Consider the following 72,089-nt stretch of genomic DNA (forward strand, 5'->3'; position numbering starts at 1 on the left):
ATGGCATTATAGTTATCATAGGACAACAGAAGTTCTGATGAGTGAAATCCATTTGGATTCTGATTGGCTGAAGCTTGTTGTAAAAATACAGGAAACGTGACAGTTTACTTTGAGGTCAAATTACAATTAATAATTTCCTAACATAGTCTTGTAAGAGGAACACAAGCATGTATTGATGGCATAAAATCACTGTTGCAAGCGTCAAAAAGAAAAAGAACTAGCAAATAAAAAATACAAAGAAGGGGATTTCTGTAGCTATGTGTATCAGGTTGCCATGGAGACACTTTTTCAGTTATTGGGTTGATGCTGATCATCTGAGCCTCTGCAAGACTGCACTCAGATTGACAATAGATTAATCTTGAGTCTTCCGTAAATAAACTGAATAGCCAGTTTGAGCCACAGCAGTATTTGATGCCTGTGATCTCATGTTATATGTGGACAATGCAAAAATGTTTTTTCCTTGTTTGAGGGAGTGTATATGTGTAAACATGACATCATTACTCACAGAAAAAATCCAGATATTTGCTATCCACTGTTCTCATTGGAGGAGAGGAGCACAGAGGACATCATAATGCTCAGTTCAGACCGAAGATGGATCACGGCTGGAGTATCCATTGTGACCGTGGCAGATTCTGTTGAGCCATTCCCTACTTTGACTGTTGTTTCTTTGCTGCTCCGGTCACTGTCATGGATGTTTTCCTCGTCTTGGTGCGACGCATGTATGTGCATTACACTCCAGCTGCGCTTCACAGTAGAGCATACACACATGCGTAGCAGCGAAGCCCCGTGTCATACCTCACTCTCTAGGCTGGAGAAATGGGCAGAACCACGGCGTGAGCACAAGCTCTTGGCTTTAAGTGGCAAGTGGGGTGAATAGAATCGCCGTGGCTGGGGCACAGACCGAAGTCTCTGGTACTGAAGCTTAGCGCTGGCGGTGGCTGCCTGGGAGGAGCCTGATGCACCGCCACTGGAGACTGCAGGTGGAGGGCACATAGATGCAGAGGATGGAGGTGGAGGAATGGGCAAGGGAAGGGAGTTGGGAGCAGAAGGTACAGATAATGTGGGCAGAAGTGGCTGAGGTGGGGAGGGTGATGGCTTGGGTATGTGTTCAGACAGCTGGGCTTGCTGGGAGCTCAGGTTGGACTGGCTCCCAGATTTGGATTTGTCAGGTTTAGGTGGTGGTTTGGGCCGAGAGCCTCCACTGAAGCTGTGGCAGTGAGGAAGCAGATCCTCCTGAGTGTGGGACTGAGCACTTCTGTGTTTGGAGTGTACATGAGGCCTACCATGCCCATACTGTGTACATGTACAAGTTGTGTCTTGCATTTTGTCCCGAGACCTCTGACCTTTGCTCTTTGACCCACTGCGGCCACGCTTTTCACCCTTCATCTGCAATTTGTCCACTGACCAGTAGCGTCGTGGTAGAGAAGTGGGAGGGGGTGGCCCCAGCCCCCCACTGCCTCCACCAGACCCCCATCCAACACCTGTACCTGAGCCCCAAACATCACCTGCCAGACCCCACCCTTCAGCATGACCCAGAATGGAGTCATCACGGCTGTTGATACTACCACCTTTCTCTCGGGCAGGGTATGTCCCAAAAAACCAGCGCCCACCCCCTATTCCACTGGCTCCACCCATGCCATTTCCTTCCCAATATCTCTCAAAATGCCCAAACTCTACTGAGGAACCTTCCTCAGAAAAGCTTTCTTCTGCCCTTATTCTGTCCCGCTCAGACTCTGACACTGCACCTCTCCCCCCTGCCCGCCGTACTCTCTCCTCTATTATCTCCCTTTCTCGTTCCCTCTCTCTTTCCTCATCATTGTCTTCTTCCTCATCCTCAGAATCCCATTCATGGAAGGACAGGCCTTCTCTTGTGTTTACTCGCCCCCTTTCATAGCGAAGAAGCAGTGGTCTCCGCTCTCCTACTCTCCCTCCTGCCTCTCTGTCTGTGCCACTGCTCCTACGTCTTTTGGAAGAAGAGAGGAGAGCATGTAAAGTGGAGGGAGGTGAGGGTCCCGAGACCTCCGTGGCTCCTATTTCTCCACCACTGACCCAGAATTTGACTGATGAAGGGAGTTTATTGAGATTGGGATAGCGTTTACTGGATGGCCGGTGTTGTGAATGGGAGCTTTTGGGTCTCCTCTCTCTACCTCTGCCTACCCCACTCTCCCCTCTTTCATTCCCCTCATCCTCAGCTACTTCTCTCCTCCCTTGTTCTCTGTCTCCCTCCCAGGCTGAGAGGCTACCTTTGTCCACAAATGTGCTGTGATACTGAGTGGAAAAGGAGGAGTACTCTCTTTCTCTATCCCCATCCCCCTCTAATTTTCTCTCTGCCTCCACATCACCCTCCTCTGGCTCTAACTTTTTTCCAGATGACACCTTCTTTTTATTTTTTATTGCCTTCTTTTTCTTCTTTTTTACCTTGCGACGTTTCCTCTCCCTTTCTCTCTCCTTTTCACGCTCTTCTCTCTTTTTACGCTTTTTGGTTTTCTTCTTTTTTTTCTTTTTCTCCTTTTCCCTCTCTTTCCTATGCTTCTCTCTTTTCTTCTCTGCATCTTCTTGGGCTCCACCACTCCTCTCCCTGTCTCCCTCTCTCTCTGCCCATCCTGCCCACCACTCCTGGAGCTGTGCTAACTGGCTCCCACCCCTCTCTCTCTCTCTATCCTTCTTTTGTTCCCTGTCTCCATAAGTCCCCCATGGTTTGCGTGGGGGTATTGGAGGGGGAGGGCCATGAATGAGAGATCTGGGGGAGAGAATGGATCGCTCTCTGTCCCGGTTTCTGTTGTGGCCCTGCAGAAGACTTGACTCCTCAGTCAACTCGTCCAAATCCTCCTCATCCTCTTCTTCAGCATCTCTGTCTTGGGTGCTGCTAGATGAAGCCGTGGAAGTGGATGATGGAGAGGTGGAGCGTGAGGATGTGGCTGATGATGTGGTTGAGGAGCTGGTGGTGGATGAGGAAGATGAAGTGGAGGTGAAGGGGAGTGAGGGAGAAAGGGATGGAGGAGTGTAGGTTGGGGAAAGTGTGACAGGGATGGGGAGAGGAGGTGAGGGTCTCGGCCTTCGACTCACTTCCCTTCCTCCACCTCTCCGGCCCAGTGGTAGAATATTTTCATACAATGGGCCGCCAGATTCTTTGTGCTTTTTTGGCCGCCGTTTTCTCCAGAAAGATGAAGGGAGAGGAGGAGAGGGGTGCTGCTGTGGAGGGTTAGGTGTAAGTGGGGCTGGGGCCTGGCTTTTAGGGGGCAGCCTGGGAGTCCCCAGAGATTTAACCCCTCTACCCTGACCCCCTTCACCAGTACCTCCTCCCACCTTCTTCCCCATGCCATGGTCCATGCTCTTCTCCTGGTAGAAAGCAACACTAGGTGGTGGAGGTTGTTGGTGGGCTCTAGGGACTGTTTTTGGAGTTTGAGAACCTGTCTGTTGGTCCACACATGGCCCAAGTCCCTCAGGATCAATGGGTCCATAGTAGCGCTTATATCCATCTAGACCACTACCAGCACCTCCACCACCTGTCCAGGTAGGTGCCACCTTTTGGGGTAAGTGCCCTGTTTCTGATAGGGCTCCTCTCATGCCCATGGATGTGGTAGCACTAGTGGTTTTGGGTAGTCTCCAGCGGTCCACAACCGCCAGCCTGCGATCAGGCCTTGGTAAGAAAGTAGTGCATGGTAGTGGAGCTCCCAAAATTTGAGTGTTTGAGGGACCCAAGGTTGCTCCAGAATGAACAATTGTGGGTGGGGATCCAGGAAGAGGTGTTTTGTAAGACTGAGGAGGCAGAGGTTGCTGTGGTTGTGGTTGCTGCACCAGCGCAATGGCTGGATTCGATACAGCTGAAGCAACCACATGTGAGGAAGAAGAAGCAGTAATCATGGCAGTGTGGTGGTGGACAGAAACTGTGACTTTGGACCCACTTTGTGCAGTCTCATCCTCAAAACTGCAGCAGCTATACATTCCCTAATAATGCAAAAATAAATACAGGATAAATACATGAAGGTTAGTTACTATGAGAGACAGGTATTTGTTCATGAAATAAGTCACATTCTGATAAATAAAGGCAAATCTATTGAATTTGCATACGCATCACTCTCACCCTCTATATCATCCCACAGGCACAATTCACATCACCAGCTTTTCACTCTACACAAACTATCCTAAATATCTTTCACCCAGTGACTAATTCTTCACCTTTCTCTCACTCACTCTCTCTTCACATTCACTCTCTCACCCTGCTGAAGGCGAGTAGGAAGTCCAGCTTGCCAGACTGGCCCATTTTGTTCATGCAGTGCCGCAGCCTCCAATACACCAGGTGCTCCCAGGCAAAAACCAGCAGACTCAGGCCCATGGCCACCAGCAGCATGTAGAACACACCAGCCATGTTGTCTATGTCTAGTTTGGAGCTCATCACCTCAATTTTATCATTATGACAGATCCCTGAGAGCCAGAGACGCTCTAGCATCTCAATCTCATCTGAGAGGAGAGGGGAGAGGAAGACAGGGTATTCAACATTATTCACTTTCTCATTTAATAAGTAATAAGACAACTTTACATGATCAAGATGCATCAATAGAACATACGGTATATTAATACAAAATGGTAGTGATTTGCATCTCCCACATGCTTGCTGTGGCAGGAAACAGATGCAAAAACTAAATGTTATTTGTTGTGAACCTAGGTCAGCTGCTATAGAGAGACCTCATAGTACTAGATTGAAGATATTACAGGTCAGAGGTCAGATGAGGGGAGAGTGAGGGAATGCATTTATTAGAGGTTAATGTGGTAAATGGAACATTACCGTGAATGTGAAATGTCTGTTTAGAAGCTGATCAAACCGGTAACCTTTGTTAATCCAGCAAGAGTGAAAGATAGATAGCAAAAGAGGAAGAGAGAATGTGGCCTGTAGGGTAGCAAAGGCTAGGTCCTGCATAATGATCTACCCATATTCTCTTTTCCATAGAGGTTCAATGAGAGGATAGAAAGGAAGGAGAGCAGAGTGCTTTGTCTTTTCAATGCTGTATTGTGTTAAGAAAAATGAGAGGATGTGAAGAAATAAGTAAAATGCGAGTGAAAAGAAAGAGAAAGGAAAAGAGTGTGACATTGTCATTATGAAAAATAGCAGAAGCACCTTTTCCATTCAAAGAGGGGGAAGTTAACATACAAAGGAGGGATGAAGACAAATGGCGAGTGTGGATGGAGAATGGGAAAAAGACATGTGCATTGTTTATGTTTGTCTATGTGTGTGCGTTAGGGGGTGAAAGATGGAACATGAAAGTGTGAAAATGAAATAAGATAGAAGCAGCAAGAGTGAAAGGCAGTAGGCGGAAAAACAAGAGGACAGAGAGGGAGAGAGAATGGTGAAAGGGTGAGATCATAATCATTTAATTGTGCTGGAAGATGGTCAGGCCTGCTGAAAACTCAAGAGAAAAGCAGAATCTCACCTTCCATCTACAGAAAGACGAGCTTGTCATTTGCCCCAGACTGAGGCATGAACAGCAGCATTTACTGCATCGAAGGGGACTTGTCAATGGTAGAAATAGTGGTCAACTGATATGGGTTTTTTAATGGTCGATGCCAATACTGATATCTAGAGAACAAGATGGATGATATCTGAAGCAGATGCATGATAGAAAATAAGATGTACACAAAATTTCTTAATTTTTTAAAAACAATTATTTAATGCGATATTTGCTCAAAATCTAAAATATTAAAATAATAATAAATATATAAATAATTCAAAATAATAATAAAAATCATTACAAATTTTATTCAAAGCAATTATTTGAAAACAGAAAACACAAATGGACAAAATGGACAAACATAGGGCGATTTATCGGTTTGACCAAATATCAAACACTAGACAGAACTGAATTATGGCATCTGACTTTTATGCTATCAAAACAAACTATCCAGCAAGAGTAACCTGCAGGCATTAATCACGATGTAGATGAGATGCCCCGGAGATCTCACATAAAATATTTCACAAAAGAAGTTGCAGTCAAGCAAGACGGTAAAGCACGGGCTGAATCCCACGTGGGATTTGAACAGATAACAGCACGAGCCCGGCTCGGATCTGAGCACTGCCTCACTCTGTTGACACTGTCCATTCACCACTTCCTGACTCCTGCCAGTGGCCCTGGCAAACCACTTCACTGACCAAAGCCAAACTCAGCAGGCGTGTCATACTGAGCCCATTCACACACAGTTGAGACACACATATGCACTAACAAAGCCTTACAAAAAACATAAAAATTCCCAAATATTGTACATATTCACACACACAAATTCATAAACAAATGTAAATTCTCTCACACATTGCACATTATAAACAGTGTTGGGTAAGTTACTCTAACTAGTAACTACTAACTATTAATTACATCTTCTACAGTGTAATTAGATTACTATACTAATTTCTGTCTGAAAAGTAATTGCATTACTTATTACTAATTACTTTCTAAAACCCTTATCAACCTCGACTGGATGAAAAATACATGAAATGGTTCTTTTAATTCTTTCAAATAAATAATATAAAATCAAATAGTCTAGGTTACGGATGTAACCTCCGTTCCCTGATGGAGGGAATGAGACGTTGTGTCGGAGAAGCGACACTAGGGGTCTCTCGAGCGCCGAATATGCCACTGATCTATGAAAAAGGCCAATGAGAAGTTGGCAGATAGTATTTGCATACCCCGCCCCCGGACATACGGGTATAAAGACAAGGAAATACTATGAGTTCATTCAGGATTTTTCTGAGGAGCCGGAAATGGTCCGGCTACTACAGTGGCTCGGCTCAGCGACGTGGCTGGGAGGACACAACGTCTCGTTCCCACCATCAGGGAATGGTTACATCCGTAACCTAGACGTTCCCCGTCTGTCTCTCTCTCGACGTTGTGTCAGAGAAGCGACACTAGGAGTCCAATTTAAATCATGCCATGCGCTGAGCCGTGTTCTGCTGACACAGGAGCGGGCAGGTATTTTACGTGCACAGGCGACCAGCTGTGTCAGACTCCACGTACCCTTCCCCAATGCCCCAAAAAAGTCGTCGGAATCCTTCTGGTTACCCTAGACAGGGGAACAAGACGACGCTTGCCAACCTGGGAACGTGCAAAAAATACCTTTAACTGAAGGTTCTCTTCCCGGTCCTCCACCAGGGGACGGAGTGGTCTGTTTACCAACTCCGGAGCAAACGTCTCGATCTCTGGATCGTCCGTCTCTGGAATGCTAGGGAGCCTTCCGGGTCCTCGAAGGGGTCCGTGAGACAGGGGGTGTGCGCTTCCTGCGGGGTGCTCGACGCTGGGGCAGAGAGCTGGGCCCACTCTTGGTTGAGGTGGAGTAGCACATTTTTTTTAAGCCGCAGGAGGATGCTCTCGGCAAGCAGATGGGGCATGGCCCCTGGCGGCAGGTTTGCGGCAGGACAGGATGTGTGAAATGGCCTCTGTCTGCTTCTTCACCGCTGAGGACTGCTGGGCGGAGTTGTCAACGGTGCCGCCGAATGGACGGAGCTGGGAGACGGGGGTGTTCGAGAAGGCACCCGTATTTCGACCAGGTCCAGTCCATAGATTGCGTTTCTAGACCACAGGGGTGGCCATTGCCTGTTCGAGTGCCGGCGTTTCTGACCTTCATGGCCCGGGGGGCGCAATCGGTCATTGACCGCAGTTCCTGCTGCACACCAAGAACAGGACTACCCAAGTGCAAGTTTGAAGTGCCTTGGCCTGGTGTTGGTTGCAGGAGGGGCCGTGGCATGCAGGGTGGAAGCGGTCTGGGACCGCTCCACTGTCGAGTGTAGTGAGAGCAGAGGAGCGAGGAAGCCGGTTCCGGGCAGTAAAAGGTGCCCTTTTACGGCTTACTCAATTCGTCATGCACAACCGAGAAGAAAGGAACCAGGGGGGCGCAGCTGTGCGCGCCGCACATGCCCGCGGAACCAATCAAGTAGCCGTGTGGGGAGGGGGGGTGGATTTTCCGGTCCAGCCTCGCGCTCGCGTTACCCTGGAAAGCATAGCAGACCTCTGTGCATCAGGCTCAGACTGGGCGTGCAGACCCGAAGGTGGCGGCCCAGATGAGTCATCAGCATCAGTTGCCGCTGTAACGCTCTCCGATGCAGCGGCGATGTCATCATCCAATTCCGGGAACTCAAGGGACCGGCAGGCCGGCCGTGAAGTGGGCTGCACTCATCCTGAGCTCAGACGGAAGTAAGCAAGAGTGCAGGGGGAGGCGGGTGGTTCGAGGGGATTTACCCGGCGAATGTAGCCCGTCATTAAAGTGAAGTGAAGTGGCTTTCTCTCATGACAAAAAGAAAGCCGTGACCGCAATGCTGCCACGGCTATGTTCTCGCACTGAGAACATAAACCATTGGAGAGAAATCGCTCATCCTGAGCTCAGACGGAAGCCAGCAAGCGTGCCGGGAAGGCAGGTTGTTCGAGGGGATTTCTCCGACACAACGTCGAGAGAGCGACAGACGGGGTACAATTATTAATGTACTGGACATAGAATTTAAGGGGGCAGCATTAAATTAGAAAACATATATTTTAACATTAGACATTGCATTTCTATTTTAAATTCACTATTGTTTATATAGAATAGTAATTAACGCAATTACATAAAAAGTAATTGTATTTAAATTACTGAAAAATTAAGAGTAATCACTTTACTTTTTTCAATGAAAAAGTTATTTAATTACAGTAATTAATTACTTAGTAATGCGTTACACCAAACACTGATTATAACACACACAAACACTTACTTTCACTCCTCTGCTCTTGCCAAAACAGCTTCTGTTTGGCATTGGGATCGAGGGTTGGCACTGTTAAGTGGGCACATTTTAACAGCTAATGCTTAGGCAAGGTCTTTAAGCTCAGGCAGACAGCCAGTCGTTCCCATCTGTGTGACCTCCAACACTGTTCCTTGTGCAGCTCCCTCTGATCCCACCCTGCTCTAATCCACTATCATACTCAAGCAAACACTGCTCCTGGATCAGCTGTAAAGGTCAACACCTTTATAAAAAGATCAGAACTGTTGACACATCTCTGAGCACTGCAATAAGTTGCTGAAGTTGTTAGTAGGTGAAAGGACTTATATACTAGATATTCAATGCAAAAGAAAGCTGCTGGTCCTGAGATAAAATAACATAGTGCTTTTAGCAGGTAAGAAGTGCTTTAACATGGCACTGGTCAAAAAGGTTACCCGCAGTGTTTTAAAGACATGAAAAGGCTGCAGATGGGCAAGTGGTTGCCTGTGGTTTATAAAGGCTCTAAAGAAACCTTAAAGTACCATTTGTAATCGCTATAAATGGCAAGCTCACCACTAGTGGTTGTACAACAAAAACAGAATCAAACGATACTTCAATACTTCCGTAGTAACTTCAACCAAATGTTCAAACTTAACACCATTTTATCAATTAATAATTGTAATTTTGAAAGTTGTGTGGATAACTGAGCCATGTGCCCTCAGTGAATATGCTAATATACAATATATATTATATACTGTACATAATATTTTATATATATATAAAATACACTATACAATATACGCTAGGCTGACAATTCACCACTATCCTTCCGGGTTTTAATAATGCGTTGGGCAATTCTTAATCCAATTCCAGTGATTTCAGATATCCTTAGTTGTTATTTGCCCCTTCTAAAACACAGTAACATCTTTTCCATGACCACGAGATACAGTAAGTCATGCAACATGGTTGTATAAAACATTAGAAGCTACACACTGCATCAGTTAGGGTTAAAATAATTGTTGCCAGCTGAAACATTAATCACTGAAATAATGATCCAATCATAGGCTCTTAAGTATCTGCTTATTTAAATCCAAATGGCAACTTTTTTTTTGGCCAGCAGGACAGATCAATAAACCTTCTTAATTTCAGAGCAAACACTAACACAAACGCAAAGCATTGATATTGTCTGTCATGAATGTCTAATGGAAAAGTAGAGAGGAATTACATATTTAATACATGTACAGTATATGCCATATATAACAGCAAAAATAAATTGCATGACACTTAAACATTTTGTATTCTCTATAATTTATAATGAAAAACCATTATCATCAACCACCCCTGAAGCCCACATTATGCTATTTAATACTTTAAAGGTTAACAAGGACAGATTTTAGAAAATAAAATAATATAAACATACCATGCCTTAACAAACCAAATAAATAAAAATGGCACTGTTCATTTAACATTTAAAGCTGCTTGGCTGTTAAACGGTGGTGTTAGCTAATGGAACCTGGCACTAGTGTGACGATCTCACTGTGGGAACCTGGCATACACATGCATTCTTTCAGTATATCTCTCTCTGAAACACCAAACTCCAAAGAGGATTTAAACAGCAATCACACTAACCATCCAGTTGAAACAAAACACTGTGTGAGATAGCCATTGTGTTTATGTGTTTGTGTAGGTGTAGGTGTGGAGAAGTCTGGAAGGAGGGGGCATAAACAAAAATTAAAGACATGGTTCTTGGAAATCCGCAACAACTTATACAATACAGAGTGTGAGAGTGGGCTGTCACTCAAAATACACTTCTCACTCATACCTTCGCTGTTGAAAAGACCAGAGTTAAAAAAAAACAGCTATTGAAAAGCAAATTGCATTTTAAATGCTGGTATACTAGTTTTCCTACCAGGCTTCTAACCAACAAGCCTCGCTTGGTTGAGCAGCTTCATCAGAAATGTTATGCTGGTTGATGAGCATTTTGGGTTTTGGGCTGATGAACAGATTGGCTATTATGGTCAACCAGCTAGACCAGCAACAAACCAGCACTAAACAACATACACTAGCTTGGACCAGCATGATAGAAATTCACAGTAGTCTAAACTGGTCTTTCCAACAGTTTTCACAAATGCACAAATAAAATAACAGAATATCTTTCACACGCAATCTCTCTCTCTCTCGCACACTGCATTTCTGTCATTCCCAAGACAAACATAATCCTTGATACATGCCCATCTCTTTTATGCATCGGTGAGTTGCTATCATCTCCTTTAAATCAGTAAACAGCCTGCCAGCCTGGATCCTAAGCACAATGACAATTATCAGACATGTATCTAACATGGATACATATTGCATCATGTCAAGTGAACTGGATTACACTTAAGGGGTTGGACAGATGGGTTGAGGCTAGACATACAGGCTAATGAACCAAGTCTTGTTAGATATGCATTAAAAAAGACTTTAATCTCCCAAAGGCTTTAATCTCCCCACCCCAACAGCCAAATGTACTTATAAACAATCCCCTAAAAATAACCCCTCTCTTCACTTTTATACGCCAGAACTCTCACCGTCGCCCACCAGCTGCAGTAAAGCCAGATCCAGTGGCCGTTTCCAGCGCGAGTTCTTGATCAGGGCAATGCCATAGCCCGTTGTGGCAAATACTTTCCCCGAGCCGATGGTCATCACCTTACAGCCTTCATCTTTACGAGCCATGTAGTTCAACACGGCCGCATCGTAAATTAAGGCATCCAGCTTGCTGCAAAGAGAGACAGAGTGGGAGTAAGAACAGACAGAATGTGAGAGGCGGAAGGGGGGTGACAGGCAGAAAGAGAGCAAAGAGAAAAGTTGTAGTGATGCAGCATTATATTATCACTATTTCTAAAAATGGATAAGGAAATGACAGGCTCAGGCATACAACTGTGTGGATTAACAATGCATGATAAATAGATACTTGAGAGAGGAAGTGTGGGAGGAGAGGAGTAATGTGCAAATGCATCGTAAAGGAACCCCTGTTTGCAAGAGTAACAACACGGGATGGGATGTTTAAAGAAGAGAGACAAGTTATGTAACCTGTTGGCAAGAGAATATGGGAAGTCAATTAGTGCGTTTACATGCACAACAGTATGCTGATAAGTATCAAAAATTAGCTGAATCATAAAAGAAAATTCTGTTAACAGGAGATTTAAAATAATTAGGTTTTTCTCTGATTTTAAAATCAAGATGTAAATAGACATGTGCACAAGATATTGGATAAGCCCCAAAATGGTGGTAAACGTGTTTCAATGCTGAGCGAAATCGGAGTAATGGCCTAAAATCTAAGTGTGCCAAAAGGATTTCTGCTTTAGTACTTAATGACCTATCCCTGATAAAACAACACAGTTTAAGGCATTTATGTGAACAGACATGTTGTTGGATTATAAGCAGAATTGGTTTAAGATCATGCATGTAAACGCTCTCAGTGATGGAGAAAGGGATGAATGTGAGTGTGGAACACAGCACAGACCCAGTCTTGAGGTGAGAGATGGCATCCTCCACACTTTTCTGGTTGTATTTGATCATGTACTGGTGCATGTCTGGATAGTTGCTGCGGATGTTTTTCTCTGTGCTTCCATTTGGGACTGTTCCAAATTTCAAAGGGGGGTACTGCTCCGTTGGGTGCTGAAACTGAGAGAGGAAAACCGAGGATGAAAGAGTGATTGAAATTGATGCCGCATTTGTTTTTTGAGAAGTAATTATTGGGCGAACAAAGGAAATATATTTTTTTAAATCATTGTACAACTAAACCTGAAAGTGAACGTATGTTAGAAACAGGCTACAGCTAGCTACTGCAGCTATCAAAACTGAATATAATGCATCATAAATAGTGAACAATATACAGAGCTGCAATGCTGAGATGCACATTGTGTTTATTCTGCTGTTAACAAAGGACGACAAAAGTGAAACAGATGGGGTGGGGGACTATTTAAATTTTAAAAAGGATTACAGAATGAACACGAGACACATAAAAGAAGTAACAAATCTGTATCCAATAATGATGAGATTATATTTAATTACATTTTAAATGCCACTTATTAGTCATTTCTGAAAATTTGTGTCATTTTCACAAATAGACTCTGAAAGCATCCTGCCCCTCAAAAGACAAATAGTAAGAATGTTTTTTTATGTTGTCATCCACTTAGTTTCCAATTTAAGCTTCTGCCAATCTTACGTTTTCCAATCCTGCTTTAGTCTCTGCGGTCATATTGATCCCAAAATCCACATCAACACAGCAGGATGAATTACGGAACTTTGTATGCAAGTATACACACAGTAATATGCACACATTCCCACTGGTTCTTGTTCTAAAAAAGGTAATACCTTTTTATCGCTGAGGCCAGACACAGTGTCAATATATTCCTCTTGGATCATGAAGGCAGCCAGGTTGGCAGTGTAGCTAGCCAGGAAGATGACAGCGAAGAAAGCCCAAACTAGAACCATGATCTTACTAGTGGTTCCTTTGGGGTTCTCCACTGGAACAGAGTTATTAAAGACCAGAGCCCAGAGAAGCCAGATTGACTTCCCTATTGTGAACTTAGAACCTCCCACCTCTAATGGAATAGAACAAAAGAAAGAAAGAAAGAAAGAACTTAAGTTTCTCAAAACTATGGATAACTGGATTACTTCATTTCTCTTTGTTGGACTCCAGCAAAACAAAGCAGATGATGAGGGGAGAGCATTGGTGCCAGAAAAGGATGAAGAAGAGAACAAACAGAAGTGAGAAAGGAATATGAGCACAGGAGCAAAGTCTGCAGTCCTTTATTATACATTAGTGTCTAAGGAAACTGCCTGCTCCACAAAAATCAAACCCACATCCAGCCTAATAAAGAGCAGAGGTGAGCTCAGCCATTAGAACTCCTCAATAAACTCACAGACAAAAAACAACAGTGCACATTTATTTTTGTTACAGTAACGCTTGAATCTACTAAATTTTGACCTTAATTAGGTTGGAATGGATGGCTAAAACTCAGAGAAAAGCTGACTCACTCTTGCCACTCTGAAGGCTCCGGTTGTACCCCACAGGACTGAAGTATTCAAAGATGAAAACGGTCACCGCCACGACGGTCAGGCACATAACAAACATCATCACCCACACAGCAGGGCTGTAGGGCTCTAAAAGAGAGGACAGAGAGAAAGAGGAAACAGAGTGAAATCAACCCCTTTTTTTTCTACTTAATTTTTAAAAGAAATGTTCTAAAAAATCATCATAAATAACATTTAAAAATTAGGATAACATCCCAGTTGTCTTAAATCCTAAAAGATAATATATTTTATATTTTATTTAATATTACTGGGTTGTTTCAAATGTGACACATTCTATAATGTTGGATTGGAAGTCGCAATGGGATGTTTTTGACTGTTTTGTGTTTTATGTTATTTTTATTTTCAGCTTTTAACCCATGTAAATGTTTTTTCACAAAATTCAAATAACATTTTTTGTTTTGAAGCTTCTTAATGTGGTGACTACTCATGCTAATTCAAAAAGATGTGCTCCATAATAATTATAATAAATTTTATTTGTAATTAACTTTCTCATACCCAAAGCATTATAATACAGAGTAAAAAAACACAACACCAGAGCACTCCATAGTGCTATCTCTTGTGAGTCTTCAAAGAGATCTTCATAGAGACATTATTATTGTCACGAATGTAAGGCAATGAAGGCAGACGAAGGTTGAGGATCCAAATGCAGCTTACTTTATTGTTAACAAAAACACAAAGGAAAACCCTCAGTGGGGAAATAAACAAAAATAGAGAACTCAGGCAGGGAACACAGACCAGGGTAACAACATTCACAAACATTCAACGACTGACAGAGACTGAACAAACAGACAGGGTTTAAATACAAAAACATGGGACAAAGGGGCCAATGAACAAACAGAACACAAACTAGATGACAAGGTGATTAACAGAAACCAAAGGCAAATTAACAAGGGCAGGTGAAAACAATGACAGAGAACACGAACGCTAACAAGGAGACTATGGAGTTAAACAAGGGACTAAAGTGAAAACTAGGAGTGCAAAAGTGACAAAAATAGCAAACAAAAGGGCAACAGTGAAACAAGACAAGGTATACATAACAATTATAACATTAGCTTCCCAAGGAAAACTTTTTCCTTGCAGTAATTTCCTCAACAAGAACCTCTTGTCTACTGTTTTTGCTTATTTTCCTTTCATCTATGTCAAATTAAAAGTTAGCAAATGTTACCAGCAAGTAAATACTCCTTTGACGGGTAATGTCTTTAAACTGACACATCTCATGCACTTTACATTCAAAGAAATTATTGCGATGTGCTTGCTACTTAAAAAAAAGGTTCATAGATACATTTCTCACTACGATTTACCAGGATGAGCAGGCTGATCAGACAAGTCTTTTTATTATTAAAATATTTGAGAAATTCTTAAGAACGTTTCAAGAATTGCACATAGGAACGTTCTTATGAACTTCTTAAAAAATTTCCTAAGAACTTTCTTAATGGTTTTCTTAAAAGGGACCTATTATGCCAAATTCACTTTAACATGGTGTTTGTATATAAATGTGAATTGGCAGTTTGTGTACACAACCACCCTACAATGTTAAAAGTCCACCTACTCCTCTTTCTTATATTTCTATTAATCAAAAACAGTGTGTCAAAATGAATGTTTTTTGTTTCTGTTCTAACGTGACATCACGTTAGCATTGGTAGGGCTGGTACGCCCATGACTGGTGACGGACTCCACCCTATTATCATAGATCCTCCACTGAGTGATCTACACACAGTCTGCCATTTTTTTTTCATGCCGGGGCAGATACAGTGAGAAGAATAATGTCTCAGCTTCGTAAGCGTCATAAGTGTTCTGTTGTTGGCTGTAAAAGTGAACATAAGAGTCTTCATGTTCTCCCGGCATCAGAGCAGTGGACAAGTTTTGTTTTTGAAGGAAATGTGCCCCAAAACGTACAAAAATGTATTAATGTTTGTGCAAATCATTTTACACCGGACTGGTTTGTGAATGAGTGTCAATATAAAGCAGGATTAAAAAATCTTTTTATTCTCAAGCATGGATCGGTACCAACTGTTCGTGTTCCAGCTTTATATCCTGAAGATATAAGTATCGCACTTTATACTTTGTGAATGTTTGCAAATCGCCTTTCCGAATGTGCTTGTTAGCTGATTCCACGGCTAATGCAGCTAAAGTTACCATTGTCTCTGAATGTATTCATGGAGACCAGAGCTATGTTGGGGGTGGGGAGCAGCAGCTCATTTACATTTAAAGAGCCACACACTAAAGCAGCATGGATTTTACCCAAAAAGAGGCATTTACAACATGGTATAATTAATGATCCGTGGGGGTATTTTGAGCTGAAACTTCACAGAGACATTCTGGGGACACCTGAAAGATATAGCACATCTTGTAAAAAGGGGCATAATACGTCTCCTTTAAGAACATTTTCATAAATGTGGCCCCAGAAATCAAATGATAATATTAATATTAAGGGAGTAGCAACCAATTTCTTTAGAAAATATTGTACAATATTTTATTTCTAATCTTAATGCATACACAGTAATACTACTATGGCTTTGCCTTTCACAGTTTGTGTGCAAAGCCACTGACAGAAACTAAACTACCTGAGGAGAGAATATGTTATTATTCATCTTTGATTAAAAAAACCTAGACCTAATTATTCCACTTACAGTATATGACAAAAATGATAGAGTGACAGATGTTTCTGGAAAGTTTTGTTCTGGAAAATGTATCCATAGCAACTAGATATTTAAAACCATGCCATACTTGTGAAGTGAAACTGATGAGATTTATAATGTGCCCTCCACCCCACCACATTTTGATCATTTTACACACGTTAAATTCAAATATATATATATATATATATATATATATATATATATATATATATATATATATATATATATATATATATATATACACACACTGATCAGCCACAACATTAAAACCACCTGCCTAATATTGTGTAGGTCCCCTTTGTGCCACCAAAACAACGCCAACCTGCATCTCAGAATAGCATTCTGAGATGATATCCTTCTCAACACAGCTGTACAGAGCGGTTATCTGAGTTACCATAGACTTGCTTGTTCAAATCAGTCTAGCCATTCTCTGTTGACCTCTCTCATCAACAAGGCATTTCCATCCACAAAACTTCTGCTCACTGAATGTTTTTTAATCCCTTAAGTCTCAGTCCACTTGACATTGTGTATTAATGCATATGGGAGTGCCTTCATACACAACCTATTTGAAACCTCTCTATAATAACACCAATATTTTAATATTGGCTATGGTGTTTGAGCACTGCCTGTTTTGGCGTGAAACTGACCACTGTAAAAACAGGTGAAGGGACCTCAGCGTCCTGATTCTCCGCAGCTCATCGGCAGGTGTATAGTATCCTTTTAAAAAGCAATTGTATTTGTGTGATATAAATATAAATCATATATATAAATATATATTTATATAATATCTAAAAGAGTCACTTACTCGTTCGCGTCTTTAACAAGATGTCGTTCCGTAAGTGTTCCTTGTGCAAGAGTCACATCCTGCTGCCAGACAAGCATGAGAGCTGCATTTTCTGTCTGGGCCACACCCACACAGAGTCAGCTCTCATGGAGACAAACTGTACACACTGTGACGGCATGAGTCTCAAGTCGCTTCGCTAACGAATCGCCTTCGTTCTGAGGGATGACTCAGCCTCTCGCGTCCTCCCACCTGCCTCTTCTGTGATACCAGAGGGTTCACACGAGGAGGCATAGCGGTGCTGCAAGGTCGTGCAGGATGAATTTGAGGTGGATTTCGTCCCGGCACACGCCCCACGAGCCCCTCAATCTCCACGAAGTGCATCTTTCCCAGTACACTATGTGCGAGACGAGCTCCAGCCTCTGAAGGAGCATGCTGCCTCGTCTCTCTTTTGAACGCTACAGTGTCTCTGGCCGGCCTTGTTGGTGGCTCTATGAATATGTTTGCTGAGCGTTATGTCACGATTCAGCAGCAGTCACAGGCTATGAGACACTTTATGCTCAAACGGAGTATATCACAGCCGGTTCGCCCTCGCTCTGTTTCGAGCCAGCTCCTGACTAAAAGCCCCACACCTGCCTCACAGCCACCTCTGTATCAGCATGCCCAGCAAAAGTGCTCCTGACGCGCACAACCCTTTGAAGCGGAAAGCAGAGCATGCGATTCCTTCCGGGTCTGCTCTAAAAAAGGCTTGATTGGAGAGACACAAAACACTGTTTCCCATCTCCCCACTATTGTTGTCAGGAAAGGAATCTTGTTGTTCACAATACGGTTCAAAATGTTGTTTCTGTGTCTTTCACTCAAATAAATGCAATAAAAAAATGTAATAAGTGCAAAAAAAGAATACAGCATTTGTTGCAAATACACAAGATGCTCACTTATTCTCAATGAAGAGCCCCTTTTTCCTCTTCAAAGCCCACACATTATGCGCAACCACTTCCCTATAGTGAGCGTCGCATCATATCATACAGTGAGCAAACCAAATTGCCCTCTATTCCATTACGCGGATGTGTGGCGAGCCCTAACCGGTATTTCAGAATGGGTGCAAAAACGATCGAATATGTTTATATGGTCCAATTTTGCACACCAGCCACCCCGTTTCAACGGCATTCTGTCTTCCACTGTTTCGTCTAATGATGCGCCAGTGTTACGAGCTGAAATACACAGTCTCATCGTGAAAAACGAGATAGAGATTGTGCCAAATTATCAAGCACAAAGAGACATTTAAATTGCGCACTTATAAAGCACCTATTCAAAATGATTACTTAGAAATGGAATCTTATCGCATGTACACCCACACAATTTATTTGCATTGATAGATCTGAAGGATGCGTACTTTCATATCCAAATTGTATGACATCACAGGATGTTTTTGAGATTTACGTTCGAAAGAACAGCATATCAATTCAAAGTCCTGCCCTTCAGACTGTCTTTGGCTGCTCGCACTTTCACAAAGTGCATTGATGCAGTTCTCGCTGAGACTGAGCGGCGTATACATCTTGAACTACCTACCTGGCTGTTACTGCCGCAATCAGAGACTTTGTTATGTCAGCACAGGCTTACTGTTTCAGCCATTTTACAGTGTCCGTCTCAGTTCAAACTGGGAAGAACATTATCACTGAAACTTTCAGAAACCATTGGGATTTGTTTCCATTAGGTCTCTTATACATGAGACCTCTTCAGTGCTGGCTGAAGTGCCATGTGCCGCAACGTGCTTAGCACCAAGTATATGCGCATCTCTATATCCCGCTGCTGTATAGCTCCTTAGCACCACAGACAGCTCCTGTATATTACCAGTGAGGTGTTGTGCTGGGGCAAGTTGTCACAAAGCGCCTAAAGCTATCGGCTGTCAGTCAGAAATATCAAACTGTTATGTCCTGGTTCGCTTAGACAACATGACAGTTGAGCATTTCTTCAAGAGCGATTAGATGCAGGACTCAACCCGTCAACACTCAAAGTGTATGTGGCAACTATATCTGTGTATCACGCACATGAAACCAGCACCTCTATGGGCAAGCATGATTTAATCATAAAGTTCCTTAAAGGAGCAAGACGATTAAACCCTCCTTGGCTGGCTGCAGTCCCAACTTGGGACTTATCTTGCAGGGCCCCCCCTTCGAGCCTTTGGACTCTGTTGATTTGTGCATGCTCTCCAATAAGACCGCACTACTGCTGGCTCTTGGCTCAGTAAAATGGGTAGGTGACATGCATGAATTATAAGTCGACAGTTCATGTCAAGTTTGGCCCTGGTCTTTCAAGAGCCGCTGTCAAACCCAGGAAAGGCTATGCACCCAAGGACCTGACCACACCCTTCAAAGTGCAGGTGGTTCACCTTCTGACCTTCTTCCCTCCCCCATTTAATTCAGATGAGGAACAATCATTGCATTAGTTATGCCATGTGCGGGCGCTACACGCATACGTTGAGCGCACCCGCCAGTTCAGACTGTCTGATCAGCTCTTTATATGCTATGGAGGATGCAACAAGGAATGTCATGTCCACGCAAAGACTCGTCAATGGATTTACACTTGCTTATGAGTCGCAGGGTCAGACTTGCCCAATTGGTGTTAACGCACACTCAACTAGAGACATGGCCTCCTCATGGGAATGGACAAATTGTGTGTCCTTACAAGACATGTTTTGCAGCAGGATGATCCTCTCAAAACACATTCGCAAGGTTTTACAAATTAGACGTAACGTCTCTTTCTTCAAAAGTCCTCTCTGATTAGAGCACTTGTTATTCATTGGCCATATAAATATATACTTATGCCCTTCCCTTACAGGCTCCCCATCATTACACAACCGCCTGCATTCAGGCCGTTATAATTACCATAAAGTCACAATCACTTTCATTATAAATAAACTCCCTTCCCGACTGGGTTCATAAGGAGTTAATTATACTATATGACTATAGTTCATAAATTCGTTAGGAGCGTTCTCCTCCTGAACATCATGAGGATCACTCACTGCAGCATGCTCATGTCGGTCGTCCTCCCATAAGAATGCGCTGCCATGTTTCCTCTCTAGGAAGTTATGTCGTGTAGTGCGGCGTGATGGGATTCTGTTCCCCATATACATTAATACGCAATGTCAAGTGGACTGAGTCGTAAGGGAATGTCTCAGTTACGTACGCAACCTCGGTTCCCTGAGATGAAGGGAACGAGTCATTTCGAACGCTAGCCGCAGTACAAGACTCAGAGCTCTTGAGGCATGAGCGATGCGCTCCTTGTTCTCAGTCAGAAATTCTCAGTCAGAAAAACAAGGTTTTTCTGACTGAGGTGAGCAGAATAGCATCTCAGAATACTATTCTGAGATGTGGGTTGACACTGATTTGGTGGCACGAGAGGGACCTTATAATATTATGCAGGTGGTTTTAATGTTGTGGCTGATTGGTGTATATAAATAAAAACACCTTCAAATAAAAATAAAACAAAGTGCAGTGTCTTGTTAAAGGATGCTGATTTAGTGCTTCTCACTGAACTGTGATAAATTGTTTGTTTTGAAAGGGAACTGTAAGTCTGATTGATGAGCTGTAAAATGATATGCACCAATACCTGGAAAGTCATACATCATAATCACATACAGCAGAGGCTGATTAAAGTCAAATATGATGAAGCATTATGGCTCTTAAAAGATGCAAACTCACCAAGAAAGGCAGAAGGAGAGACTGTTCCATTACTACGGGAAACCATGACACTGATGCCCGTCTCCACAAAGGGCACAGAGAAGTCCACGACCTCCGACCTCTCCTCGTTGATAGTAAGGGAGCCGATTGCCATGTCTGCCCGCTTGTATACCACCTAGTTAACAGATGGCAATGAGAAGATTTTTTTTATATTTATTTTGACATTCCCAATTTTATATATGGGTAGTTGATGCATAACATTTCTGTGGACTTTTATTTTAATCAACATCAGCATTTTGCTTTAAAATGTTATCTTAGGTCCCATTTAGATGTTTTTATCAACTTCTTGCCTTCACTGGTTCATTTTAAATGGTCCTGAAGTGTGACAAATACAAATGAAAAGTACAAATATTCCATGCACAGTGTAGTCCTTCAATTAATACAAGGCCATAAAGCTGCATGCATAATAAGGCTATTATTAAAACCCTTAAAGGAAATGTACTGGTCATATTTAACCACAAATCAATAAAAAAAATATTATTTTTAATTATAAGATTGTTTTGCATTGTAACATTAATTTCAGGACACATAAGCACATTCCCCTATTACCATAACACATCTGGATGTTTTACTATTCCCATTATTTTCAGTGATGATTCTTATTATTGTAACACAGTAATTTTGTTTGACTGTTACAGTAAATTATTAAGCAATTCTCAAATTAATTAAGAAATGCAACTTCTTGGAGAGTGTTTTGCATGATGATAACTTGCTGTGCTTAACAGTAAAAAACAGTCAGCACAGTAAACCCCTCTACAAGAGGTTTCATCTCTTTAATGCTTTAGGTTTAGTCCTTTTATTTGCTGCTTTTACAGCAATCAAAGCTCTGCATCAACAATACATTTTAAGATTATAACTGTTGGATGTTAAATGTTCTGCTGTGAGTTCCTCACCTCCCGTATTTGTTAGGTGATTAAAGTCTTCTGTCTGACACTGCTTAAATAAATAGTTGCCGTTTGAAAGGTTAAACTACTTGATGTCATGAACTAGATGTGTACTCATAATATTATTTAGCATTTCTGCTCTTTTGAATTAGCAGCGATAAACAGCGATGAAGCACTCTGGTTACATTGAAGTGCGCCATTCTACGTTCAGGATGCGCATAAGCGATTTAGTGCTGCTCTGTTTTGGAGTATTTCTTATTTTTTACTTTTTTACTTGGATAGTTTTGTGCAATATGATAGATATTTAGTCTATTTATTTGTTGAACATCTGTTTGTTACCATGTTAAACTGCAGCTTTTAGCATCTGCTTATCCCTCTGAAACACGTCAGTGGCAGGGCGGAGGGTGGGGCCGTGTCATGATCCTACACACCCGGTCCCGTATTAGGCTAATCAAGCCTCCGTGAGGGATAAAGGTCGACTGCAGAGGATCGTGCGAGAGAGAGAGATAGTTTACGGACATGTCCGTCATGTGTGTGTTTGTCTTTTAAGTTTGTCATTAAAACTATTATTTATATTCTCTCCTCCTCCTTTCCATTGATCCCTTTACACTGGTGCCGGAAACCTGTGAAGGAGGAGGGATACGCCGTAGTAGAGTTCTCACCACTGCCGTCCACCCCAATGGAGCAGCCGCGGCCATCCGCCGTGGTTTGAGACCGCCGACCGCGAGAGGGGAGGGGCTTGCTGCAGACCGCCTGGAGTGGGAGAACCACTGCCAGGGGCGGGGGAGACCCCTTCTGTTCCCTGAGAATGCGGCGTTCCGTCCACCAGGGGCTGGAGGTCTGCCTCTGATCCGCCCGGAGAGGCGCAGCTGTCGTCTGATAGAGGGTGGAGGAGTGGCCGAGGAACAAGCTATGGAGTATCGGAGAACTGGCGAGTAAGAGTTTTTTTTTTCATCTCTCTCTCTCTCTCTCTCTCTCTCTCACTGACACTCTGCATTGGCCTTTTCCCTCTCTTTTAAATTTGACAGTTTTGGGGGTACTACACTGTTACAGGAAGTACCCCCCCAGTTTAATTATTTCTGTTTCCCTCCCCTTCTCCCCTCCCTCGTCCAGGTAGACGGGGATGACCTGCCGGCAGACGGGGCTTAGGGCACGCCCTCTCCCAGGGAAAGAGGGCTGGGGGGTGTATGTCATGCTGGGGGCTCCCCAGCCTGAGAGAACAAGGGAGGAATGTGACAGGGCGGAGGGCGGGGCCGGGACGTGATCCTACACACCCGGTCCCGTATTAGGCTAATCAAGCCTCCGTGAGGGATAGAGGTCGACTGCAGAGGATCGTGCGAGAGACAGAGATAGTTTACGGACATGTCCGTCATGTCTGTGTTTGTCTTTTAAGTTTGTCATTAAAACTATTATTTATATTATCAAGCCGGTTCTCGCCTCCTCCTTCCCATTGATCCCTTTACAACGTCTTATTGGGGTCACTCTAATATAACGGAGCCTAATTACATTATCCTTAACACTGACTAGTCGACAGTCGTTCAAACAACCAGCCGACTAGAAAATTATCAAAAGTGTTAGTTTTTCACATGTCTAATGGCCATGTTCACATAGCAGCAGAATACGGTTGTCAGACCTGTTTTGAGTGCTTCATACAGTTGCGCTTACACACAGGATGGTTATTTAAGAGTGTGACAACTACATTCTAAAACCGAACAGACACACACAAATTCTCAAGACTCAACTGCATTCTCTGAAAACCTGTGCTGTGTGAACCGTAATGGACAACTAGTCATTAGTCACGTCATATAATGTGAGAGCACTGTACACATGCATGTCTCTTGTGTTTCATGTGGGCTTTTGTTAACTCACGGACATGGAGATATGAGCTATTTGTCATTCGAATATCCAATCACTGATTTCCAACGGCTGTTCACGGGCACAAGGCGTACATCACAAAAGCTGGGCTCTGCATGGTTAAAAAGCCTTCAATGCCACTGTCGGTTAATTATGATATGATGGATGAACTTTCGACTCATATGGTTTATTTAATAATGCAGAGACTATTGTGAAAAGACATGCCGGTGTCATTGATGTTGCCATCTTTATTATGTACTTCAGTCACCGTGACTGTGGATACAGCTGTTAGAATACCGTTGTGACTTCGGTTGTTTGTTTATACAGACAGTATTCAAGCCACTTGTAACACAGTTAAAGGATGGGCAAGGATATTCTGACCCGGCTACTCCACACTGCTACTATAAGATTTTGCTTGAACAGGACATTTCAAGGCTCATACCTGTAAATAAATGCAGTGGTCAATCCCAAACACTGACACGTATTGTGAACGTAGCCAATGAGAACCACTCATCCACTAGGCTATGTCTCCAACAGACATGAATGTTTTAATGCAGTTCATCTAAGCTTAATTGAATAAACACAACTGACTGCATTCAAGTTACTTATTTAAAAATGCATCAAAACTAGACATCCAAAATAGAACTATAAATAACTGGGCTCTTGATGTTACTCAACAAAGGAGAGTCCACAGCATGAAATCAGTATTTTGCCTGAACACAGGGGCCATATGCATGTGTGTGTAACATGTGGTCTATCTGCAAATTGAGAGAACCACTTCAAGCCTCAATTTCTAATTAATATTCATTCCATGTACTGGCCGCATTCCAGTATCCATAAATTGGTCAGGCAGATAGTGTAGTAAGAAGGCTGCACACATAGATGCTACAGGAGGCAGGTTATCCATCTCTAGACAGTACACCCCATATGGAGAGAAAGCATGTCCAGGAATACCAAAAAGTAGAGACAACATTAACATCTTTACTTTCCTGTTCAGCTCTTTTCTCTCTTTGCATTCTGTTTTATATTGCTGAATAGTGTGAAAAGCTCATGATGCAGAGGAATGGGATTTATTGCAACAGTGCAGTTGAGTCACTGCCTAATGTCATCCAGGTTACAAGCTTTTTCAAAGCTCCTTTGACAGCTTGAATGCTGCACTGATTTCAAAGAGATGTGCACCTGCACATATGTGTGTGTATCTGTGATGGATAGGGGATTGTTTAGGTAGTAAAATTTGCACTCTACATCTGAGGCATTGCAAAGGTTTTGAGTGAGCCTGCACGTCCGTTGGTCTGCCTAGAATGTGGAAAGAACATTGATGAAGTTGTCTTGAGTGTGCTGCAGCCCTGAACCTGCTGCAGGCCAGCATGCCGCACAGGGGAAATGCGGACCTGTCGTAGATAGAAGATCAAAGCTCCTCACACACACACACACACACACATGCTAGCAGCCTGAGAAAATAACCCTTAGCATTGCGCCTTCACGGGCTGTGCTGACAGCTGATTGGCTTAGGATAAAAATATGCAGGAAAGAGACCAGGATCAAGCAAGGGAGAGAGAAAGATTGAAAAAAAGAAAAATGGTCAAAGAAAAAGAGATACCGTAGAGAATGAATTAGAAAAAAATGAGAAGGGAGAGAGAGCAGAGGTGGAGAGAGAGAGAATGAAAAACATGTCCTAAAACGTGAGTAATATTAAGTCCAGAAGAGTGTAGATGAAGAAGGAATGAGACAGTGAAAAGAGCCGTTTCTATTCCCTAGCAACTGTCTCGAACAGGCGTCACTCAGGGGTGTGAGCGCCACAGTGGGGTGTCTCTCTCAAAACAACAACAACCTCCTGTCTGTCTCACACACAAACACACTCAAATGCATTCACAGATCGTTGTTTGCTGATTTCATGGCTCTGTCTTGGATATCTCTGCATTCGTGTGTGTGAATATGTGTGAACCATTAGTCAAATTCCTCAGCTCTGTGTTAAAAGGGTTCAGAGTGTTTCGTATAGTCCTTGAGGCCGGCAGATACGGGTGGGAATTCAGTCCTCAAAGACGCCAACAAGTAACATCTACATAACATCACATACCACACTGGAATAACAGGTTCAAATCCTTTATATAGCAAGAAAAAATGCCAAATTGCTCCTCAATTTGGTTTTGCAACACAATCTCTTTAAAAACACACTGCACCAAGACCTCGTCTAGCCCATAATCCCAGTGTATGATAATCATGAGAGCTAATACAAAAGGTAATAGCAGCCTTGCCTTTAATCTGTAGTCTTCTCTCTTCCTAACACCCATATTTACTAAAAATGCAAGTGCAGTCTTCCCAGTGATATCGCTGACAATGCATCCAGGGCACTTGCTCATCAGTCCAGTGGATAAGGAGAGGCACTGATAGGAATACAAGAAACATTACCTGTTACAGTAGGCGCAAGTAATAAAAAGCTTCACTCACCTCTCCCACCATCCCGTTCCAAACACCGTCAATCTTTTTCCCATGTTTCCCATTCGTCACCAAGTAGAGGTCATAGGTGAAGCCCACAATTCTGGCCAACCGCTTGAGGATGTCGATGCAGAAGCCCTTGCAGCACTGTTTCATGGGTGCCACCCCTTCCTGAAGGGTGCTGTAATTAAAGGAAAAGAGTGTCCATCAGTTATCCCCTGTCATTTTGGGGGCCCCCTACCTACAGCTATACCTAACCAAACACACCCAATATCAAGCAATCTTAAACTGTGCAAATAAGTCAATTAATTCCAAATATTAAGCTTATAAACGCAAAACTATCAACTGTAGACTATTAGCACAGGTATACGTAACTGCTTCAGAAGTACAACCAGACATTCTTGAAATTTCAAGAATAAGAAATAATTAAATTACCAAATTAAGGTAAGGTAGATTCTATTTACAATTATTGTAAATAGTGGCATATACTATTTGTACCCTGATGTAAATTGTGGCAGAAACGATTTGCACAGCAGTGTATTCTAAAACAGTATATACTATAACAATATACTGCATTTAGAATATGTAGTATTTGTATTGTGACAGAACTTAAATATATAGCTGGCAAAGCACACTGCCTTTGCAGAGCGTGGCTCTAGAGACACAGGTCTCTTCCCCGTGCACGCATCACGATCCTCACTCTTCACTCTTTATTTAAATTAATCGACTCTCCGATAGCATACAGCCTCTGTCTGTCTTCAATTACATGGGATGGATATGGGGAGAAGAGTGAAACTGAGAAACTGAGACTCGATCTCTGATCATACACTGAAAATAAATTGCTATACTAATGTCGTGACCGCAGTTCTTAGATGTATAATGTCAAATGTACATAGTTTTGTCTCTATACCTTTTCTTTAATGCAAAAATAAAAAAATACATGCTATTTTCACTTACTGAAAATTATCATTTGGATATACTGAACACGTGGTTGGGGGCCCCCTGGTGGTCCCGACGCACTATTCACCCACTTAGATCGCTTATTATGTAGGTCTGGCACTGGTAATTTTCATGATGATGGTAAGGAGTGGTGTTGCAACCATTCTAACTTTCAGAAACTTGTAAGTTTGCTCCCCCAACACTTTTTGGAGATTAATCATTATATATTTTGTTTGCTTTGCTTGGCTGTAGTTTACAGAAAACAATTGTAGCTGGACACGTAAATCGACAAACAGTTCTGTCATTATTTTACTCACCATCATGTCGTTCCTAACCTGAATTACTTTTTTTTTCTTCCGTGGAACACAAAAAGTTAAAAAAAAAATTATATCTAGGCCACTCTTTTCCATATATAATAAAGTTGAATGAGGGCTTCGCCTGTCAGGTTCCAAAACTGCAAAATCATAAAAAATCATCAAATGTTTCGAAGGACATAAGGGTGATAAAATTAAAGAGGTTTAATTTTTTATCAATAATCTCTTTAAGACCAAACAGAAGCCTCTGCCAAAACAGTTGCATTGGCAGAGTGCAAGCAGTAAGCTGCAATCCTACTATGGCTAGCACCTACTTACCCATGTCTGCCTTTTCAGCAAATCAGGTAGGAACACAAAACAAACATCACATCATGTAGTTAATATCTATTACTCAAGCTGATAAGTTTTATAATGTTTCCCCCATTTTTCATATAATTCTTACAATCTTGACATTAACAGAGTAAATACAATTGTATGATAAACAGGGTGAATGAAAGAGGGATAGACAGAGGAATGGAAAGATACCAGGTGGTTTGTGAGTAGTACAGCCGTGGCCAAAAGTATTGTCAGTGACATACATTTTGTGTTTTGCAAAGTTTGCTGCTTATGTATTTGTAGATTATTTTTTTCACATGTTTCTATGGTATGTAGGAAAACAATGATGAGTATTTCACAAATGTTAAAGACTTTTATTGGCACAAACATTCAATATATGCAAAGAGTCAATATTTACAGTGTTGACCCTTGTTCTTCATAACCTCTGCAATTCATTCTGGCATGCTGGATATCAGCTTCTGGGCCAAATCCTGACTGATGGCGATCCAATCTTGCCTTATTAGTGCTCGTAGTTCATCACAATTTGTGGGCTTCTGCTTGTCCACTCGCCTCTTGAGGATTAACCACCGGTTCTCTATGGGATTAAGTTCCGGGGAGTTGCCTGGCCATGGATCCAAAATGTCAATTATCATTTCATTATCACTCTTGCCTTGTGACATGGTGCACCATCATGCTGGAAAATGCATGGATCATCACCAAATTACTCCTGGATCGTTGGGAGAAGTTGCTCTTGCAGGACGTTTTGATAGCATTCTTTTCTCATGGCAGTGTTTTTGAGCAGGATTGTGAGAGAGCCCACTCCCTTGGATGAAAAGCAACCCCACACATGGATGGTCTCAGGATGCTTCACTGTTGGTACGACACATAACTCATGGTAGCGTTCACCTTTTCATCTCCAGACCATCGATTTTCCAGATGTCCCAAACAGTCGGAAAGGGGCTTCATCAGAGAAAATAACTTTGCACCAGTCTTCTGCTGTCCAATCCTTGAACTTCCTGCAGAATTTCAGTCTGTTCTTGATGTTTTTCTTGGAGAGAAGTGGCTTCTTTGCTGCCCTTCTTGACACCAGGCTATTGTCCAAAAGGCTTCGCCTCACTCTGCGTATAGATGCACTCACACCAATCTGCTGCCAATATTGAGCAAGCTCTGCACTGGTGGTGACATGATTCCACAGCTGACTCCTCATGAGGAGATGGTCCTGACGCTTGCTGGACACTCTGGGACGTCCTGAAGCCTTTTTCACTGCAGTTGAACCTCTCTCCTTGAAGTTTTTGATGATCCGGTAAATGGTTATTTAATGTGCAATATTCTTTGCAGCAATTTCCTTGCATGTGTGGCCATTTTGATGCAAAGCGATTATGGCTGCATGTCTTTCTTTTGAGGTAACCATTGCTAACAAGAACACAATGATTGGAAGCACTTCTTCCCTCCTTTTATAGCAATCAATCTGCTTTTGTAATCCAATCAGAATGATAGAGTGATTTTACCTGACTAGTACTCGTTCACACTTTCCCAGTTGCTGCTGATATGATTAGTGAAATGATGTTAGCTGGTCATTTTGTGCCAGGGCCAAAAAACAGTGAAATTTGTTTTTTTGTGATAAAGTAAATTGTTTTGGCCAATGAAGCTTTTTGCAATTATTTAAAATGCATCTGATCACTCTACACAATAATCTAGAACCAATGCGAATCAACACCACAAATTGAAGCAGAAAACTTTGCGAAACTCAAAATTGATGTCACTGCCAATACTTTTGGCCATGGCTGTACGTTCTCTTGGTAAGTTTGAGGGATATAACTGAGAATGTTATAATGAGATGAAACACAGATGCCCACATGAGTAGCATGGGAGCAGCAAAGCAGCATCCACAAAGACATGTGTACATGGCAAGTGCTTGGGCAGACTGACAAGCAACATGATGGCTAAGTATGAATAGAGATCGCCATAAGGCAAACAGAACATGACAGAGGGAGAGAGGAAACAAGTGATTGATTGTTATGCTAAAAGAGGTGAATTTAGCCCCTGGAACCTCAGTGTGATAAAAAGTGAGATATCCAAAGATAAAGAAAAAAACTGAAAGAATGTGATAAATGACTGGAGAAAGATCGCCCAAGATACTGTATATGACTGGATAAAGATTACATCTGTATATATGCCTGGATATACCAAACTTTTCCATCATTTGATGAGCTACTGCTGCCATCATATATAAAAAATGTATACTTCTACTTTTAAATGAAACTCCATTTATCACCTGTGTAAAACAGGTATTGGTATAGAGCAACGTTAAATCGCATAGGTCAAGTAGTGCAATGTTTTGTGAACAAAGTACAATCTATAATGAGCCATAATATACATAGAAAAGAAGATGTGTTTGCTGAAAAGAATGACATTGAGTGTGTTTATATGCACACTAATATGCTGACAAGTACCAAAAATTAGCTTAGTCAAAAAATCTGTGATATTTGAAATAATCTGGTTATTGTCTGCACACATTGGACAAAAGCCAGAAAGAATGCCAGAAAAGGTGTTAAATATAATGTAAAATCGGGTACTGGGGAAAATCTAATTGAAGTCATTGGTTTATAAAGCCATTTATGATCTTAACCTGATAAAGGAAAACTATTTAAGATGTTCATATGACCTTACACGTTGTCGAGTTATTTAGCATGAGGTGTGAGATCATGCATGTAAATGCACTCAATTAGTTAATTTAAATACTAATGGCCTGTGCTATTTCAGTGCTGATTGCGGCTGGTTAAAATGGATTGCTCAGTTAGTGAAAAAGACACAGGTTCTTTGCGCTGAAATACTGTGCACAAAAGTGGCGCCAATCTTAAAACTGAAAGTTCATGTACCTTTAAAGGGAAGAAACTCCAGTTGCTGCCATGTCCATCCCTTGAAACAAATTTCAAAATTTTCTCATTTTTACTTTGGTTTCTTCATTCTCCTCGAAACAAAATGTTCCTTTTTCCCCTATTTAAAAAAGCCATGATAAATGGCAGAAGAGGTGTTCTGGTCAGTACTAACGTGGCATTGAGAGGCCGCCGGCATGGCACGGAGTCCCTAATGCAGGTTCCAGAAGCAGGGTCTGCAAGCTCCACGATAACGAAGGGACGTTCCTCCAGGGTCACAACCCTCAGGTGCTGGGCATCGTCGGGTGGCTGTAAAAATGGCCCGTAGCGAGACCAAGCAGGGTATCTCAGACGTAACACCCCGTTCTCCCACCATCCTACCTAAGATCACACAGACAGCATATGGTCAAAGGTTAGGGGACATTCTCATCATTGCGCCACACATTCGCAACAGCAGAACTATGTCCCATTAATTTAGATATTTATTTAATAAAATTTAAACTTGACATCCAACTCCTCAGTATGAATTCAGCTCAAGACAAAGGTCAAATTCTGACCATTTCAGCTATTCTTAAAAGTATCATTGAGGTTGGATTACAGACAGGACTGGCTTCTTTCACTCAGGAAATGCCTGTAGAGTGGGAGAGGATAGTGAAAAACGAAAGACATCTCCTCATTTTTTTGTGAGCTTATTTCTGAGGGCTCTCTAAAACAGTCCTGTTCCCTTTTTTAGTGACTGGGGAATTAATGGATTTTTCTTTTCAGATAAAGCTTTTAGCTAAGTGACCACAGAGGGAAAAGGTTATGAGACTGAGAAAAACAGAGATGAGGTAAAATTTGTCAAACTGAGCTATGACAATATAACTGGGTTCATAATCCATACACAAAGGTCCTGTAAAACTGTATGTGCTGTACAGGGAAACGTTTATGCACACAGCGAATTACAGAACATAAGACAAATCGTCAGTGCTGTCCATAAAATTGTGTGTTATACAACTAAGTATAAATGAATTATATTTAGATCCATTTATTTAGTAGATTTTCATCCAAAGAGATATACACATGAGGAATACTACAACACAAATGGCTCTTCATAAGGACATAGTGATAACAGAGATTAGAAAGATACATTTTCTCAACATGTAGCTTTATTCAAGCTGTCAAACCACAAATACACAAACTTGGTGCTGAAAAATTGCCTATACTGTACATAATTTATCTACATTTACATTTAGTCATTTAGCAGACACTTTTATCCAAAGTGACTTAGAAATTAGGAACATAGCAAGAAATTTGTCATATAAACAAATGTATCTGTTATCAAGGACGTAGGAGGGACGTTGCATCAAATGCAGATAGCCGTATACACTGAATAGGACTGCTACTCCGTTCTATTCCTGATTCGCTGCACATGATTGACGCTATAGCTGAGAGCTGCTTGTCTGTGCACGCCACCTTCTTAGAACGTTCGCTTCAACACGTCCAGAGTAGACAGCCTTAAACCATTGCAATGCAATTAGACATCAGTCACCTCAGGTGTAGACAGGCATCTTTTGGAACTATTCTCATTGGTGGAGCAAAAATAACTGGCCATATTTGTCTAAAATGTTTATTATTTAATATGAACTTTTATTACATCTTGAGAGAAACCTATTTAAGTTTTTACATTGAAAGCTCAAATGTCAAAAGAGTAGTCTCTAGTTCCCCTTCTGTCCCTCTCTCGACGTTGTGTCGAAGGAAGAGACACAAGGGGTCCTCTCGGACGCCGAATCGTACCTCTGAACCTGAGAAAAGGCCAGTGTCAAGTTGGCAGACAGAATTTGCATGCCCCGCCCGGACATACGGGTATAAAGGGAAGCGGAGCAGAATTTTTCTTCGGAGCGCTTCTTTCTGTGTAAAAGAGCATTTATTTCCTCTAAAAGAGCTTTTCCACTCACTAAAAGAGTCACAGCAGCGTTGAACGTCCTTTTCAAGATGCCTGTGCTTGTTCCTGGATGCGGGCGATATCTCTCCATGAACGACGGCCTCAGACGCTGCCTTGTGTGCCTGGGCAGCAATCACACTCAGGCAGCGTCGCTCCTTCTTCCCACGGGATTGAGGATGAACCGGCTGGCGATGAAGGTGGTATGGGGATAATGACGGGCTCAGTTTCGCCGGGTATATACCCACGAACCACCCGCCCCCCCAACACGCTTGTGTGCTTCCGATGATATATGGCCAGCCGGCGCTCTCCCTCGAGCCCCCGGGCTTGGATGATGACGTCACCGCAGCATCGGAGAGTATTCATGCATCTGACAAGGAAGACTCGAAAAAGATCTACACCTGGGTAGTCCCGAACTGCGCTCTGCTACCGACCTCGCTCTCAGGGCCACGAAGGTCACGGCGCAGGCACTCCGGTGGGCAATGGCCACCCTAGTGGTCCAGGAGCGCCACCTCTGGCTGAACATGGTTGAGATGCGTGACGTTGACAAGGCTAAGTTTCTCAATGCCCCGGTCTCCCAGCTCGGCTTCTTCGGCGACACCGTCGATGACTTCACCCAGCAGTTCTCGGCGGTGAGGAAGCAGACGGAGGCGATTTCACACATCATGCCGCGGAGCCACTCATCCAGCGCGCCCAGCATCGAGCACCTCGGAGGCGGCGTATGCCCACCGTCTCCAGGACCCCTTCTCGGACCAGAAAAGCTCCGAAGCGCTCCTGAGACGGACAGCCTAGGCAGTCGGATGTTCGCTCCGGAGATGGTTTCAAGACCACTCCGTCCCCCGGTGGAGGGCCGGGAGGAGAATCTGCATTTTAATTTTGTTCATTGTACCCAAATACTCAATAAAAGAGCGATTTCCCCACTCTGGCACCCCGGCCCTTCTCACGGCACCCCGGCCCTACAACTCTCCAGTCCCGGTTCCCCGGACGCAGCCTTCTCGCATCTGGCCCTGCGCATGTTCAACCCCGGCAGGCCAGCGCTGATGAGTTCCGAAGACGCCTTCTCAGGACCTCTTCCTCAGTCTCTAACCCGCCCCCTGCCGGGTGCGCCGAGCAAGGTAAGTGCTTTGAGTCTTTTCTTAGCACCCCAGCCTCGGGACGCTCTTTTGCCTCCCAACGCATTATTACCTTCGAGGTCCGAGCACACTAGAAGTGTGGCGTCCTCGTGGGCACTGAGCTACGGCACCTCCCTAGCAGACATCTGTAGAGCAGCGGGTTGGGCAACACCCAATACCTTTGCCAGATTTTACAATCTGAGGGTTGAGTCGGTCTCGTCCCGTGTTTTGTCAAGTCCAAAAATATAGAATTTGGTAATACGGTGACTACAGCTGGTAGGGTTTATCGCTTGTGCATAGCGCCTTTCCCCTCCCCTGAGGTGAAGACCTGCACTCTACTCCCCCAGCCAAGTCCACAAGTCACGGGCCCTGGGTGTCCTTCCTCCCTAGCCCTCTGGCTCCGAACTCAGCAGAAGAAGTTTGCAGCCAGACCCACCGCAGGCACCGACTTGCCTGCGCTGGAATAGGTGCTCCACAGGTTCTGATTATTCCAATATCTCCTGTGATGTATTTTTCATGGTGCAGTCCCCTTGTCGGTGGACCTGCATGTCCCTTGGGCAGAGCTCCCTCTGCTCTCCGGTCGCTGTGTTTGTAGAGCTCCTCCCCATCGAGGCAGGACCACCACCACGCCACTTACATGTGTGGCTGGTAAGGCCATGTGACGTATTTGCCAACATGTTAATCTCCCCTGTTGGGCAGGATGTGGTCTCAGCGGGGTCTTATCCACCTGAAAGTATGGGATTGGAATTGAACGCCTTCCCCGATGCATGTAATAGCGTTAGATGGTCCCAGCTGCATCTAACACTCTATGGAATGAAAACATAGAGAGAGCGGCTGGCGCGGCCTATTCCCAGGCTAGTTACATCTCTTCCCTCCCTCAGGGATGTGGGGAACAATATGACGTCTCTTGGGGCATTGGGGAATGTTACATGCAGTCTGATGCACCTGATATTTTCGCACGCAGCAGCTTGCTTGCACCTGCATCAGCAGTCCACATAACACATTCAGTGGTGTGGCGCTTTTAGATAGGGACCCCTAGTGTCACTACATTGACACAACGTCGAGTGAGTGACAGAAGGGACTTGCTTAAAAAAACATCTTGGTTACTGTTGTAGCCTCCGAGAAGTTGTGTCTCTCTTGCCACAACAATGTACTAAGCCGCTGAAATGGCCGAGACCTTACTCTCGGATCCTCAGCTCAAAACCTGTCTCAATAGACGCTCTCTTCCCTCCTTACTGAATTGCCTCCCAAAAAACTAAATCGCATTATCAAGGTGCATTGCAATTTTATTAATATTAAATATTTGAACATTTTTTTTTTAATGAAACTTTTTCTGTAGCATTTAATTCAGTAGGCTAATTGTTTTTTTTTTTATTTAGTATGACTCTAAACGGTACCAACCTAAAAATAAAGAAAATTAACTACACGGTCAAGGTAAAATATGCATTTTTCTTTATTTTTATAACAAAGTTTCTTGAATTTCAGCTCCGGCATTCACACAGAAGGATCCTCTGCCATTATGCCGGGAATATCTCAGGATCAAAGTCCAGTGTGAATGAGGTTTTAACTTGAGAGTCCAAGGGACAGGGAGTTAGCAGTGCTGCCAAAGAATGTGCACATTAGTTTCCAGGGGGTCTACTTTTGCATTTAGGATGTCTGAAGTCAATTTGAGTCAGGGAACAAGTAAGCACATAAAAAGTAACACTTTGTGTGTAAAAAACATTGTCAAATTGTAACACTAGAGAATATGGATTGTAAAATTTGTTTTAAAATTACAAGATAAATAGACTCACAGTTCCACTGTAAGTACTTTTATTTTACATATAAAAATGTATATAAAAAGTGGAATGGAGCTGCGCTCGGCGACCGACCTCACCCTCCGGGCGGCGAAGGTCACGCCGTGGTCTCTCAGGCGGGCAATATCCACCAAGTTGGTCCAGGACCGCCACCTTTGGCTCAACCATGTCGAAATGAGAGAGGCAGACAAGGCAGGGTTCCTTAACACAGCCATTTCCCAGGCTGGCCTATTCGGCGACACCGTCGAGGACTTGTGAAGCAGCAGGCGGAGGTCATTCAACACATCCTGCCCCGGCATGGCTCAAGATCCCGCACCCTGTCTGCTCGTCGTCAAGGGCGTCCTCCTGCATGAACAAAGCAAACACCACCCGTCTCATGGCTGGCCGCCAAGAAGAAGACCTCGAAATGCCCCTAAGACAGGCGACCCAGGGACGAGGAAACCTGCTGAGCAGGTAGACAGACCACTCTGTCCTCCGGTGGAGGGCCTGGAGGAGAATCTTTGTTTTCATTCTCATTCAGTTTTGCCTTATGCGCAAGTAGCTGCGGTACCCAAAAATTAAAGACAACATTTACAGACAGACAACACGACAACGGTGGCATACATCAACTGTCAATGCGGTTTACGCTCCTGTCGTATGTCACAACTCGCCCGCTGTCTCCTCCTCTGGAGTCAGCAGCACCTCAAGTCGCTGCAAGCCACTCACATTCTGGGCGACCTCAACACTACAGCAGACGTGCTGTCATGACAGGTTACCCGCAAGGGAGAGTGGAGAATCCACCCTCAGGTGGTCCAGCTTATTTGGAGTTGATTCAAGCAGGCACAGGTAGACCCGTTTGCTTCCCCAGAATCCTCCCACTGCCCGCTTTGGTACACACTGACCGAGGCACCCCTCAGTATAGATGCGTTGGCACACAGCTGGCCCCCTGGACTGCGCAAATATAAATTTCCCCCAGTCAGCCTACTTGCACAGACCCTGTGCAAGGTCAGGGATGATGAAGAGCAGGTCATCCTAGTAGCACCCTAATGGCCCACCCAGACTTGGTTCTTGGACCATACGCTCCTCGTGTCAGGCCCCCCGGCGAATTCCCCTGAGGAAGGACCTTCTTGACCTCTGGAAACTCCATGTCTGGCCCCTGGACAGGAAGCGGAACACATAGGTGACCTACCACCCGTCGTGGTAGACGCAATCACTCAGAATAGGCCCCCTCGACAAGGCGCCTGTATGACTTGAAGTGGGATCTGATCGCTAAGTGGTGTTCTTCCCGACATGAGGACCCTCAGAGATGCTGTCGGATCAGAGTTTTCCTTCATGCTGGAGAGGTTGTTGCCCTCCACCTTGAATGTGTATGAAGCTACTATGGCAGCACACAACGACACAGTGCACGGTAAGTCCTTAGGGAAGCGTGACCTGATCATCAGGTTCTTGAGAGGCGCCAGGATGTTTAATCCCTCCAGACCACACCTTGTTCCCTCATGGGACTTCTCTGTAGTCCTTCTGGGTCTACACCATGCTTCTCTGTAGTCCTTCTGGGTAACTCCATGCTGCGTATATCTTCTGCTAAATCGTTTCCCTGTTGGTAAACTACATCTTCCTTGGGCAGTGGCCCCTCTGCCCCAGTCACCATGTTTGTAGAAACTCCTCCCCCGATGGGTAGGACCTACCATGGGACATACTTGGGACCCAACCTGAAAAAAGCGTGAAATTGCACGTATGCGAATTTCTGTGCCACCGCACATATGTTTTATCACTTATAGAGGCATGTTTGATGACTTGTTTAAAGTAAATAAAGATATTTTAGAACAACATTTTTTTAAGTCATTATTTCAAGATGTTCAATGGCATACAGTATGTGCTAACAGAGAAATATTTGACTTATTACAAATGATAACGAATGTCTGGTAGACCCGATTGTCTTATAGCTGTTGAAAACTATTAATAAACAATAAACAGTAAATCAATAAACAGCAAGATTTTATATACTAAAACACAACAATACAATCAAATAATTTCAGATGTTTACGTTAAGAAGCATTTGATAATTCAATAAATGTATTATAAAAATAGCCTATATTTCACCCAGAGGGGCACTTCAGCCCATGTGTGCAGTTATTCAGGACATTGTAGCCACCCACTGTGTATGTGCCCAGAAACAAGTATACTACAGCGACATTTCATGTCAGAGTGGGATTCGAGTTTACAGTTTACCAGTGAGCGTAAGTGGTACTTCAGTTGAGCGTTCGATTGGGCTGTGAGCGGTTGAGTTGTGTTAGGGATCATATTTAGGGCTTCAGCTTTTCTCTTTATATATGCTTCCCTTGGGAGATATTATCAGGAATTTGTGGAATAAGTTTCCACTGTTATGCCAATGATACCCAAGTTTATATTCCTTCTAAACCTGATGAAATTTCACAATTCTCCAAATTAGCAGATTGTATCAATGCAATCAAAGATTGGATGGCCAGAATTTTATTCTACTCTATTCCATTAAAACAGAGCTACTAATTATTGGACCAAAAACCTCTAAAAAGCTGCTAAAATATAATTTGACTCTCGATGGATGTACTGTTATCTCATCTTCTACAGTGAAGAACTAAGTTGTTTTATTTGTCACCACTCTGTTTGAAAATCTAATTTCCAATGTTTGTTGAACAGCATTCTTCCATCTCAGAAATATTGTGTGAGGGTTCTTGTCAAGGAAGACACGGGAAACAGCGTTGGCTTCAAAGGTAAGATTCTTTTAATTCTTTTCTCCAGTTTAAATGTGGGTATCTCTTTTCTGTGTTGGCGACGGGTTCTCTCTCCCTCTCCTCTGTGGCTGCTGGCATTTTAACCGCTCTCCTCACTCTACTGCAATTAGAGACAGGTGTTAGACATAATTTAGCCCAGGTGTGAGCGCCCTTACCGCTTTTCTCTCCCGGACGGGCGCTTGACCACGCCCCCGCTGCCACATATTGCTATAAGTTATGACACATGCTCTCTGTTGCTGAAGCCGAAAAACTAAATCATGCGTTTATGACCTCAAGACTAGATTATTGTAATGCATTACTGGGAAGATGTACTGCAAGTTCAGCAAATAAACTTCAAATGGTTCAAAATGCAGCTGCAAGAGTGCTGACTAAAACCAATAAATACGGTCATATTAGCACCATTCTATTATCGTAACATTTTCTACCTGTTAAATTACTTATTCATTTTTAAATTCTGTTAACTACGTACAAAGCTTTGAATGGTCTAGCTCTGCAGTACTTAAGTGACCATCTGTCATGCTATATTCCATCACGTTCATTATGATCACAAAATTCTGGCCTGTTAATATTTCCTAGAATATCCAAATCAACAAAAGGATGTAGATCCTTTTCATACTTTGCTCCAAAATTTTGGAATAGTCTCCCTAACACTGTTCGGGATGCAGACACACTCACTCAGTTTAAGTCTAGACTAAAGACTCATCTATTTAGCCAGGCATACACCTAATTTATCCATTTAACTTACAATTAGGCTGCTTTAATTAAGTCTGCCAGAACCAGAAAATTTTCTCAGATATATTTCTCATAATCTATAACTCTGCAATAAAGTGAATGGAATTTACGCTAATATTATTCTATTTGTTCCATGTCTCAACCATTCATATCCCAATGTTACTAGAGCCGGCCAGATCCAGCTCTGTTCCTGCTTGGTGTCGGACTCCACTGCTATGTGTTGCTGAGTAATGATGACAAACTACAGCCGGTGGTATCTGGACATCACTTCAGTCTTTTACGACAGACTTCAGAGGGTGAACTGATGCCAACTCCAACTGTAAGACATTGGATACTTCATATGCCACTGCCTGAACTTGGACTAAGGATGGACCACACCGAAACTCACCGAAATGACCTGCCGGTTGACCTGTGATGCACCTCATTGATCCCTGCCTGCATCACCTGTCTATTGATGGACTACACTCTTGAAATGGAATACATAGACTATAAATTAATTGCCAACAAAACCCTTCATCAGCCAACTAAAAAAGCTAAATGCATCAATGTGAACTTATAAAGTTAATCCAGGATAGACTTCCAAGACATTAGTCATTAATCTTACAGTTCATACAAAATCTTTGTTTAAACACTGGACCTTAACATTTACTTAGGTTAACATTTTTATACCATGACTTGAACTGCACACAAATAACAAATATTGGCATTATATTCATGCTGTTTAGCCAGAAGGGAACTGGCCGCCGCAGTGACCCTGGTTTCTAACAAGTTTATTTTTCTTGACTTCGGCTTGCTCAAAGGGGTTCTAAATACAATTATTATTTAATAATAATTTTTATTTAATTATTTATTTTTGTACACAATTTATGATCATTTTTAATTAAACTGCACAATGATGACTCCAAGACTGTATAGATATTACATTTTCATTGTCAGTTAAAGCATGGTTTTCTGTAAAGCTGCTTTGAAACGATGTGTGTTGTGAAAAGCGCTATACAAATAAAAATGACTAGACTTAATTTGCTTAGATTTTTACATACATAAGACATATATTTTTAGGAGAACTATTTGCTCTAGAATTAAAAAAAATTTCATTTATTTATTTTCATTTATTATTATTATTATTACAGGATAAGCGGTTGACGATGGATGGATGGATTATTATTATTTGTATTTATTTATTTATTAGGTGCTACTATTTACATATCAAAAAGGGAAATGGAAAATCCACACAGCAGTCACACTTAGGTCTCAGGAGGTTAAAGAACTGTTGTATAAAAGCATTATCACATTTGTAATCGTGTTGTTGGCTTAATATCAGCACAATCCTGCAGACACATGCAGCTGAATCACAGCAATACCGATATTCAGTACAACAGCAGTGCATTCTTACGATTTTGCTTAAGTACAATACTATTCTATTTAAAAAACAACAACCTCTCAGAAGTTGGTAAGCAGAACATACGTCACATACTAATGTTTTTACCAGTCTCTACACTCAAACTTTGCCAGCAGCACTGAGCTGTAGGACTTTCCCTGTCACTCTGGCAGCTATCAGCACGAAAGCAGCCCGCTCTCCAAAGCCCAGAGAGCTATTCACATGACACAGATACTGCAAAAAGATGTTCTTCTTTTAAAAAGTACTTACAAAGTCTCTGTGGCAGGAAGCGAAGAAATATACTTCACATACACAGTGTAGGTGTGTGTGTGTGTGTGTGCGCGCATGTGTGTGTGACTTTAAGATATCAGCTGAGTGCAAGAAGAGTATGCATATTAGCAGAGGATCAGGGCATGGGCATCTAATTGAAAGGAATAGAGCAGGAAATGCAGTCAGCATGTGGATTCCTGTAAGCACTGGTCTCATTGGGCTAGTTATCCCACTTCTAAATGCTCTGTAGTCAAGGCTGTACTGCTACAAAAAGCACTGAAATCAAACACAAACGTGGTGAATCAGTGAAAATGACAAAAAGCCGATTCAACGACATCCTCTCACCTGGTCCCTGTCTCGTTCTCGGTTCATCAATTTGTCTGCTTGGAAATGTCTATTTGTCTGCCTGTTCATTTGCCTCCCCTTCCTCTCTCAACCCTCCTCAAAAATCCACCTTTACAGTCTGTTAACCCAAGATCCATTTTCTCTGAACAGCTCTTGAAGGCTGCCGGCACTGACAGTGCAGGGAACAGGAAGGGAATGTTGAGATTGTCGGATTGTGTTTGCCTCTGACAGACAGCATCAGCCCAGAATCCAGCCACACATCCAAACAGGTGACACAGGCTTGTATTAGGGTTTTCTGAACAGCTTTTTAAAATATGCATGGCATGTCAAAAAGTGGCACAGCTTGGCAAGGCAGGGGTGTGCGTGTATACAAGTCATTTTTGTGTGACTGCTTGAGGGATATAAATGCTAATGACTCACACCGTTTAGTATCATGTCCTTATAATACCCTTTAATATGTTTTAACGTGCTGTTGGGTCTTTTCCCATCTTGATCTCTCTACTTCTCTCTTCTCCAGTCTTTTTCAAATATTTCCTGCATCTTTCTTTCTTCTCTCCCACCTCTTCTCTCTCTGGAACACACTCAGTTCTCAGGGCCGATCTGTGTCAGTGGCAGCCAGACAATTTAACTCTTCTCAACGTCAGAATGTGGGCTGACAAAACAACCAAAGTAGGAGTGTTGGAGCATGTGTGGAAAACCAGAGATCCTGCAGTGCATAACAAAGAGCCGGAGTAGGAGAGATCTGGGCCCAAGCTGAGGGGGCACAGCCTCACGCATGCAGAGATAGAGCAGGGCCCTGATCGAAAACCATCTCCCCCAGGAACAGATAATACTTTCACAGGGTGAAATACAAACACGCTGCCATGACACCCCCGTACCTGTGAACAGCCCTCTGTGAGGCAGCTAGAAGGAGAAGGGAAACAAGATGTTTTTACCCCAGTGCAATCCTTTCAAATCATCTAGTCAATTTACACAGCATAAACACACATGAACACATCCTGACAAGTACAAAGGAGAAACATGCTTGGCATTTCATTCTTTCTAAACATCTCTCCAGTGATCGAAACTGCATGGACAAATGGGATCAAAAGTTCTGTACCAGTTAGAGCGAGTTTTATATGTTAAAGGGCTTTAAATACTTCATGTGTGAGCATCACATGAAGTGCCTTGTGCACAACAAGCATCTGGAAGTTGAGTCATCCACATCCATTGTCTACTCTGAGTAAGACAGAATGCATTTAAGAGAACAAGAGACAAACAGAGCGAAGACAAAGACAGTGTACATCAAGTTTTAATAGAGCGCCCTCCTAAAACAAATGGAAATTGAAAACCTCCTATAGTCATCGTGGAACCCTTTTAAATGTACATTATGGCGCCTCATTAAATATTTTATGTGAATCACAAAGACTCTGTGACTGTAAAGTACAAAATCATTTACAGTAGATTTCTCAGAGCTGTAATAGCACTTCTCTACAGAACATATCTGCAAATGAGCCAGAGATGCCACAGCCCGAACCGGTACCCAACAACCCTCAATGGATTATATCATCACAGGTTTCATTTGTTGGAATTTTAAGAGAGATTCATTTTTTGAAAATGTAAAAAACTGCAAAATATCACTGTTTTTTTTACAAAGTATCATTTGACTAAACAGAAGAGTACTCATAGGATTCTAGACAGCTAGATCAACCAAAATTTTAAATTCTATTATCCTTTGCTCACTATAATATTGTTTCAAACATGTATGACTTTTTATTCTTCCGTGGAATACAAAAGGAGATGTAATGCAGAATGTCCAGTCTCAGTCACTATTCACTTTCATTTTCTAGAAAAAAAAAAATACATTTAATGTAAATGGTGACTAAGGTTATTATTCCCTATAATATTCTGCCTATTGTCTCTTTTTGTTTTCAAAGAAGAAACAAACTTTCACTTTAATATTCTTCTTTTGTTTTTGGTGATTCACAATATTCGTTCATATTACCAACTACTGGGCAGGGAGGAGGATTTATAGTTAAAAAGGACTTAAATATTTATCAGTTTTTTACCTGCACCTACAATATTGCTTCTGAAGATATAGATTTAAACTGGAAAATGTCATTTATGCTGCCTTTATGTGCCTTTTTTTTTTTTTTACCCATTTACTTGCATTTTGATTACGTACAGAGCTGAAAAATTCTTCTAAAACAATCTTTGTTTGTGTTCAGCAGAACAAAGAAAGTCATACACATCTGGGATGGCATGAGGATGAGTAAATGATAAGATCATTTAAATATTTTGGGTAAAATATCCCTTTAAGAAAATGAATTAATGTTGGCCAGATACATAACAGACTAAATGTAAAACAGTGGCAAGAGGAATGTGCTCAGGGGCTTCACCAAAACAAAGCTTATGATCAACAGTCGACCTTTCAAAATGCCTTCGGCAACACAATCTCTGTGTGTCCTTTCACTCTCCTACCTAGACCTTTTTGTGTAAGCCTGTCTCATGACAGAAATACTCCTGTGCCTGGGCCTAATAAACATTGATCTTCACCTGTGTTGTGCTCATTAAAAAAAAAAAATAGTATAAAATGTAGGCTATACATATATAATGTTTGACTGAAAATGTGTGTTTCTTCAACTTTAGGCACTTTTAGTACTATTTACTTAGGAGATTTATGTAATTTTTGTCATTGTTTCTGAAAGTTATGAAAATTCTCACGTTTTTTTCTTAGTTTTTTTCATACATCACTTGTCTCTAATTTCCATCTCAAGCATTCTTGTCACTGACACTTTGTTGACTTGGTTATCAAGAACACTAACCTTTGAAAAAGGTTATTCTTTTTTACACAATAAGTATATTTAATGGTTTATGTTTATTTCACTTTGTGTTTTAGGATAATCATAGTTTTAAACACATAATACTTTTGTATTATTATAATGGATTTTTATAGTTTAAGACTGAAAGTCTGGATCTAGTGAAAGGGTAAAATACTCAAATCTATATATAAAAAAAGCTATTTCAAAACTACCAAAAGGAGCAAGGCATGGTAAAAAGTTTCAAAGTAAGTTTTATTGTGACCTTTATATAACAAAATGAAAAAAGGTCAAATCTGGGACATATGATTGCACGATGTCGAAGAAACACTTAAATATGGATGGTGAAAATCTATGGAGATCAGCAGAAACCCAGCCTACACTCTACATCTAAACTATTTTAGCTGCTATGTTCAATGTCAGTGAATATTGCCTGAAGGAATTAGAATTTCTCCCAAGAACACAATCCACTCTCATTTTCACTGTTAACAGATTGTAGAGGTGGAGAACGCAAGACTGAAAGGGTTTACAATTTTCAGGTTCTACGCTTGTCTTTGTGGCATATACATATTAATAATTCTGTTTTACGGCATTGGTTTGAGTGGCACCTTCAAGTATATGCCCTTTTCTTAGGCTATATTTACTCAGTTGGGTTTGATATCAGTTATTTTGTCTCACGACAGCAGCGTTTTGCAGAAGAAATGTAGAGCCACAGTTTCCCATGTGGCACCTGTACTGAAATATGAGAAGACAATCAATTTTAAAGAGTTTTTATTCATTTATTTATTTATTCCTTTCACCGCTCAGGCACACTTAACGCAAACATAACTAGCTGTTCGAAGGAAATGTAGAGGAAGAGAGGAAATCTATTCTCCTCTCTAAAACATTCCATACCTATATTCTTTTTATTGTCATTGTCTAATAATAATAACAATAATATGAGAGTGATACTGTAGAGAAGCACTGATAATCCCACTGTTTTCATCTCATTAATATACTGTGGGTATCATGGATATGCATAGATAATAGGGCCAAACGTAAACATATGCTAAATGCATATTAAGTCCTCTTGAAACTCTAATTATATGTTTATATTATCAAGGATTTAACTGTTTTCTGCAGTACAGCAGAAGTGCACAGTCAACAGCACACCACTTTCACTGCTGCATAATGTGATGCATTGTTCAGAGTTAATTGTAATTGGCTTTTTCTGCTTTGGACTGTCATGGGAAATTGTTTTTTCAAAATGATTGTAGTGTAAATTTGTATATCTTTTTAAAATAGCTTTCAATCTATACGTCTTACTGCTGCAAACTGGAACATTAGATTTTCAGCTCTTAGACAGCCAGTACATCATTATGAAAGTCGTCTTGGAAGAACATTTTATTTATTTATCATTACCTTTAAATACAAATGTACACAGCAATCCTTAAAGGGATAGTTCACCAAAAATGAGTTACTCACCCCAAACCCATATTACTTTCTTTCTTCTATGGAACACAAAAGGAGATGTTAGGCCTAAGTCACCATTCACTTTAATTATATGGAAAAGAGATAAAAGTGAATGGTAACTGAGACTAACATACTTCCTAACATCTCTTTTGGGTTGCACAGAAGAAAGTCAAACAGGGTTTGAAACAAGTAAATAATGACAGAATTTAAATTTGTGGGTGAACTATATCTCTTTATAATTGTTCACAGGTGAAGCTATGCTCATTATTAAAAGTGTACATAAACAGATATTTAAACATCTTTTAAATGTTAAGCCCTTATATCCATTCCGAAGCATTAGCACTGCAGTGCTCAGCATGTCTACTGCAATGCTACTTTTTATCCTGGACACTACCAATCATAACAGTGGTTGCACAAGAATGAACAGAAATAAAATTCTGATTAGTTCTTACATCTTCCCAGCCACTCCCAGGTGTGTAGGAGATGACATCCAGAAAGGGATTGGCCAGGTAGCCCTCATTATTGAAAGAATAGTCCCGCCCACCAAGAGTGATGTTGCTGAAATACCTGCAAAGCAGAGAGAGCAAAACAAAAACAGTCTGAGGTGGAATTGACCCAGAAAGAAATAGTTCAAAAGAAGAAATCTTACACAGAACACTTCACAAACATCCTAATTAGGTCAGATTGCAAGAGTGTGGTGAAGGTTACCATTTTATTTCTCTCAGCAATGTAATCAAAGGAGACATTCACTCACTTAATATAAACCAGTAAAATACCCAGAGCGGTGCCTAAATCTGAAATGTGCCATTCTTTGTGACTGCTTCAAATTAATCTTAAATTAAATATGCTTTTGGTGGAATGAAAAGACTGCACACTTAAGAATTTCACTAAGTGAACAAGTATGAGGGAGCAAAGTTTCCTCTGCACTTTTCATATTGGCCTTTTAATAGACTTTTGAGAATTTGACTCAGAATGCTCCTACAAATGCTTGTTTGCAAATCCATTATGTAAATGCCTATAGTATGTAGCAAACCACAATTACAGCAGTGTCATTAAACAGATAAATCGCTGTACCTGCTTTTTCATATAAGCAAAAAGGTAAGAGGTGGGCGACATGAGCAAAATATTATATTGCAACATTCTTAAAATTTTGGTCAATAACAAGATATATCATGATTAGTGGAAGACAGATATACCAGTTTTACCGATTAATCAATGTCGATAGTTGTTTTTAGGAACTATCGTTTATCTGCAAAAAATTATAAAAAATTTTCCCAAATTTTTTTTGTTCCTCATCAATATACCTAATAAGAGCCTCCGGTGTATTTTGGACTTGTTTAAAGTTGAAAGTCTCCCATAATGCACCAAATCTTAATTTTTCTAGTTATTATTGAGATTTTCGTTACACAATAAATTGCATTTGGGATTTAATTAATTTTGGACTCTTGAAGCCTCAATGTCTGAACCCTTTATTGTAAAGAAAGACTAATACCTTTTGTATCATCCTATAAATTGATAAAAAAATAAAAAATAAAAAAAAATTAAATGGCAGATCAATCAGTCATCTGCCTTTTCCACCACCTTATTTACTGGTATCTGCAAAATCCTCTGGGGCGCACATTCCCTGACATGCTGCAACATTTTACTTAACCACAATAGAAACAACACTCTGTTAATTGTTATATCACCCACCTCCAGAAGCTATAGTTGAAGGAATTTCAGGAAATATAATTTAATATGATGAGAGTATCTAAATCAATCCCTTACAGTATACTGCAGAACTAAGTATGGCTACTCTACAGACAACATAAAGTCAGAATTGACCCTATTTTCTTTCTTAATAAATGTCCCTACTTTTTCCTCAAAAGTTCCCACAAATGTTTGTGTTAAATATATGCAAATCCATTATATATAGGCCAATATAGCAAACCACAATAACAGCAGCACAGGTAAATCTATGTTTCTCACTAAACCTCTTCAATTAGCTTATGTGTAATGAGTTGAGTCACACGGATGTCTGTTATGTTGATAGTCGCCACTCATTGAGTCTTTATGACATCTAAAGCACTCTGCTCTTCCTATTACGTGTAAAACATGCAATAAAAGGTGAACACTTTCATTTATTATGGCTGCTGTTCAGAAATACCAGTTTCATCACCACCAGCTCATCTGTTTTCTCCTCTTTCATTTCACATATTGCCTCTTACACGACACGACAAAACTAATATTATGATCATGTGCTTGAGATGTAGATGGCTTCGCTGATTATAATGGGAGCTTTCTGTTTTTTCATGTTGCATTGTTCGCTTGCAGTGTAGATACGTATTCAATCACACTGCCACTGTTTCTCCTCTTCTTCCCACATACTCATTTTAAATGCTGGGGCATGTTGAATGCCTCCCCCTACAGTCCTTGTAGTGGAATAGTAAAGGACGTCTGTGCCCCAAAGGTGCAGCACTTTCACTCTCATTAGTGAGTGTGCCATTAACAATAAACTGACTTAAAATAAATGCAACAAAGCAGAAAAGTTGAAGGTTAATGCTAAATGATCTGAGCTTTAAACACAGTTCTTACGGCAAACATAAAGATGGATTTTTTTATGTTTTTTATTTTGTTTTCAAGATCAGTCAGTATAATTTAACACTATAATAGCATCTAAATCCATCACTTGTATGGCAGAACCAAGTATGGCTACTCTAAATACCATATGAAATCAAAATTGGCCCAGTTCGCTTTTAGTAAATGCCCCTTTTTTCATAATCTTTCATCAAATGTCTATGCACCAACTTTTTTATTCACATAACCAATCTCATGTAGGTGGAGATAAATTATATTTACAAATATTATCATCCAATCACAATCTTATAAAATGTTGATAGATAAAATCAAACCCCGCCCTTCCTTATTTACCACTGAATGTTATATTACACTTGGAAATATACACCATTACATCAATGTAATGCATTGATAATGTAATTTCATGTTGTCTTAAACTACCTACTATACTGTAGCATAGGTAAAGGTGTTGTGCTGCTTGGTGTGAGACGTGTTGTATTTCTCTGTTCTCGGTACAGAGCATACAAGTCATATCTTGTATCTGTGGAAAGTACAGTCTCTTACTTCATTCTACCACGAATTCTTTGAGTTCTGTTCCCGTCCGTCTGGCAGTTGGTGACAAAGTGTGGTCCTCCAGTGGCTCCATATTCCTTACGCAGGGCGACAGCTCCATGGGTAAGGATGGACACCCCACGGGCGATACGTCTACGGGGCTCGTCCCTCCAGCCCTGTGGCCTGACTGTAAATAGGCGATTGGGCAGTCCATTCAGGCCAAGTTCGGACAGAGCCGGACCCACCGCGATCCATATGTGGGAGGCGCTGGCCTGACCAGCTGCCCAAGCGGCCTGGAACACCTGTTCTGCTTCCTCCTGAGAGCAGTACAACAGCCGCACCTAGAGTGTGGGTGGGGGCAAAAAGAACAGAAGAGATGAACACCAGAGCACAGGAGCAAAAGAAGACACTAAAGAGAGTGCAAAAAAGAACACAGAGGTCAAAAGGAAGGTAGAAACCATAAACAGAATAATGGAGGATATTCAAGGAGAGGAGAGTACAGAAGCATTACAGGGAAATCATAAGATTTATTCCACACAACATGAAACAGAAAGGAATGCCTTATGTTGATTTTAAGGAATGTTAATTTTAAAGGAGAGGAGCAGGAACAGATTAACAGTGCTTGGACATTCTTAATTAAGAAAGAAAAGGATTTTGGAGAGAAAAAAAGGAAAGAAGGGGGGAAAGAAAATTTGGGATAATCTGGGAGAGAGAGTGGAAAGAAAAGAAAAGCAGGATGGAAAATCTGTGAAAGCGACTTAAGATTTCACCTTTAAAATGCATGAGAGAGGAAAACCCAAGAGAGAAAGACTGTAAGAGAGAGAAAGGGAGAAGAGAGCAATATGCTTGAGATTGTGTGCTGAGGGCAAGAGACAGAGAAGGGAAAGGGAGAAAGTGAGAGAACTAGGAAAAGAACAAGAGAAAAAGAGAATAAAGAAATAGGGAATCCAACCTGTATCAAATATCACCAGCCCTGAACACAACAGATAAAGAAATTAAACTGTGGTCTTGTGCTCACTGTGTGTGCACATACTGTATATTCTGCATGTGTCTAAGGGAACATGTGTTTTTATATACTGTAGTAAGTATACATTTCTTTGTGTTTATAAATGTACACTTTATGTATCTAAGAGTGCATTTTTGCCATATGTTTTCCATAGTGAACATTTCTGTGTATATATTTGTGTGTAATTGAGCAGAAGCACTGCAAACTGAATCTAATGCATACAGCATTGGGCTGCACCACAACAGACTCTGTGTTATATTAACACTGACATCAGTGTGCTGGGACCCACAAGGCACAATAACAACCCCAACACACACACATACACAAACAATAAGAGCCTAGAGCCAGGGGGAGACAGAGGACAACCTGCGACAAACACACACACACACACATACACTCATTACACAAATATAGGTGTAGACGGCAAAGAGAATGAGAGGAGAACTGAGAAAGGACAGCGAGAGGTCAGAGAGGGAAGGTGCAAAGCCAACATATATGTGCAAACGAGCAGAAAACTAAAGTAAAAATAAACAGTTAAAAAAGGACAGGAAATTATGTCAGGTGTGGAAAGAAGGGAGAGTGATAGAATTATTAAATGAAGGAGTAAATTAATAAGTGAGACAGAAAGGAATTGACTTTCTCTCTCTCTTTCTACCTGTGCTTCATTCTCTTTCAGCAGTCGCCGTGTGCGTGCTCCTCCTGGGTCATCAGTTAAATTCAACATCACTATGCTCTTCTTCTCCCAACCGATGAATGACCCGTCGGTCAAACCTTCCACCACTGACAGAAAGTCCTGGTAGCCATGGTGACGTGTGGAAACCACTGAGAAGGCCGTCCAATCATACTCCTCCAGCACCTCAAAGATCACCTCCAATTGCAGTGCGGTGGAGGAGCTGAACTGCAGGAAGATTGAGCCGGTCTCCTGCAGAGTAATTCATAGTGTAAATGACTACATTTCCCAAGACTAAAGACTGCCGTCTATTCATTCACTGCAAAAGGCATCATGGGAACTGAATTTGATGTCAAGTGTTTATTGCATGTCGTTCTCTAATGGTAACAGCAGACAGACAGAATGCAGTGTAATTAAAAGTATAGTTCACCCAAAAATTAATATTCTGTCATCATTTACTCACCCTCATGCCATCACAGATATGTATGACTTACTTTCTTCTGCAGAACACAAATAAAGATTTTTAGAAGAATATCTCAGCTCTGTTTGTCCATACAATGCAATATATGGGCTCTGAAAACATGGCCTGATCAATTATTTGATTTGATCTGAGAATGAATAATGACCTCGGTCTGTTCATCATAGTAAGTGATTGTATGCCTTCAGAAGACTTGGAATATGACTCTTGAGTCGCATTGACTACTTTTATGATACGTTTGGGTGCTATTTTAAGCTTTAGAGTGAGTCACTTTCAACTGCTATTGTTTGGAATACAGCGGTTGAGACGTTCTTTAAAATATCTCTGTTCCATAGAAAAAAGAAAGTCATATGAGTTTGGAGCGGTATGAAGGCTAGTAAATAATGACAGAATTAAAATTTTGGGTGAACTATTCCTTTAAGTAATTGTAATTCTTTTCATTGAAAACACATTTGGAATATCTCCCCTTTCGTTCCCAATATGGCATGCCCAATTCCCAATACGCTCTAAATCCTCGTGGTGGCGTAGTGACTCGCCTGAATCCGGGTGGCGGAGGACAAATCTCAGTTGCCTCCGCATCTGAGAAGAGTCAGTCTGCGCATCTCATCACGTGGCTTGTTGAGCGCATTACCACGGAGACCAAGCGCGTGTGGAGGCTTCATACTATCCTCCATGCCATCCACGCCCAACACACTACACGCCCCACCGAGAGCGAGAACCACTTTATGGTGACCACGAGGAGCTTAACCCAACATGACTCTACCTACCCTAGAAACCAGGCCAGTTGGTTGCTTAGGAAGCCTGACTGGAGTCACTAAGCACGCCCTGGATTCGAACTTCAGGTGTGGTAGTCAACGTCTTTACTTGCTGAGATACCCAGGACCCAACACGCCTCTTTTATATGTAAATTAAGCTTTTTACTGTGACTTATGCTGGGTTCACACATCCTCCCTGAGTGGGGCGTGAGTGAGATGTGATCGTCACGTTAGCGTAGCGGTCGCGTTGGACGTTCTCTTCCGCGAGAAACAGCAGCACCTCTGCGCAGAAAATAAAGTTATCTATGGGGTCCTATGGCAATTTTTCTTTAATAAGGTCATAATAAGGTGAGGTTATTGCTGCTTCAAGGACAATAGCAGGCAGTCACGTGTACTTCATATTTATCGGCATACTTGGTTGTGATTGGTTAATGTTGTGTCTATACAGTACACCTATATACACAGAATGGCAAAAGGCCCGGCAGTTTATTCATTCTTTTCTTTATAAAGTTTACTTGGATGCAGACATATAAATTCTAGTGGACTATATGTTCGGTTTGAATAATTTTGCTTTTGTGTCTTTTCTATAATCTCCTAATTATTTTAATGTTGTACTGCACCCAGAGCCGCTGAGCTCAGTATGAGCCGTGCAGCAAAAAAAAAGACTCAATGCCGAAACTATCTGCTCACTGTTGTGTCTGGGACTCTTCTGAGACATGTCACCTTGCGACTCATGCTTGCAGTGGGAATAGTGTAATCTTTTCATATGGGCGCCGAAACGAAAACGCGCCGCTCATGCCTCACTCATGCCTGCTCATGGAGGATATGTGAACCTGGCGTTAGTCACAAAATTCAGCACTATTTGCCTGGCGCTATAACCATCCATGGAAAAAGGAGGTAAAAGAAAAAATTATTTAAAAGACATGTTTGTGTACATTTTCTTGTGATCGTGGCAGAAGTAATTAATCAAATGATGGATGACGAGCATTATAACTGGGCATATATCCAGATGCATGGTGCAGTCGAACATGCTTTCTGCATTTTAAACAGATGATTCAGGTGCCTGGATGTCAGTGGTGGAGAGATCCTCTACAGTCCCAGTAAAGTATGTCAATCTTGGAAGTCTGCTGTATCCTCCAGAACCAAGCACTCAGAACCAGGCTGTAACAATGGAAATTGCACGTGCAAATTTTGTTCAGCACTAATTTGAGTGTGTTTTTTTCGTTTCCTGATTTGCATAATTTCTTTAGTGGTCGGGTGCTAAAACAAGGCCCATAGTGTGCACAAATAAACTATTCTAACAGCAGGCACAATTCATTCTTAGTGAATTCCCCCCTCAAATTCTTAAAGAGTTTCTGAGATATGCAGCCACTGCAGGAACTGGTGGGAGGTACTTCAGTGAGTCTCTAATCATCACCAGATTTAAATTTAATCTGTGCATGTAAGTATGTAGGATTTGACACAACATGATCAAAAGGATTCAATACAGTATCATTTCTCAAGAGTAAAAAAACAAACATTTGCTAACTTGAAAAATTTTCATTTGCATCTTTTTGCTTTGTCTTGTTTTCACATTGAGCAAACGAAGACTTGAGTTATGCAGCTCACTGCTGAGACAAGCAACTGAATCACAAGGCCCAGACCGAAGCACTTCAGTGAACAGAAGAGAAAAAAAGAACAGACCATATGGCCTGCAGCTGTAATGCCTGACCCCTGATCTTGCTATTTATCCAAATGGATATGTTTGTAATGCTATCCCATCCTACAGTTATCGGTGTGCCCTGATCAGGCCCCAACAGAGAAAACAGCAGCCGTATCTCTATCCATTTAACGTTTCTCCTCAGGCATTACCATTAACAAACAATGCCCTTATAGCACTACAGCAACCCAAACACCATCTAGCAAGTACTGGAACTCATTAACACCAAGTGCTTGTAAAGAGAGAAGTTTGTGAGGAATTCCAACAGTCAAAAGAAAGTTCAATATTTTTTGTTTTTTCTCCTACTTTAAAATGAATCAGCACAGCTAATGTCTGCGATTTTGTTCAGATCTGGTCCTTTAAATACTCACTTTTTTCAGTGGCTTTGTTTTAATGTGTAATTAAATACAAAAGATGGTAGTCAATCAAGAAAAAAATAATTATATTTTCAAGAACAGACAGCTATACTTGCAAATATCTAATGGCATTTTCCACTGCACGTTACGGTTCGACTTGACTAGACTTGACTTTTTCTGAGCTTGCTTTTCCACTGCAGTTTAGTGCAGCCTCAACGTATAGGCTGATCGTCATAGTTTCGCCACCTCTACTACTGAGACATCATCTTAAACATGACACAAACACATAACAAAGGAGCAATGAATGAATGGTGATCTTGATTCTCGGCATGTGGCTGTTTATCACAGCAAGATGTCAAACTTTGTTTCAAAAGAGGCTGACGGCAACAAGACAAAAAAGATGACACACGAGAGTAAACTATCCTGCCATCTAGCTTGTAACAATGATGCTGGTAGTGACGATTTTATCCGATCCAATCAGTGATCTGCAGGGTTTTGACGTCACATTTAGTATTGGCTTGGCTCACTTGGAACCTCGACCGAGGTGGTACTTCAAAAAGTACCAGGTACACAGTGGAACCCCCCCACCCCCATCCCCCAAAAAAGTAAGCAGAGTTGAGATGAGCCGTACTGTGGAGTGGAAAGGCCCCATAACAGAGATACAGGGGCCAGATTCACAAAATGTTCTTAAGAAGAAAATTCTTCTTAACTACCATTTTCATCTTAATTCCTTACTTAAGAGATAAATTAAGAATATTTTTATTTGAAAAAATTTGTTTTCTTAAAAATCGTCGCTTATAACATCTTAAAGTTAGGATAAACTTACAGTTGTTTTAAATTCTAAAATTAATATGTTTAATGAATTAACTGGGTTCTTTCAAATGTGATGCGTTCTATCATGTTGAGTCTGAAGTCGCAATGGGCTGTTTACGTAGAAATGTGATTTTAGACCAAAACACGTTTTTGACTGTTTTGTGTTTAATTATATTTTTATTTTCAGCTTTCAACCCATGTAAAAGTTATCACCAAATTCAAACAATAAATGTTGTTTTGAAGCTTCTTAATGTGGTGACCAATTCATATGGATGCGATGCATATAGCGCTCTCTCTCTCGCCATGATCTTTAGTTCGTAGAAACATAATAATTATTACATTAGAAAGCTGAAAATGTCTATCAGAGTTGGACACAGCGGAGAAAGCCTCCGCCATTTCCTTTTTACCTGCCTTTAACTTTCTGACATGATATAATTATCAAGCTTCCCAATAACTTTTTCCTTGCTGTAATTTCCTCAACAAGAATTAAAAGTTATTAAATGGTAGCAGCAAGTTAATTCTAATATGACAGAAAATATCGTTAAACTAACACATCTCACACACTTTACATTAAAAAAAATTACTTTTTCCTTGCTGTAATTTCCTCAACATGTATTAAAAGTTATTAAATGGAAGCAGCAAGTTAATTCTAATATGATAGAAAATATCGTTAAACTAACACATCTCACACACTTTACATAAAAAAAAGGGAATAAATACAATTATTGTTATGATTTACTAGTGTAGAAGTATTGAAATTGATGTAGGCTATTAGACAAGGCAAGACCATGAGCAGGCTGATCAGACAACGTCAAAGCCTGTCTTTTTATTCTTAGGAAAAAATGTAAATGTTCTTAAGTAAATATTTGAGAACCTTTGAATTTTTCAAGAATTGCACTTAGGCACTTCTTAGATTTAATAATTGCACTCATTCTTACGAACTTCTTATAATTTATACTAAGAACTTTTTCGTGAATCTGGCCCTAGGACATCAAATATGACAAGTTTCTTACTTAATTACTTCTGAGACATTGCATCTGTTTTTAAAATTGTTCGGTTTGTTATATTGGAAGATTTGCACTGTGAAGTCCTAGGTAGATCAATACAATTACCTCAGAGGTTGAGGCAAATTAATTTAACTCAAAGGATGTAATCATTGTGAAAAATAACCAGTTGTTTTCTAATTTACTTTTGTGTGCACTTGAAGGAATATTCAGGGTTCAATACAAGTTAAGCTCAATCGACAGCATTTGTGGCATATAATTGATTATGACCAAAATTAATTTACTTCAGTGTTTGTTCTTTCAAAAAAAGCAAAAATCTGGGTTATAGTTATGCTCTTACAATGTAGGTGAATGGTGTATATCCATAAACGTTAAAATACTCACTGTTTCAAAAGTATAGCTACAACATGCATGTTAACATGATTTTAGTGTGATAAAATTGCTTACTAACATTTCTGTGTAAAGTTATAGCCAATTTTACAACTTAATTGCCATGACGATGTAGTCAACAAACCCTAAAACCCAAAAACGACTGTAAAATTATGAATTTAACAATTTTACAGCTCAAATAATAATCCATGAATTTTAACAGAAGAATTGATATAAGCCTTTTTTTGTTATTTTTTTTTAAGTTTCACATTTCTGCCATAAAACCAGGGCCTTAACCACAAAATACTTTGAAGGGGACAAGTCAATAATCATACATGCCCATCCCCCCCAATAATTGATATCCCCCCAACCCCAATAATTGATATCCTTATTGCTGTACTGCTGCAGTCCATTATGCATCACTGTCTAGTTGTCATTAAGTTGTTGCAAGAATAAAATAAAATCGCCATTTTGAATTTAAAACATGTCATGTACAGTGCGTGATTTGTACGTCATTCATAACTGTGAATATGAAAACATTGACAGAGAAGTTTTCAGCGAATCAGACTTAAGACAAAGAGCGAATGTGTGTATATTGTAAAGGAATTGAATGAATGTGGTAATCTGGTAGGCTTTTGAAGTAGCTTTTCAGGAAATTCTCTTGACACTCAGAAAATGATCTATATAAAAAAACACATACACAAAGTTCTAGTTGCATTTTCAACCAGAACAAGAACATGGACTAGAACAAGACCTGTGACTTGTGACTTCTATTGTGCGTTTAGGTTTTTGGCAAGGACAGTGTCATATATTCTTAATGCAAATATTATTAGGTAATAATTTTAAATCAATTTAAGGTTTTGTAAATAACTTTTTTATTTATTTAATTAATTCTGAATTTTGTACAGCATCTCCTAAAAGTCTACTTTTAAAAGAGACCATTTTATTTTGAGTATGTCTTGTCAGGTTTGGGTATCAGAATATGTGCCACCAGTTAAAGTAGTTCACCTAAAAATGGAAAATGTACTTTTATTCACTCATTTGCTCACCCTTATGTTGTTCAAAACCCACATGCTGGGTTTTTTCTTGGAACATAAAAATAGATATTTGAAGCAGCTCTATTCCATAGAATAACAGTTTATAGTGAGCAGGAGCTGTGGAGCTTCAAAAAGAACAAATACTATAAAGCACTATTTTTTTCTTTTTTTTCTTCTTCTTCTTTTTTATCCCATTTTTCTCTCAATTTTGGAATGCCCAATTCCCACTACTTAGTAGGTCCTCGTGGTGGCGTGGTTACTCACCTCAATCTCAGTTGCCTCCGCTTCCGAGACCGTCAATCCACGCATCTTATCACGTGACTGGTTGTGCACGACACTGCAGAGACTCACAGCACTGGAGGCTCATGCTATTCTCCACGATCCATGTACAAATTAACTCGTGCCCCACTGAGAGTGAGAACCAATCTTTTAAAAACCAAAAATTATGAAACTTTTGGCCTTTATTGCATTTCAAGCCTTTGTTCAGAAAATGATTGCATTCAACTATATTTTAAAGGATTACATTTCTCAAACCCCCCCAATGTTCAAGACATGTTTACGGCCTTGCATTAAACCCTTCAAAAATTGGCCCAATTCACTTCCATTGTATCATTATAACCTTGAATTTGTTTTTTTAAGAAAAGGAGGGAAGAGTCGAAATTTTGGGGTAATCAACATTGTGCCACAAATGCTTAACTTGATTGAGCTTAACTGAACACAAAATATTATTTTAAGTGAGTAACAACCAACTCTAATTCTAAAAATAACTTTTTTCCTCTGTTTCTAAGCTTTGGCATCAGCCATACCTGTGGTACCCTTCCCAGACCCGCTCCCCCTCCCACAGCAACGATGGGGAGGCCGGTTTGGGCCGAGACGAACTCCAGCATGGGGGCGAGGGGGCCGGAAGCCACTGGGAGGGGTCTCTCATCTTCATACACGAGTCCCTGGAGGGGCCTGGCTGCCAGCAGGTCACACAGTTGAGAGAGCAGTGTCCTGGGGCTGCTGTCATTCACCTGTAGTCAATTCACATTCATGTTCACATTTACACTTATGACTTTTGTAGTTATGAATACTTAAGTGCCCATTTTATGGATTGCATTAAAAACACTTTAGTTCACACTTCAGTTCACATTCAACAAAGTGTAAAAATTCATATTCAGTTTCTTTCTAATCTTTAGTTAAGTCTAATTCTAGTCTACTCGAGTTTTGGGGAGTAACTAACTAAAACAAGTGAAGCTACTAACTAAACATTCAGCTATGTGACTGTAGCACAGCTATTTTCACAATAGTATAGCATTCCAGTAGCAAGCTACACTTTCCAACAAGTAGCACTGTAGCACCACAAAACACTTTTATTGCAAATGTAACAAAGTAGCCAAGGGAGAAAACAATCACACTCACCTTAACGTCCTCTCTCACACATACGTAGCGGAAGTCCAAATCAGTTAAGTAAATTGTTTCTTTCTAACAGTTCATGTAAATTAACCGGTTCCAATATTTTGTGCTGCAAACTCCAAGGCATTTAAGTTAGTCCTTTCATCCAGATGATTCACACAAAGGAATTAGTTCACATAAATGATTCACTTATTCACTTAAGCCCCTGCACAGCCTTAAAGGGACTTTGCCTTCTTTTTATTACTCAAACTATTTTATTCATTGCAGCATATGTGTGTATACCACTATATTTGGACACAGTTATGTAAGATATGGTGTTTAAATCTATGTTTTATTTATTGTTGTCACATCAAAATATTTTACAATATTTTCTTCTTTAAATAGCTTCTGTGTAGTTAGCTACTTATTGTTAGCAATTTGTAATGTAGCTAAGTACTTTTTTTAAATAATGAAGTTTTACTATAAATTATGAGAAGCTTGAAGCTTATAATCCTACAGTTTCAAAGGAGTTTCTCCAACACTGGTCTGCTCTAATGTAAAATCACAATCTGTCTCTACTCTGAAAGCAATTAATTCTTTATCATTTGTGTGACTCCTTTCGAACTGACCTGGAGCCAGATTACATTTGCAGATCCCCACTGGGTGACGACGCTCTCACCAAAGCTGCTGTGCACACGTCCGAAGCCTGGGTATGGCACCCTTCCTGCAGCCGCTGCGGCTCCTGCTTCCCCTTGCTGGGTAACAGTTGAACCTGCATGGATTACTGCAATATTGAAGTGCATTGATGCCACCGGGTCACGTTCACGCTCTCGAGGGCGGAGCAAGAGATGAGGGGAGGAGCTGGTCTGCCCCGCCCATTCTACCAGGGTCAACAGCAGAGATAGGGTTGGTACTGTGACCATGGCAACAAACAAGGAGGCCAAATAAGAGGGCACCAATAGAGAAAGCCTGAGTAAAAAAAAAGCAAGAAAAAGGGAAACTCTGATTAAAATAAATTAAAAAAATGTTACTTAGGCCTACTGCATATATAGAAAAAAATCTAACTTTAGAGAAAGAGTGAGCAATTAGAATAAGCGAAATAGAGATAAAAAATAAAAATAAAAAAGAGAAATAAAAAATAAAGAAAGAGAACTGACAAAGAAGAGAAAATGAAATAGGCTTAATTCAGGCCACAGGCTGAAATGGAGTAACAGATGAGGGTAATTGATAGAGGTACATACAGATACTGTGTGTGGACATTACGAAGACATTTTTTTTTTTAGGTTACAAACTGGTAATTACAAGGGTATTACACAATAAATGTGGTTTATGAGGACATATATAGTGTCCCCATAATTCAAATCGCTTAAAAAACATACTAAATTACGTTTTATTGAAAATGTAAAAATGCAGTACCACATATACATTCCTTGAAACAGAACGAATGGACACACAGAAACAAAATTATTTACTGCGATAGAGGTTAGTGCAGCTGATACTATTATACTTTTCTCTCTCATCTCAACCACACAAACACAATACAAGCACATCATTTTCAATTTACTTTTGTGGCAGACTCCCCCTGCCTTCTCCTCTCTGTTTCATGACTTCAGGTGCTACTGCAATTGCTTGGAATCACCAGGCTCTCTGACATAACATTCTCTCTCCTGATTCTGTCACCGTTTTCTGGGTTTGTTCTCTTTTTGGTGCATTCTGTTTCTCCCTATGTTCTATTTATCCGTCTCTAAGCCTGTTGGTCTAGTGACCCTGACAAGTCCTTCAGATGAATGAGAGGAAGAATTAAGAGGCCAAATACGATGGAAAAAATGAAAGGAATATGGAAGAGATGGGGGCAGAGAGAAACAGAAAGGGAGGGAGTCAGACACTGGAATTCCGTTTGGCTGTAAGAGGTAAATATAGTCCTAATGACTAAGATGAGGAGAGGAGAGAAAGGGAGGAGGGGAAACAGAGGGAGTGAAGAGAATGAAAGAAGGATGAAACATGGACGAATCGAGGGAAAGAGAGAAATATTGATTACATGGATGTGTGTACGTGTTTGGCCTGAACAGACATGCTGGCAATCCTCCAGTTTTGACAGACAAGGGACAGTGTGTGTGTCTTAAAAAGGTTGGCGAGGTGGGTGGGAGATGGTGGGGAACACAAAAGATCATCCAAGCACATTCCATGGCAACATATTACCTTTTTTGAGTCACTTTAAATTAAATAGAAGTAATCATCGTCTGGGATGTCATATAGGAACCTACTGTGCTAATGTTGTGCAAGAGCAGTAATTTACTGCCACTTCCACTGGTTGCATTGTACATTAGGAGAAGTGGAAAGTACACACAAAGAGAGCCAAAAAACCAAAATAAAAAACAATACATGAACTGTACAATACATCATACACAAACGTAGGAACATGTGTTTTCTTTTCGTTTGCTTACAGACCCTTTAGGCCATTCTAAAATATTTTACAGTAAATTACAATGATAGCTCTATATATAAATGTACATACGTTTCCAGTGTCCTGGCAACGTATAGCTGTTTAGTTCATTCATCAAATCATGTCACATGTATATAATGAAATTAATACAAGCTCATGATATACACCATAGCACTATAGCATGGTAATTATACTATTCAATACCAAAAACAAATGTAAAATCATCTTTAAATCTTGACACACTTTACGGACATTATACAATGAGATACACACATATACAGCTGTTTCAACTTCAGGCATTTTCAAAGTCCCAGGGGTTGATTTTTATTCAAACGAACAGACATTTTTGGTTTATGGTGGTCATATTAAAATTGACTAAATGCCTTCATTTATTTTTTTGGTGCTTTTCAAATGCCTTTTATGTATAGATTTTACTTCTATTTTTACTTACTTTATAGCCTTGTCCCACACCCAGACAAGTTCATAGTTCAATATTAAACTCTGAAAAATAAAAATACATGCTTGTGATGTTTTAAGAAAACTTTTTTATTTTTTTCGTTTAAGTTTTTAAGTAAAATCAAGGTAAATATCACTTGTGGGTATATTTTTACTGAGCATCTTTTCCAATCAAGCTACTATATAATGTAAAAATGTGATTTAATTGTATTTAGGATACATTAAATGTTATACAAGACAAAGGAGTCCATATTACAGTTTACATACACTTAGGTTGAACTATTTCTTTTAAACACTCCACAGATTTAATATTTGTAAACTTTAGTTTTGGCAAGTTGTTAGGACATCTACTTTGTGCATGACGCAAGTAATATTTCCAACAATTATTTACAGACAGATTGTTTCACTTTTAATTTCACAATTACAGTGGGTCAGAAGTTTACATAAACTACTAAGTTAACTGTGCCTTTATGCAGCTTATAAAATTCAAGAAAATGATGTCCAGCATTTAGAAAATTAGACAATTAGCTTCTGATAGGAGGTTTACTGAATTGGGGGGTGAACCTGCGGATGTATTTTAAGGCCTACCTTCAAACTCAGTGCCTCTTTGCTTAACATCATGGGAAAATCAAAAGACCTCAGAAAAAACAATTGTGGACCTCTGATTCATCCTTGGGAGCAATTTCCAAAAGACTTAAGTTACCACGTTCATCTGTACAAACGATAGTACGCAAGTATAAACACCATGGGACCATGCAGCCATCATACCTCTCAGGAAGGAGATGCATTCTGTCTCCTAGAGATGAACGTAGTTTGGTGTGAAAAGTGCAACTCAATCCCAGAACAACAGCAAAGGGCCTTGTGAACATGCTGAAAGAAACAAGTAGACAAGCACCTTTATCCACAGTAAAACGATTCCTATATCAGCATAACCTAAACGGATGCTCATCAAGGAAGATGCCACTACTCCAGATCCACCATCAAAAAGCCAGGTTGTAAGTGCACATGGGGACAAAGATCTTACTTTTTGGAGAAATGTCCTTTGGTCTAATGAAACAAAAATTATAATGACCATTGTTATGTTTGGAGGAAAAAGGGTGAGGCTTGCAAGCAAAAGAACACCATCCCAACTGTGAAGCATGGGGGTTGCAGCATCATGGTGTGGGGGTGCCTTGCTGCATGAGGGACTGATGTGCTTCACAAAATAGATACCATCATGAGGAAGGAAAATTATGTGGAAATATTGAAGCAACATCTCAAGACATCAGCCAGGAAGTTAAAGCTCGGTCGCAAATGAGTCTTCCACATGGACAATGACCCCAAGCACACATTCAAAGCTGTGGCAAAATGGCTTAATGTCAAAGTCAAGGTACTGGAGTGGCCATCACAAAGCACTGACCTCAATCCGATAGAAAATGTGTGGGCAGAACTAAAAAAAAACATGTGCGAGCAAGGAGGCCTACCGCCTGAGTTCTGTCTGGAGGAATAGGCACAAATTCCAGCAACGTATTGTGAGAAGCTTGTGGAAGGCTACCCAAAACGTTTGACCCAAGATAATCAATTTAAAGGCAATCTTTCAAATACTTACAAAGTGTATGTAAACTACTGATCCACTGGAAATGTGATGAAAGTAATAAAAGCTTAAATAAATAATTCTCTCTACTATTATTCTGAAATGTCACATTCTTAAATGCGTGTTAAATTAGTGATCCTAACTGACCTAAGACAAGGAATACTTTATTTGAAGGTGTATGTAAACTTCTGACATAAACTGTAATAAATAAAAGTAAATATATTTAAAAATGAGATACTGTCGAATTGGTATTGTACTTGGGGGGAATTTTCATGATTTTCAGAAAAAATTACAAGATGACATAAATCCCATCTGATGCATGTGCATACACTCTTGGTCATAGTTAGTAAATAAATGTAAAAACTATTGAGAGTGTAAAAATGTTTTAAGAATTTACTTTCTAGAAATCCACAGTGCTAAAAGTGCCCAAAATGAAAGAAACACCCATATACAGAAACTAGAGCTGTCGAAATTAAAAAGTTAACAAATGTGATTAATTTCAAATGTTTCACACTTACATTTTTCTTAATCACGATTAACACATCTACAAATTTTCACAATATTCTCACATTTTATTTAGCCCTGTGTAAGTGTTGAAGACTGATTGGAATAGAGTGGAACCTGTCAAAGATTAAGTGATGAAGAAAGAACCTTTTAACCATACTTTGTACAAACCAAACCCAGATGGGTCTTTTGATAGGCCACATTCACACAACCCTATGGAGTGAAACATCAGCATTTCTCTGATGCCACGTTCCAGACAATTTGGATGAAGTATCAACACGAGTACAGCAGGCACGTGCCATTGGCTTTGAGACTGGGCAAGCATCAAAGATTTTTAAATACATATTATTAAACGCTGTGCCAAAACACATTATATGTAATCGCGGAAATGTTATAGACGTAAATTGTTGCCTTAGAACCAACCAGTCAATGGAAAAAATTGTCATAGTGGTGAACTTCATGACCAAATTGTTTTAAATTCAGGACAGTAATTTAGCTCAAATCACAAAAATTAAAGATTGTCATATATTGAGCTGAGCATGTTTGTATCCATGAAATTATACAATGAACCATAATGCCAGAAGAGCTTGTTTTGACATACAACAAAAAGAAAAAGATAGCCAGTTACCAGTTTCAACATCAAAGGCCTCACACATCACTCTTCCCACAGTTCAGAACCACTGGAATAGACAGCAGAAATTAACTAATCTGACCACCAAAGACAACAATCTCTACCTGAATGCACAAGGCAAATGTAACATAGACACGGTAGTCATCTATTTACAGTCAATTTTTTTAACAGACACTGCTCCCTAACATAAAAAATATAAAACAGACATAAAACAAGAAGGACATGATTGCCAGATCACCACTTCATAGCCTCAGACATAACCAGAAACAATGACCTAGAATCTATGACCTTGTAATGAAGACTCAGGCTGGTTTGGATCCATGTGCAGCTTTATTGACAAGGCAAGCTCAGGTCGTACAGGCAATGGTCTGGGACAGGCAAACGGAGTTAGGCGGAGAGGCTGACGCGTAATCAGGGACAGGCTAATGATCGGGGCAGGCAGCAGACAGACGTAGTAGGCGGACTAAAGTACAAGGGCAGGCGGCAAACAAACAGGAACGGAGAGAAACTAGGTCGGTACACAGGAAAGCCAGAGAGATAACTAAATAACGCTTGGAATTGTCGCTGGGGCTAAACAAGACTTCGCAAGGAGGGAACAAACTGGCGTGATTAAATAGAGTGGGGTAATGAGCAACAGCTGAGGTGAGTAATTAGTATTCGGGTGAATGCGATCTCCGGAGGCTAGAGGAGGAGGCGCCTTCACCCGTGTTCGTGACAGACCTGCTATCAATAACACAGATTTTTTTTTAATATATTAACTTACCTTTAGCTGAATACAGAATCCATGCGTCTATACTTGCGAATGAACATCTCTGTCACTTTGTTGAAAAAGTCGCCCACTTATTGAAGTTTCAATAGCCTCTCTTTCTCAATTTTTATTTGAAATTAACTTTTCCAAATACGCATATCCATTTTAGTGCTTAATAATGCATTAGTTATGTGAACTTGAACGTGTTGACATGAAACTAAATCTAGCCTATCAGATAGCATGACTGAAGAAAGGAGCTTTGGCTTGCACATTTTAGTAAGCATGCTCACCTTGGCCATTTGTAGTAGCAGGTGGGATTCAATTTGAATGAATGTACAGTGTTGAATGAAAGGACGGTCAACAATGCTTTGAATCAGAGAAAGCATAACATAAAGCACTTATACCTGAGGGTGCCGCCAAAGCAAATAAATTAATAATTGTCTGGGCTGCTCAACTGAGATGAAAGATGACGAATTTGAATGAAAACAGAAGTTTATAGTAACAATTATATTTAAATATTTAAGTGTAATTTTTCTTTTCACCCTTCTGTTAGGTAAGCTCTGCTTGCCCTGCTTGGTGTACAGTGCCAGCTCGAAAAGCAAAACAAGACGTTATTTGCAAGCACTTCAAAGTGGCAAAACATGTAAATGCAGCTCCATGATTGCAGTAGGAATGTGGAAAGCCATTATTAGTATCGCAAAGAATGAGGGTTTAAGAGATTCAGGGGTAAAAGTAAAAGTACTGTTACTTCTTAAAAAATGTAGTTTGAGTAGAGTAAAAGTACCTGTCCTAAAATCTACTCAATTAAGAGTAAATGAGTAGCTCATTTAAATGTACTCATGAGTAGTGAGTATTGAGTACCTTTGAGTATGCTGCAATTTGAAAAATGTTATCAAAAAATTAAATTGTAACACACATACCGTCATTTACATTCCCTTTCGTGGCTGTTAGCCAGAAAATGTAGGTATTTTATAGGTGTTTGTGACTGCCAACTTTAAAAATACGTCAGTTATCTATGACACTGTAAACACTACATGAATCTGATTTAAAAAAAAAAAAACTAAAATAAAAGGGCAACATGATTACAGAAATGCAACTTTTTCAGATAACATTAAAGCTGAAAAAACCTCCTATTACCAGACCAAGATCAACAGCACCACAGACACTCGTAGTTTATTGAGAACATTCAACACACTTCTCTGTCTTCCCCCTCCACCACCTGACACATCACTGACAGCGGATATCTTCGCCACATTTTTTACAAACAAGGTTACAACTAGGGTTGCAACGGTATGAGATATTCACGGTATGATAACCGTCTCAGAAAATATCACGGTTTCACAGTATCTCAGTATATGGTATTACACAATTAATATTATCAGTGAAAACAGAAGGGTTATTTTATTCATTTATTTATTTTTGAGCAAACACTTTATTATATTTGAAACTTGAAACCATTTATCTTATTGAAGTATGTGTAAAAAAAAGTCTCCCTTTTGAAAATAAAATAAATAGAAAAAATAAGAAAGCTAACAGAATTACAATAAACAGAATTGTAAACGTGATAAAAAAAATAGCATGTAACTATAACATGTTATATAACTAAAGCATGTTAGCATAGCATGTTAAATTAACTACTAAATGAAAAATAACATCAGCTGTGTGAGCTTTTGAAGTAATGTCCTATGATTATTAACAGTTAACATATACTGCTCCTGTCTGTACCTTTAACTCAGTGCTTCTCAACTGGTTGTGCTTCAGGAAACATTGGAAATCAAGTGTCGACCTGTCATAGATTAAACATAACCTGTATTTAATGTATCCTGGGTTGCATTTCCTTTTATGTTGCATAGATTTGTTCATGGTTTTCAAGTACAAGGACATGCATCAAGTGTCATTATTTTTGTTGATGATGTCAACAACAAAATCTACAGGAAGTTGTCTCTCCCCCTTTTAAAAATTTAAGAGCATATTTACTTATATGGGCCCATTATTATCCCATTTGTTACCTAATATTAAATATGTATACACATATTACACAGAAGGAAAGGCTCCTCATTACCATGGTTAGGTCAGTGTGCTAGTCTTAAATAATAGTAATAATAATAATAATAATAAATTACTGTATTTATGAAAAATAAATACTAGCTGAAACACATCTTGAAACTTTAACTACAACTGCCACTGTTGATATAAAATGAGGTCTAATAGATTCTACCTTTAGATTATTTCATACGAAACTATAACATTTTGTCAAAATATAACTTTTACTCATGTAAAATTAAATTTTGTATTTATTTATTTTTTTAGCGCATAGCACAGTGTTGCTCTTTTCCTCCTCAGTGCTGTTTGGCATGTCAGGGCTGCTACTGTTTGAGAGGTTCGAATTGACAATCTCCGTAACACTTTAAACTAGAAAAGTCTCGCTAGAATTGAAATTGGTCACAGTTTTGATGTCTGTGCTCCGCAATATCGAGGGAAGCCCAGTTGTTGAACGTGCGCGCCAGAGAGAAGAGCAGATCATGATCGCGAGCGCGTTACACTCGCTAAAGTGCAGATGAGATGTCTTTAGCTGTTTGCAAGATTATCATTAAATTTGCCTCGTCAGTAATAGTCGATCACTAGGGCGGCCGCCGAAATATCTTCAATGGGAGAAGTTACTATGGCATTGTTATTTCCCTGCTGTCCACAACGCAGTCCGAATAGACCAGTTGAGAAACACTGCTTTAACTCACACACACACTCAGACCCCCTCACCTCGCTTGTCTCTGACATCTGCTGCATGTGTGTGTGTGTGTGTGTGTGTGTGTGTGTGCGCAAGTTGACGAGTCTGACAGACAGGCGAGAAGGAAAGGAGATGCGCACGCACATGTGAGAATCTCCATCCGGTTGCATTTTTTTCTCAATAGCGTAGATAAGCAAATGTACATGGTATGATAACCATCAATTTTCAAACCGTGGTATACCGTGAAACCGGTATACAGCTGCAAATCTAGTTACAACCATCAGCAATACATTCACTGCACCACACCCTGTCAAACACCTGGCTCCTGTATGCAACCATTCTTTCTCAATGTTCTCTCCTTTGACTGACACTGAGGTCTCTAAACTCCTCTCCAACCACTCCACCACCTGTTCCCTTGATCCCATTCCATCACACCTTCTCAAGGTCATCTCTCCGTCCATCCTACCTGCACTTACACACATAATTAACAAATCTCTTAATACAGGCACTTTTCCCACTACATTTAAGCAGGCTCGAGTAACCCCACTGCTGAAAAAACCTGTACTTAACCCTACACAGATAGAACACTACAGACCAGTCTCTCTCATCCCATTCATGGCGAAAACACTTGAAAGGGCACTTTTCAATCAGATCTCTGCCTATCTTTCACAGAACAAGCTGCTGGATGACAATCAGTCAGGCTTCAAAAGTGGACACTCCACTGAGACTGCCCTGCTGTCTGTCACGGAGTCGCTGAGACAGGCGAAAGCTGAATCCAGATCATCCGTTCTGAGTCTGCTGGACCTTTCTGCAGCCTTTGACACAGTCAACCATCAGATCCTTCTCTCCACCCTCTCTACTCTGGGTATCAGAGGAACTGTGCTTGACTAGTTGACCTCCTACCTCTCAGCCCAACGACACCACAGTGACTGCTTGAATCACTGCCTGTCTGGCAGACATCTCTGCCTGGATGAAGGAACACCACCTGCACTCAACCTAGCCAAGACCGAACTCCTTCTTTCAGGCCAACCCTTCTGTTGAACATAACATCACTGTGCAGCTGAGTTCAACTATAGTATCGCCTTCCAAAACGGTCAGAAATCTAGGGGTAACCATCGATAACAAGCTAAATTTCACAGACCATATCTCAAAGACTGCAAGATCATGTAGATTTCCACTCTACAATATCAGGAAAATAAGACCTTTCCTCTATGAACATGCCACACAACTGCTTGTTCAGTCACTTGTCATAACTAGACTGGACTACTGTAACTCTCTCATTGCAGGCCTTCTTGCATGTGCAACTAGACCTGTGCAAATGATCCAGAATGCAGCAGCACGTCTGGTCTTTAATGAACCAAAGAGAGCGCATGTTACACCACTCTTTGTCTCTCCACTGGCTGCCGGTTGATGCACGTATTAAATTCAAGGCTCTGATGCTGGCATACAAAACATTCACTGGGTCTGCTCCAGCATACCTAAAATCATTTATGCAGACCTACACTCCCGCCAGAAGCCTGCGGTTGGCTAAGGAACGTCGCCTTGTTGTACCAACACAAAGAGGCACCAAAACACTTTCCTGGACTCTCAGTTTCATCATACCACATTGGTGGAATGACCTTCCCAACGCCATCCGTGAAGCTGACTCACTCTCTATCTTCAAAAAACAACTAAAAACTTTGCCAAGAGCACTTAATCAGTCACAAAAAAAAAATTAAATACAAATAAATACTAATTTCTTGTTGCCATTAAATCTGTTTTGAATGCTATTCTGATGCTTTGTAGAATGGCACTTTTTGGTACAAATGTCTCCTTAAGATGATTCGCTTATGTTTTCCTCTTTTGTAAGTCGCTTTGGATAAAAGCGTCTGCCAAATGAATAAATGTAAATGTAAAAAAGTTACTTTCTAATGTATGAAACAATTGCATTAAAATCAGTTCCCCTTCTGTCACTCACTCAACGTTGTGTCGAATAAAGTTACACAAGTGTCTTCCTTGTCAGGCACTCGGGCAGGCAGTGGCCACCCTCGTGGTCCAGGAGTGCCACCTCTGGCTGAACATGGTCGAGATGCGTGACGTTGACAGGGCACGCTTTCTCAACGCCCTCGTCTCCCAGCTTGGCCTCTTTGGCAACACCGTTGCCCAGCAGTTTACGGCAGTGAAAAGGCAGATGGAGACGATCTCCCACATCATGCCGAGGGGGTCCCCCTGGGTCTAAACAACAGGAAGCTCTGCCTCAACCCGGGCCCAGCTCTCAGCCCCAGCATCGAGCACCTCGTAGGCGGTGCATACCCCCCGTCTCTAGGACCCCTTACAGAACCAAGAAGGGTTTCTACAACCTGGTTGGTTGTGACCAGTCTTGGACTTGTAAGTTCTCAACCGGGCCTTACACAAACTCCCGTTCAAAATGCTCACGCAGAGACAGATTCTAACCTGCGTTCGACAGCTAGATTGGTTTGCGGCGGTAGACCCGAAGGACGCGTACTTCCATGTCTCCATCTTGCATTGACACCGACCCTTTTCTAGGGTTCGTGTTCGACAGCCAGGCATATCAGTACAAGGCCCTCCCCTTTGACCTGTTCCTGTCCCCTTGCATCTTCACCAAGTTTGCAGAGGCAGCCCTTGCCCCGCTATGGGAAGTGGGCATCCGCATACACGCAGTCAGTGCTCAGGTGTCTCGCTCTCTTTGAGCCCGGCTCAGCGGTTCCTCTAAAACAATTCCAGAGGCTCCTGGGGCATATGGCATATCCTGATTTGTGGCCGATCTCTATGCCTCCCTGGACAACACTCACTGTCCGGTACTCTGGTACTATCTGACAGAAGCCCTTTTGGGACAGACACGTTGGCACACAGCTGGCAAGTACACATTTCCCCCAGTGAGCCTTCTTGCACTGGTGCTGTGCAAGATCAGGGAGGACAAGGAATAGGTCACATTGGTGGCTCCTTATTGGCCCACCCAGACATGGTTCTCAGATCTCACACTCCTTTTTTCTCAGGGACGGGGCACCCTCTGGCACCCGCGCCCAGACCTCTGGAACCTCCATGTCTGGCCCCTGGACGGGACATGAAAGATCTGAGAGATCTACCACCTGCAGTCATAGACACAATCAACCAAGCCAGAGCTCCCTCCACCAGGCAACTTTACACCCTGAAGTGGCGCTTGTTTGCGAATTCGTGTTCTTCCCGATCCGACGACCCGCAGAGATGCGCAGTTCGGTCAGTGCTTTCATTCCAGCAGGAGAGGCTGGAGGGGAGGCTGTCCCCCTCCACAATGAAGGTGCATGTAGCCGCTATCGCGGCCTACCATGATGGCAAGTCCTTGACTAAGCATGACTTGATTATCAGGTTCCTTGGAGGCGCCTGGAGACTGAACCCTCCCCGGCCAAGCCTGTTCCCCTCCTGAGATCTCAAGCTTCTTGACTCAGTTGAGCTCAAGGCCCTCTCCCTGAAGACAGCCATCCTGATAGCACTAGCCTCCATCAAGAGGGTTAGGGACCTGCAAGCGTTCTCTGTCAGCGACACCTGCCTGGAGTTCGGACCGGCACATACTCACGATATCCAGAGGCCATGACAAGGCTGTTTTCCCCCTGAAAGAATAGGATCAGGAAAGACCGCCTTCCCCGACGCATTTCATAGCACTAAGATAGCCCCAGTTGCTTCACACTCTATGCAAGAGAGAGATAAAAGGCTGCGGCTGCCTAAGGTCTGGGAACCTAAGGCCTGTATATGTGTAGCCGATACAGTTGCCTCTTGCACACAGCAGCCTGCTTGCAACTGTGTCAGCAATTCATGTAACACGGGCTAGTGTGTGGCGCTTTTGAATGGGACCCCTTGTGTCACTTAATTCGACACAACGTCAAGTGAGTGACAGAAGGGGAACATCATAGTTACTGTTGTAACCTCTGTTCCCTGAGGGAGGGAACAAGATGTTGTGTCCATTCTGCCGCGGCACTAGACCTACCACTGTAAACGGCCGTACCTTGTTCTCGGCTCCTCAGTGCAAAAACCTGACTGACAGACGCACGCCCGCTTCCCTTTATACCCGTATGTCCGGAGGCGGGACATGCAATTCTGTCTGGCAATTTCTCTTTGGCCTTTTCTCAAGTTCAGAGGTACAGAGGCTCCCAAGGAAGACCCTTGATTCACTTCATGTGACACAATGTCTCGTTCCCTCCCTCTTAGGGTTACAACAGTAACCGGTCTACATTTCTCTTAATGCCGACTGGGAGAGTTATTGTTGCGCATAAACAATGCAAGGAATGCAAAAAAAAAAAAACACTAAAAAAGCAGGGTCACTTGGCACAATAGAGGCGGTAGAGCAGTTGTTTGGTACAGGGGCCACATCGGGCTTTAAAGGAATAATTCACACAAAAAATTTTATTAGCTCATTATTTAGTCACCCTTATGCCATCCCGGATGTGTATGATTTTCTTTTTTCATTTCAGCGAAACACAAATTAAGATATTTAGAAGAATATCTCAGCTCTTTTGGTTCATACAAGGCAAGTGAATGGATGCCAAAATTTTTAACCAATAATCACAAATGTCAGCATAAAAGTAGCCTGATCTATGTGAATCCAGTGGTTAAATCCACTTCAGAAGTGATATGATAGGTTGGGTGAGAAACTAATAAGTCAGTTTAAACTAGAAATCTCCTCACTGCTCAGTCAATCTCCACTTTAACTTTCACTTTCTTCTTCTTTTGTTTTTGGCAATTCACATTATTCATGCATATCGCCATCTACTGGGCAGGGAGAAAAAGTTCTAGCAAAATAGACTTAAATATTGTTCTGTTTCTCACCCACACCTTTCATATCACTTCAGAAGTCATGGATTTAACCACTGGAGTCACATTTGAAAAAAATACTTATTTAGAATATATTCTGGTTTCTGCCGAAGCGTCCAGGGGCGATCACTGCAGTGCATTCCTGCAGACAGGGATGCACCGTTACCATTATGCTGTAATGCACCGTAAGGATCCAGCAGAGGTGAATGGAATGGAAGCCATGGGAATTCAGCTGTGTGAACATCAACCTCTTGGCTCCAAAGAGAAAGTCTGAATGAGCGGTATGCTCGCTAGCTCCTTTATACATGTATGTCCGGGGGAGTGGCATGCAAATACCACTCGCCAATTCCCATTGGTCTTTTTTCAAAGATCAGAGGTGTCTTGGGCCCCCAAGAGTGACCCCTAGTGTCACTTCATTGACACAATGTCGA

General features: G+C 41.1%; 1 protein-coding gene across 1 annotated transcript; it reads right to left on the bottom strand.

Moving 5' to 3' along the window:
- Positions 1–525: 525 nt before the first annotated feature.
- Positions 526–58,716, bottom strand: LOC127655583 (glutamate receptor ionotropic, NMDA 2D-like). The gene is made up of 19 exons (XM_052143477.1): positions 58,423–58,716; positions 57,226–57,432; positions 49,894–50,160; positions 48,245–48,573; positions 45,577–45,691; positions 30,746–30,951; positions 27,112–27,145; positions 26,139–26,273; positions 20,914–21,067; positions 13,736–13,861; positions 13,070–13,299; positions 12,216–12,376; positions 11,281–11,468; positions 4,220–4,461; positions 3,391–3,948; positions 3,307–3,309; positions 2,599–3,276; positions 796–2,358; positions 526–744 (listed from the first exon to the last, which is right to left on the bottom strand). Exons 1-19 carry the CDS (start codon positions 58,714–58,716, stop codon positions 526–528), a joined length of 5,709 nt encoding a protein of 1,902 aa, XP_051999437.1.
- Between the last annotated feature and the right edge of the window lie 13,373 nt (positions 58,717–72,089).

Source organism: Xyrauchen texanus, chromosome 15 (assembly GCF_025860055.1).
Source record: "Xyrauchen texanus isolate HMW12.3.18 chromosome 15, RBS_HiC_50CHRs, whole genome shotgun sequence".
Taxonomy (NCBI): Eukaryota; Metazoa; Chordata; class Actinopteri; order Cypriniformes; family Catostomidae; genus Xyrauchen; species Xyrauchen texanus.

Excerpts from the sequence above, each read along its gene's own strand:
- LOC127655583 (XM_052143477.1), bottom strand. The coding sequence starts at position 58,716 with ATGGTCACAGTACCAACCCTATCTCTGCTGTTGACCCTGGTAGAATGG. Across the intron at positions 26,274-27,111 it reads CAGGGGGCCCCCAACCACGT|TGCTGCAAGGGCTTCTGCAT; the intron begins GTTCAGTATATC and ends CCCATGAAACAG. Across the intron at positions 2,359-2,598 it reads AGGAGTGGTGGGCAGGATGG|TTAGAGCCAGAGGAGGGTGA; the intron begins GCAGAGAGAGAG and ends TCTGGAAAAAAG.